General features: G+C 40.1%; 2 protein-coding genes and 1 long non-coding RNA gene across 5 annotated transcripts in view; all 3 read left to right on the forward strand.

Moving 5' to 3' along the window:
• LOC121923517 overlaps positions 1 to 5,901 on the forward strand; it is a 51,136-nt gene extending 45,235 nt beyond the window's left edge. The window contains exon 4 of the long non-coding RNA XR_006102387.1: positions 5,764 to 5,901. This is a non-coding gene — a long non-coding RNA (uncharacterized LOC121923517). The remainder of the gene's footprint in view (positions 1 to 5,763) is intronic.
• Positions 5,902 to 7,732: 1,831 nt separating this feature from the next.
• Positions 7,733 to 53,575, forward strand: CAPRIN1 (cell cycle associated protein 1). 3 transcript variants are annotated; one of them, XM_042453942.1, is made up of 19 exons: positions 7,733 to 7,947; positions 8,454 to 8,677; positions 21,665 to 21,727; positions 23,978 to 24,064; positions 26,470 to 26,708; positions 26,826 to 26,908; positions 36,215 to 36,352; positions 36,962 to 37,014; positions 37,099 to 37,185; positions 39,752 to 39,907; positions 40,450 to 40,558; positions 40,875 to 40,936; positions 45,205 to 45,312; positions 45,842 to 45,991; positions 46,177 to 46,330; positions 46,867 to 46,914; positions 47,865 to 47,965; positions 49,197 to 49,260; positions 50,634 to 53,575. In XM_042453942.1, the coding sequence occupies exons 2-19, from the start codon at positions 8,462 to 8,464 to the stop codon at positions 50,696 to 50,698; spliced, it is 1,983 nt and encodes a 660-aa protein (XP_042309876.1). In that variant the 5' UTR covers positions 7,733 to 7,947; positions 8,454 to 8,461; the 3' UTR covers positions 50,699 to 53,575. The 3 variants fall into 3 exon arrangements, with proteins under 3 accessions (XP_042309876.1, XP_042309868.1, XP_042309862.1); XM_042453928.1 differs by having other exon boundaries at positions 7,742 to 7,947; positions 46,867 to 47,061; XM_042453934.1 differs by lacking the exon at positions 45,205 to 45,312 and having other exon boundaries at positions 46,867 to 47,061.
• Positions 53,576 to 61,248: 7,673 nt separating this feature from the next.
• NAT10 (N-acetyltransferase 10) overlaps positions 61,249 to 71,882 on the forward strand; it is a 46,496-nt gene continuing 35,862 nt past the window's right edge. Inside the window, exons 1-7 of the mRNA XM_042453919.1 lie at positions 61,249 to 61,425; positions 63,478 to 63,600; positions 64,606 to 64,697; positions 65,762 to 65,933; positions 67,664 to 67,786; positions 68,962 to 69,023; positions 70,550 to 70,664. Coding sequence (XP_042309853.1) covers positions 63,493 to 63,600; positions 64,606 to 64,697; positions 65,762 to 65,933; positions 67,664 to 67,786; positions 68,962 to 69,023; positions 70,550 to 70,664 — 672 coding nt within the window. The 5' untranslated portion in view covers positions 61,249 to 61,425; positions 63,478 to 63,492. The remainder of the gene's footprint in view (positions 61,426 to 63,477; positions 63,601 to 64,605; positions 64,698 to 65,761; positions 65,934 to 67,663; positions 67,787 to 68,961; positions 69,024 to 70,549; positions 70,665 to 71,882) is intronic.

Raw genomic sequence — 71,882 nt, forward strand, 5'->3', positions numbered from 1 at the left:
ATCAATTATTTGAAGATCAAAGCCTAGCAAAGCCAAAGTTGGTACCAAGTTTCCAGTTTCTTATTTAACACAAAGCAGCAGCAGCAGCAGCAACAGCAGCCTGAAAAGGATAATGAACCTGACACACCACCGCACCACAGAATAAGCTGCCATTCATTTGAAATAATCCATCCCTGCCTCCTCAAGATATCCAGAATTACGTCAGGACAAAGCGTTGCTTACATACTGTGCACTTCAATATCCAAGGGCCTAGATGATGCATTTATGTAACTAGTGGCTCTTCACAATGAAGTAACCTCAGGAGAGATCAATTTTATATACCTGCAATTAAAAAACTGTCCCCTATGAGATGTCCTGTGGAAGCCATCCCTGTGTCATGCCTTCCACCTTAATCAATGATTCCTAAACTTTGGTCCTCCAGGCGTTTCGGACATCAACTCTCAGAGGCCCCAGCAAGTTTGGCCAAAAGTCAGAAATTCTGGGAGCTGACATCCAAAACATTTGAAGGACAAAAATTTGGGAACCACTGACCTAAATCAATGTTTGACAGCAGTTCTTTTTACTGGCAATATATGGTAGGTGCACATGATTCCTGCTCCTGCGATACAGGAAAGAATAAGGAGCAGGAGGATCCTATGCTCCCACAACTATTAGACTGGTCCACAAGAAATGTCCTAGCTTTCTGTTTGACTCCACACTACAGTTTTTCTCAATATGATGTCTTCCCTTTTCAGTGTAATCAAAAGAAGGTAGTAGAAACTAACATCACTTTCACTGATACTGTGTAGTTAAACATACTTAAGCCCAATGAACTAAATAACCTTAGGGTTGTCTACCTTTGCTTAAGAGTGGGGTTTTCAGTGATTTAATAAGTCGGTGTGCATTATACAGGATGCTTATTACAAATGCTTAACTCTAATGGAGTAAACCAAATCACACTGCATACCTGGAATAAAGAGAAAGGTGAAACCCTTCTTATTGCAAATGCAATATACACTGAAAGGATTTTAAAAAACTCACTAATCAATCAATCTTTCTGGGTTTCTGAGAACACATTCAAACAAATATGATCCAAAGAGATGTGATAATTATTAGAATTATGATGATTTAAGGTTTAATCCTTAGATTGAGTGTGATCTGAAACAAATGATAAAGATTAGGTATAACAATGGGATCAGTGTGGCATCACTGGTTCTGTTCTGGAGCTGTGAAGTCATATTTTCTGGCATTCAAGGTACTGACACCACAGTTTAAGCTCACTTTTGCTAACTAGGGGTTGAAATAGACAGCCCTGAAAGGGGGGGGGCTTGAAGCTGCTCCAGAGAAAGCTGGACAGGGGCCACAGCAACCACATGCCACAGCCCCGATCTAGCTTTTTGCTGGCTCAAAAAGGAGTGGCAAGAGGGCACCCTTTCTCCCACTGCCACAGCTTTGCGACACTCCTGCAGAGTGTGGTGTATGAATGCTACGCTGCCGGAGCATGCAATGCTGCCCACCGTCTAGTTGGGTGGGCGGCTTCATGGCAGCTTCCTGCTGGCTTGGGGGCATGAGTTGTCTAAACGACACGCCCTCCCAAACTGCTGGGAAGCTGCCACCCCTAAGTTTAGTAAATTTGGGCTAATGACTGAAATGGTATTTTATGTTTTGTGACATACAAGACAGAATATATCACAGTAGTTTAGGAAGAGTTCCTACAATTTATTTATTTAAAAGGTTAGAGCATTTGGCTGGTAGGGAAGGGAATATTTTAATACAATTAATTTAACTAAATTTTGATGTTGGTATTTTAGTTTAGGTAGGAGGATGTATTTTTAGTTGTGAATATGTTATGTAATTATTTATGTAATTGTTTTTGCATTTTTGCCTCGATCCTTTGAAAAGGTGATATATAAATAAAATTTATTATTATTATTATTATTATTATTATTATTATTATTATTATTATTACTATCCTCTTGACCAGCAGCAAAAACCAGACCAAGAATCTGCCCTGCTATAGATACTGTATTGGACTGATGAAGATGTTGGGATAGCTCTGTGATTTTCAAAGAAAAAATGAAACCCTAACTCTTAGAAAGTGTACTTAGAAAGTATAGCCTTGCTACAGAAACTTACAGAACCAACATCTTTTACATCCTCACTGTCAAATCTAACACTACCTCTGACAGATCTAACATAGAGACTATTGGGCAGATGACTTCACAGTAAACCAACAAAATCCCCAATCTGTCCTGACAGCCCAACATTAGCGAAAGACAGTCCAGACAAAAGCCCATCTACATAGGAAATCTGGAGAGGGAAAAGAAATCCTTATAGATCATGGCCACTCTGTCTTGCTGATCCTCAAGTCTATGTTCAAATATGTAAGTCAGCATATCTTGAATAAATTTATCTGCCTTCCTCACCAAGTTTCAGTGATATATACTAAGTTGGCTCTCTCACCCATAATTAAATCAGTATGGTAGAACTTTATGTAGTGAATCAATCTGGTATGAATTAATAGTGTGAATCATTTTGACAGAGTAACCAGTCTCTGTCCATTTGGGTGGAGAACCAGGTGGTTCACCTCCACCTCTTCACTGGTTTGTTGACCCCCACAACACCTTATCTCAGGGGTAGGCAACCTGCGGCCCGCGGGCCGGATGCGGCCCAGTGAGGCCTTGGGACCGGTCCCTGCCCAATCCTGCCGCCGATTGCCGCCGGGGCCTTTGGGGGGCAATTGTCTATAGAAGCCTCAGAAACATGCATTTATATTAACATTTTAAAAAAAATCAGCAAATGTTTTCGCGTGTCCTCCATTTTTTTAAAAAAAGTCTTCCATTTGAAAATTTTGTCCTACATTTGTCCTGGGTTATTTATATATTTAATTTTTTATAAAAATTATTTAATTATTTATTTTTTGGCTTTGGCCCCCCAGTTGTCTGAGGGACATCAACCCGGCCCCCGGCTCAAAAAGGTTGCCTACCCCTGCCTTATCTCCTGCTCCTCCTTCTCATATGGACTTCCTTCCAAACTACTTCCTCCCCACAAAGTCTAAAAAACCTACAACAGGAAGTAAGAGTAACAACAAGGAAAACGCTCACAAAATAGGCATACCAAGAAACACCACTGGCTCACTTTCAATTGGAATGCAATTAACTCTTCCACAGTAGCAGCAGAAAGCAGGAAGTCCAAACCTTCTCACCTGCCTTCTGTTGGTCTGACTGCTGTGTCTGTTATTTGCCAGCTATTTTTTCTGTTTTCACAGTTGTTTGATTTATTTTTTATCCCAAGATTCTTGTGAGGCTAAAATGGAAGAACAAAACCCTTGTACGTTGCCTGAACCTTACTGGAGGAAAAGTCAGAGATAACTGAAAACAGAAAACAAAATAAAAACATGATTGAATTCTGTGTATTTCTGTGCATTTTCAAAATCCCCACCCCATCACACACATGTGTTTGCCTGCCTGCCTGCAAGTCACCTCTCAACTTATAGCAACCCCATGAAGTTCACAGAGTTGTCTTAGGCAAGGAATACAAAGGAGGTGGTTTTGCCAGTCCCTTCCTCTGAAATATAGCCTACAGCAACTGGCATTCCTTTGTGGTCTTTCATCCAAGTACTAACCCTGACCCTGCTTAGCTTCCAAGATCGGATGGACTCTGGAGCCTTTAGGGTATTTAAGTCACCCCATCACTTACATGGGACGTAAATAGAAGGTAACTGGTGTGTGGGCACTCTGATATTTAACTGTGCACCTTATAATCTGTATCAAAGATGTCAGAAGAATGTTCAGTGTACATCTCGCCTGTTGGGGGCAAGTTGCTCAGAAAGGCCCACCTTTTTTTGAATATGAAAAGCCTATCTGTTAGAGTGGCTATAAATGACTATTGCTTGTGAGGAACTTCTTGATTATGTCTAAGACGTTTTAAAATATTTCCTTCTCTTTGCTTCTCAAAAAGGCCTGACAAAATCTTGGATTTTCTTACCGTTCGCATGCAAACCACTTTCTGACACTTGCATCTTAGAATATTCTCTTCTCCTTTTGCCTCCGCACTTGCATAGCTCTTTCAACATTTTGCCAGTCATTTCATAACTGCAATAAAAGATTATTTAAAAACATTTATGAATAAAAAGTTTAAAAGAAAATAACACATGCAAGAGCTTTCCAGAACTCTTTATGCTTGCAAACATGCAGCCACTGCATATATAGAACAATGATGTCAAATGCCTGGGAGAAACTATCATCTGTTAGATACATCTTAACTACTGTTTATCCTGAGTCAGAGCACATTTTGTGGCTATCCCAGGATTGGGAAATAAAATGGTCACCACTTTCTTAATCTGACAGTGCAACAGAACTGTTTTATGCCTCTTCAGAGACAGGACACTAATTACTCATAAGAACACAGTAATAACTTTGGTCAAACTGTGGCTGTATATGCATTCAAGTTCCAACATGTGCTTCAGGGAGTGCCATTTTTAAAGGGTGTTTCTAGAACTTAGGTCCTTCACCGCCTATGCCTTAAGAGTTTAGGATATTTCCCTGCCCGGAAGGGATAAATTTTTAAATAATTATTTTACTATGGGCACAAAGACTTGAACTATAGGTTATTCCCCTAGCCCCACTGACAGGGAAAACAGTGGCCAAGCCTTTTTACAATATACTTCCAAGAATACTAGGAATAAAACTGCAACAAAGTCTTTATAAGTAAATTGAATGTCCACAATAACTTCATTATGCTTTCCTGAAATTTAACTTCCTTTTCCAGAACCCTTTGGGGGTCTAGGAAAATGTTTTTGAAGCTGTTGATCTGACAGCTACCATTACAAAATACCTTTATTTCCCCCCAAAAAACCCTGTTTGTGTCCTGAAGTAAATGGGCCAAAAGTGCTGTCTTCGGGCTGATGCCCATGGTGGGCATGGTGTTTACATGATGCACGCCCTAAACGTGATTAGAAGCCATGCCCATCCTAACCCGGACAAAACAGCACAAAAAGGAGCAGTGAAAAGCTGCTCCTTGCCGGTGTCTGGGTTGAGGACTCTGGTGGCAGCTTGGATCAGGCCCAGGCCCTTGCAGTTGCTGCAGTCCTGGCACAACTGGGGCAGGAGCAGCCTCTGACCACTCCTCTGCATGACCCCTGTGTTAAGCACTTTTATTTGCATGCTACCCCTTCAGCGATAGGAACTAATTAATTAAAAACAATATTTTCTAAGAGAACAAGGTAAGTTAATTAAATTTATTTTTTAATTACGTCAGTCGAATTGAGCATTAACTTAATTTCAAAAGTAAGTTATTGAGTGAAAGTTGGTGCTAAATAACAAATAAATGCATAGTTCCTGATTACTGTAGTTCTATGTAAAGCCTAGTTCTCTGGGCTTCTGAAAAATTGCTTTTGGCTTTTTAATAGTCCTTTGGGGCTGGGGAATTACCATGTTTTGGTCACAAAATTCAAACCACTTATTTTTGGTCATGATTAGAGTGACTGTTGATTCCAGTGTTAAAAGATTTTAAGCCAACAACAGGTAAAGGCATAAGGGAGAAACCTTATTCATGTCCAGGGCATACTCTGGTGTACTCACTATAAGAAGTTCTTCGACTGTCTCAGGAAACAGAAGCGCTTAATCCCTGGACTTTTACTGGCATCCACATGGAAATCAGTAAGCCGAAGGGAGGGAGGGGAGCTGTTTTTGTTAAAGGAATGAAATGAAGATCTTGGTGGCGTGGATGAGAACTAGGGTTTTCAAAAAATAATGTATCTTCTCCTCTCCAAAACTCAAACAGGGGTTTTCCAGCTTCATTTTGATAAGGCTTTTTGGGCAGTGAGGTAAGTGAGATTTAAGTACCAGCTTAATACTAACGTAATAATTAAAAGTTCCACTTTCTAACACAAATGCAACTGAACCAAATTTTTAAAGATCGTTACCTGTATTTATTAACCTTTTCTTACTGTCTCCTAAGTCTTTCCCCCCTTGTCCGCAATACATGTTTGAAAACCTCAAGGCTACAACCTTGGAACTGTTGCCCTGAGTTAACACTGGGGTTGCAGGACAGGAAACTGCAGACAGCTTGGGAGAAGCAACAATTTCAGCAGGTGTTGCTTCTTACTTAGTTGAGCAACAAGCAACACCTGCTGAAATTCCTGGTTCTGTTCAACCATTAAAAGTAAAGAGCTGTCTCCAGTTCTCTCTCTGGCAACGGGATCTAGTAGCACCTTTGAGACTAACTGAATGAAAGAAGCTGGTAGCAAGAGCTTTAGTAGACCTGAGCCCACTTATCCAGAGGCATGGGGTGGAGTGGAAAGTCCAGAGACAGACCTATATAATCCAGCTGTGAGAGAGAATGTCAAATGAAATTCAAAACCTTGCCAGTATGGAGATGAGGTGACAAGTTCGGTTTGAATGATTGTTGTTACAAGACAAAGGCAGGATGTTGGCTAAAGCCAAGGAGAGCAGATAACAATAAGAGTATTGGAATATAGTGCTGGAACCAGAGAAGAGATGTGGTCAAGGGTTAGAAAATGTGCCAGGAAACCATGATCTGTGTTCAACCCTCTGCTGATGGACTGGAGTCTGCTATCCTCTCCACACACAAAGGATTCTGAATCTCAGCTGACACTCTTAGTTGGCTTATATAGGTCTGTGGCTGGCATCTTCAGAGGGCGGTGGCATGGAGGTGAGTGGGGTATATATACTGTGTGACCTGTGGTTGGGAGGAAGTGATTTACATGTTAATCCGAGTATTGGTCAGTAGTCAAATGGCAAGGCCTCAGGGTGGGAGGACGTGTGTCTATTTCATTAGCAGTCTGTGTGTGTGTGTGTGGGGGGGGGGAGCCCCCTGACCCTGGTGGTGTCCACTTGCATGGACTGAATCTTAATGTTGGGTGTTCTTCAGGAGCGTTAGTCAAACTTTGTTTTCGCGTCCCTCTTTTCCTGATGAAGTTGTCCATGTGTTTGTGGCTTTCACAGGGAGGTCATCAGAAGGGCACATAAAGAAAAAGGCTAATGCGATTTTAGGCTGCATCAATAGAAGTATAGAATCTAGATCAAGGGAAGTAATAGTGCCACTAAAGGAGGGCGACTAAAATGGTGAAGGGTCTGGAAACCATGCCCTATGAGCAACGACTGAGGGAGCTGGGGATGTTTAGCCTGGAGAAAAGAAGGTTAAGAGCTGATATGATCGCCCTGTTTAAATATTGAGGAAGGAGCAAGCCTGTTTTCTGCTGTTCCAGAGAAAAGGACCCAGAGCAATGGATGCAAGCGACAAGAAAAGAGATTCCACCTCAACATTAGGAGGAACTTCCTGACAGAAAGGGCTGTTCCACAGTGGGACGCTCTTCCTTGGAGAGCCGTGGAGTCTCTCCTTGTCTGGCTCAATGCTATGGAATTCTGGGAGCTGGAGTTTGTTGTGGGGTCCAGAGCGGAGCCCAGAATTCCATAGCCTTGAGACAAAGACTTAAAGCGGTGCCAAACCGGGTTATTTCTCCAATGTGGCCAACAAAATGAAGCGCTTCCTCCCCTCCAGAGCCAGCCCTGCCTCCCTCCCTCCTTCCTTCCTTCCCAAGGCAACCCCACCCGGGGTCCTCCACCATTGTGCTCCATGCTTAGGTGCCCTCCGCGCCTGAAGGCGGAGAAAAGGCCGGCAGAGCAGCCTCATTGCGGTCGGCGCAGTGGCTCCCTTCCGGTTCACGCAGGCGTTTCGCGTAGACAGCCCCTGCCTGCGAGGCCCCTGCCTGCGCTCCTCCCGCCCCTCTCCCTCCCTCCCTCTCTCTCTCTGTGCAGCAGCAGCAGCAGCAGAGGCAGCGAGCGACGGGGCCGGAGTGGGAAGAGGCGGCCATTCGCCCTGGGCGAGAAGAAGAGAGCACTCTCCCAGCCGAGTCCCTTGTCTTTCTCCCCGTGCTCCCTCCTCCCCTCGGTCCCTCTCTCTCGGGGGGCATTCATTCAGCCACGCGGGCGCCCGCCTCACACGGTGAGGAAGGGAGGAAGAAGAAGAGCCTCTTCTGAGGGGACCCTACTTGGAGAGGGAGGGGGAGGGGGAGGGGGGACAGGGAGCCGGGAGCCAATCACGTGGAGAGCTTTGAGCGCTCTCTCTCTCTCTCTGTTCTCTTGTGCGCGTGCGCGAGAATGAAAGAGGAGGATTGGCGCTTGCTTCCGCTCCCTTGCTTTCTTTTCCCTTCCTTAGTTGGGAGCGCGCGCGCGGCCCCTCGTCAGGTGCGGTCCGGGTCACGCGCTCGAGGGGAGGGGAGGGCCAGCGTGGGAAATAGAGCGCTTTTGTGCCGGGTAAAAGGAACCTTGGGAGAGGAGGCGTTTCCGTCCTCGCTCGCTTTTGTGTCCCCTCCGGCGTCCCGTCCGCTTTCGCTTCCTCGCTCTTTCTCGCGCGCGCCCTCTTGCTTTTCCCCTCCTCCTTTCCGCCATTCCGCCCCTTTCGAGACCCGTAACGCGCTCCCTTCTCTCTCTCTCTCTCTCTCGCCCCAGAGAAAGCGATGCCTTCGGCCACTTCCACCAGCGCCATGGCTGCCGCCACTACCACCACCACCAGCGGCGGCAAAGCGGCCAGCGAAGCAGCAGCAGCGCCAGCGATATCAGCAGCGCCCTCTGCCCCTGTCCCGGGCGGCAGCACGAGCTCGGTGCAGACGGAGGCCATGAAGCAGATCCTGGGCGTCATCGACAAGAAGCTGCGCAACCTGGAGAAGAAGAAGGTGAGCGGGAAGAGGAGCAGCAAGAGAGGGCCACCCTCCGCCGCCCTGCAGTCGGCTGGCCCTTTGTTTCCCGGCGCGGCCCCCTCCTCCTCCTCCTCCCTTTGTTCTTGCAGCTCCGAAGGGGCGCCTTCGCCCGTCAGGCCCAGGAGCCCTCACTGCCCCCCAAAGGAATATCTATCTATCTGTCTATCTATATAGTGCACACACACTCGCTCTCTCCCCCTGGGTCCCTTAATCCCCCCCCCCCCATAAAGAATAGAACACGGGCTCCATGGTCGCCCCCTCCTTCGCTAAGCGGCCCCTCCCTCCCTCCGCCGCCCCACACGGAGCCGGCTGGGACACAACATGGCGGCAGTGGCAGCGAGGCTTCCCAGGGAGAGGAGTCGCTGCTGCTGCTGCTGCTGCTGCAGAAAGGCTCCTCTGCGCCCTGCTGCCTCCTCTCCTGCCCTTCCTCTTGCCCTCATCGCCGTTGACTCTGAAGACCCAGCCGTGGCCCAAAACACGCTGCAGGAACATCCAGGGGCAGCTGTCTTGGCCGCTTAAGTTTATCAATACTCTCGTCCCTCCATATTTGTGGCTTTGATTAATCACGGATTTGATTAATGTGTTCTCTCTAGGGATATCTAGGTCCTCCTAGATTGCAACTCTATGGTCAACTTTAACTAAATAAAGGCTGCACCGAAAGGCCTAGAGATTCCTGGAGAGGATGCTCCACTGGCCTTTGTAGCTCCTCCAGGGCACTTCCATGCTCAGTGCCTGTTGGACGTTGCCCACAGAGTTGCCCTGGAGGACCTAGACGTTCCCAGAGAGATGTCCTCTTTGGTTATTTGTGCTTTTCCCCATATCCATGGGGTCTTGTGCCCCTAGCCCTAGCGAATATGGAGAGACAAATGTATACTTGCTGCAAGCTTTCAAAGCTCCATGGGCTTCTTTGTCAGGCAAGATGTTACAAACCAGTCGGGAGGAAAAAAAACAATTGGATTGCAGAAGGTAAAGGAGGATATCTTTTGCAAGCAGGCTCCTCCTCCTTTAAATTTCTGAGAAGCACCCTACTGCCGCATGGCTAGAAAGGGAGGCGTCTGCTTGCAGAAGATACCCTCCCCATCATAACCTCTTTACGGCAGAAATAATCCCACTTGAGACCGCTTAAACTGCCCTGGCTCAATGCAAGGGGATTCTGGGAACTGCCGTTCTGTGAGACGTTCAGCTTTCTCTGTCAGAGAGCTCTGGTGCCACATAAACTACAATTCCCAGGATTCCCTAGCACTGTGCCTGGACACTTAAAGCAGTGTCAAAGTTTACTTTTTCTGCAGTGTGTTTTGGACTTTTGATACTGGTGGCCCCCAGTGAAAGAATATGTTAAATTAGGTACACATTAGGCATCCTGCCGTAAGTGAAATAGTACCAGGTTGGGCGGCAAGGAGCTCAGGTTATGGGGCGAGTGGGGAGAAGAAAAAGAGATACCTCAAAAGACCGTGGCCACATCACAAATGATATTCCTGAAGGTTTGGTGTTTGATTTTTGTCATCATTTGCAAAATTGTAGTCTTAAGGTTCTGTGTGAATCCGGAAGCCAGTGAGACTTGCAGCCTGGTCATAAGCGTACATAGCAACAAAGTTCACAACATTAAGGCAGTTTGTGACTGTTTCATTATTGTTGCTTCTTGGCTGCTATAGTTATCAAGATCTCAGCTCTCTTTCTCCTCTTTCTCTTTTCAGCAAAACTAGGATGAAAAATATACGAATAAAAATTGAGAATTTGGATCTCAGTTACAGCTACCTCAGGACAATTTTGATTCAGCGGAAGAGTCCCAATAATGGAACGAGAAAGCATTACAGGTTGAGTCTCCCTTATCTGGAATGCCAACATTCAAACTATTTCAAAACCCAAAACTTTTTTCATGGGTGCCTGATGCAGTGAACCCTTTTTTTCTGATAGTTTGATATATACAAGCTATGCTTCATGCACAGAAATATTTAATTTTTAAAATAAAATCACCTTCAGGCTACATGTATAAGAAACATACATGAATTTTGCATTTCACTTGGGTCCCATCTTCAAGATACCTCATTATGTACAGACATGCAAATACAGGTATTCCAGAATCCAAAAAAGTCCAAAATGAATAAAAAAATCAAACCTGGACCCAAGCATTTTGGGTAAGGGAAACTCAGCCTGTAGTCTTCATCCGTTTTTCCTGCAGACTACTATGCATTCCCACTCTCTAATAGGTGTTTGGGGCACTTCTCAGAACAGTGCGATGAATAGTACTGGGGGATGAAGTAGGAAGAGGAAATTGAGAAGGGACCCCTTTTTCTCCTTTCAGAAATATTCTCACTGGAGCTCTGTTCAGAAAAGGCAACCAGCAACAGAAATGTTGATCCAACAAATCTAACTTGGCATAAAATATGCAGTCATAATTCTGAAAGTTGTTTTAACTTACTGCATGCATTGTAGCTTGTGCAGAGTGTCAGTTTTAAAATGTCAGGGAGATTGAAAAGCTAGTTGTGATGGATGTGATAAAAATTCCAGTAGAAACATATCAGTTCTAAAGCCTTTTTAGCTCTCTGCATTGCAGTATAGATGTTGTAAAAACACATGTTCTAAATAAATTGCTTAAAATGAAGGAAGCAAATATATAGCCTACTTCTGTGTATGCCTACTGAGTAGTACGTTTCGTTTATGCTTACCTGGTTTTAGGTAAGTGAGTGTGTGGAGGTGTGCCATTAAGGTAAATGTGTCAGATGCAGATGTCCCGCTAGACTGCAAGTGCTACAGATACATATATTTCATCCATACTGTCATGATCTTTTATGCTTTGGAGCTTGTGGACTGACTTTAGCAAACAAACACCTACATGTCAGGACCTTTTCCAAATAAATATTAATATTAATTTCTCCATTCATGGTCCAAGCTAAATTCTTTTGGAGAGTTCATTCACTGCTGCAGTTTTAGCCTGAATTTATAGTTAGACTAGTTTGTGATATAATATGGTGTAACTGCTGCTTTGCCATGAATTTCAGTATATGTTTTAACATATTTGAGGCCTTGATCTGTCATCTTTGAAGCCATTTGATAGATGGTTACATTAATTTCTGTGCTTATACAAGTCTTAAGATGTTAAAGGTTGAAGTATTCTAGTTAACATGTGATATCATAACTATTGAAGATGTTTCCAAAAGTACCATTGAATTTTAAAGAATGATAACAAGTAATTGATTTCCGTCTTAGTCGCTTCACCAATAAACATTCTCTTTTTGTCATGTTAAAATATATTTAATATAAAATCTGCACAAAACTTGTAAGTGCTGTAGTCTGTATTGTGGAAAACTTAGTTCCAGATGGAATAACAACAAGGTGGCTCAGATATAACATGACACGTTTGTTCAGCATTAAAAGAACTAGACTACTGTCTGTCTGGGTTCACACATGTCCTTCACAGCCCTCGGGGACTCAGGAGCTTTTGCTTCTGTGTTTGATCAGTCATGGCAGGCTGGGGTTACACCCAGAATTGACGGTAATTCTTGTTTGGGAAACAAGTTAACTTGAAGCTATGGTCCAAGACACACTGCAGAAATAATCTAGTTTCAGACTGGCTCAATGCTAAGGAATTCTGTGAACTGCAGTTTTGTGAGACATTCAGCCTTCTCCGTCAGAGCTCTGGTGCCACAATACACTACAGTTCCCAGGATTCCTTAGCACTGAGCCAAGGCATTTAAAACGGTCTCAAACTGGATTATTTCTGCAGTGTGTTTTGGACCTCAATTTTACAAAGTGGCTTGTTTTCATTTCTCCTGTCCTGAATTTGGTAAGGATAGGTGGAAGCATGTATAAGGAGGCCATGTTCATTTTTGCAGTGGCTTACCTGTGTTTGAACAAAATGCTGATATGGGAAATTTTTTGAATGTGGAGTTTAACATCAAAAAATTCTTCATGGATATTTCTATCCCTTGAATAGGAATGAGTCACTATTGAATGTATGGGAGAAATTTTTGTTTTTCCCTAGACCTTTCCGTTCTGTACCCAGACCCCTTGAAATTGTTCCTGAATGATAATCTATTATGATTCCAGAAGTCTCTGGGGGGCTGCAATTTGCTTTTTAGATATAATTTTGCTCTCCAGACCTGTTCTTCATGAAAAAAGGCATTTGTGTTGAAAGAGGAGGTGTCTGTGTGGTGATTTTTCTGGCCTTAAAAAAGCCCAGAGAAGATAGAATTGCATTTAAATAACAAATTGCTTCCCCCTAGAAGTTTCAGGGGTGGGACGGGGGCTATAGGGGCAAGTAAGCCATGAACCACACCTACCATGCCTACCCCTACTTTAGAGAAAGTTTTGCATATTTTTAAAATGTAGTGGCGTGGAAGTTCAGATCATTTGAATGGCTTAAAAACTTTTCATAAATATTATTTGCTTAAATGTCAGGGTAGCATAATTGTTTGAGAGTGTGGTGTAGTGGTTTGAGCCTTGAACTATAACTCTGGAGACCAGGGTTCAAATCCCGGCTTGGTTATGTAAATTCACTGGATGACTCTGGGCAAGTCACACCCTCTCAGCCTCAGAGGATGGTAATGGCAATGGCAAAACCTCCTCTGAACAAAACTTAGCAAAAAAAACAAAAACAAAAAAACCCCCCACATGCTATGATAGGTTCACCTTAGAGTCACCATGAGTCAGAAATGACTTGAAGGCACACAAAGTCAACAGTAGTGTAGATATTATTGTTAACTGACATCAAGTTGACTTTGGCTTTGGGGCAACCCTATGAATAAGAGACCTCCAAGTAAACATGTCACCAGCAGCTCTGTTCAGGTCTTACAGACTTGGGTCCATACCTTCGTTGATTGAATGTTGTTGTTTTTTGCCCTTCAAGTCATTTTTGATTTATGGCGACCTTAAGGTGACCTTATTATAGGGTTTTCTTGGCATTTTCTTCAGAGGGGGTTTGCCATTGTAATCTTCTCAGGCTGAGAGGGTGTGATATGGCCAAGTGGGTTTTTATGGTTGAGCAAGAAATCGAATCCTGATCTCCAGAGTCATATTGCAACACTCAAAACTCCTGCAGCACGCTGGTTCTCAGCCATCTGTATTGTGGTCTTCCTCTTTTCCTCCTATCTTCTACCTTCCCAAGCATTATTGTTTTTTCTACAGAGTAATGTCTTCTCAGGATATGTCCAAAGTACAACTGTTTCTGTTTAGTAATCTTAGCTTCTAGGGAGATCTCTGTGTTCATTTGCTCTAGAACCCAATTAATTGTCTTTTTGGCTGTCCACAATACCAGTAGAACTCATCTCCAGAACCACATTTCAGATGAATTGCTTTTCTTCCTATTTGTTTTCTTCATTCTCAAGCTTTCACAACCATACATAGAAATGGAAAATATAATGGCATGGACAATCCTAGCTTTAGTATTCAATTATATACCTTTATACTTCATGGTTTTGTGTCATTCTTTCATAGCTGCCCTTCTAAGTCCTACCCATCTTCTGATTTCTTGTCTCCTGTCTCTGTTCTAATTAACTACTCAGATAAAAGTATAGAAAATCTTGAAATATTTCACTGTCATCACCATCATCTACTTTAAAATTATGTAAATCATCTGTGGTCATTATTTTGCTTCCTTAACGTTCAGCTTTAATAATATTTATTAATAATAATATTTATTTGTATCCCACCTCTCCCTGTATTGGAGCAGGGCAAGTAACAACAAACAACAAACCTGCATTTGTACTTTCTTCCTTTACTTTCTTCAGTAATCATTCCAAGTTATTAATATTTTCTACATATCTTAAATTGTTGACGTTTCCCCATCTAATTTTCATGTCTCCTTCCTTGGAGTCTAATCCTGTATTACAAATCATATTTTCAGCATTGACGTTACTCGGATGGGGTGATAAAGTGTAGAATTGCCTTGACCCTCTTGCCAATTGGAAACCATTCTGTTCCTCTGTTCTGTCCTGCCAGTAGGCTCTTGCCTTGAGTACAGGTTGCACATCAGTATAATCCAATATTGTATCATACCCATTCCTATCAGAGCAATCCATAATTTTTCATGATCTATACAATCAAAGGCTTTGCTATAATCTATAAAGCACAGGCTGATTTTCTTCTAATTTTTTTTGGTGTGCTCTGGTATTCAACATACATTTGCAGTATGATTTCCAGTGCCTCTTCCTTTTCTGAACCCAGCTTGGGGATCTGGCATTTCCCAATTCATATACAGTGGTCCCTTTGTATACGTAGAGGATCTGTTCTGGACTCTCCTGCATATGTGAAAAAAAGTGGGACCTCTGGTCCCACTGAGTGTAATAGTGGCGTGTTCATGCGCGCCATTTTGTCCCCCAAAGGTTGCCATGTGTGTGAGCTCAAGTCCACACATGGCAAGCCCATGGATGGTGCAGGGAAACTGTACAGTACTACCCCAATATTCAGGGATTTGGTATCCACAGTATCACTTATTCTTGTCTGTAAGAAATGCATTTTCTCTAGGCATTTCTAGCTCCTCCAGTGGTATGCTTGGGCCAGACATTGCTTGTCTCATTGGGGAAAAAATAGAATTCCCTATTAGCTACCATTTCAGGTATCCATGTGGGCTCTTGGAATGGAACCCCGATAAATACGGGTTGTACTGCATGATAAAAGCCATTGTTGTAGAATTTTGGTTCTCCTTCTCTTTGGCTGCAGATAATGTCATTTCATTCTACCCTGACAATGTTCCTGGCTTCAGCCCTGAGTTCTTCTGGCTCCCAGTCAATTAAATTAATTAAACAGTTAATAGTGCAAAATATTTTCATATTATCTTTAAATTCTGTAGGGATGTTCTTCAAGTTGTATTTTGACACAGTCGTTGTTCCTTAGCTTTACTATTAATTTTTGTTTTGCAGAGATAATGGAGTTTCTCCATCTTATGCTTCCAGTGATGTAGTCTATTTGATTACTCTTCTGGCTGTCAGTTGATGTCCATGTGTACTGGCACCTCTTTGGTTGCTTGAAGAATTTATTTGTAATGAACAAACTGTTGGCCTCACAAAATTCAGTCTCCTTCATTTTTTGATCCTAGTCCGGATTTTCTTACAATCTTTGATTCTGCTCTGTTTCCAGCTTGTGAATTTCTGTTTCCTATGATTATCAAGAAGTCCTGTTCTAGAATGTGATAAGTTTCTTCCTGGACTCCAGCACAGAATCTTTAAATTTTTTCTTCTGCATCTGTAGTTGGAACGTGTACTTGAATTATGGTTATGTTGATGGATTTTCCCGGAAGTCTTACTGATAATATTTAGTTAAAGTTTGTATTATATCCTTTGAATGTTTTGTTACATGTTTTCTCACTATAAATGCCACCCCTTTTGTTCTTAGATTTTTATTTCTTGAATAAAACACTGTAATTATTTGCCACAAAATGTCTCATTCCTGTCCACTTCAGCTCATTCGCCCCAAGTACTGGAATGTCTCTACAGTGGGCCCTTGGTATCTACTGGGGTTTGGTTTCATGACACTCACGGAAACCAAAATCCGTGGACGTTCAAATCCCATTACATACAATGACATAGTAAAATGATGTCTCTTACAAAAAATCATAAAATCAAGATTTACTTTTTGGAATGTAAAAAAATGTTTTTCTAAGCTGTAGATAAAGCGGGCCTGCTGTCAGACCCCTCTGAAGAAACTTGCCAAAAAAACCCCATTATAGGTAGGTTTGCCTTAGGGTCGCCATAAGTCAGAAAAGGCAAAACACACACACATACTCTGTAGGTTTCATTTCTTGGCTTCCCCTGATTACTGCTTCTAAATAATACTTTATTATGGTCAAAGACCAGCATAAAAGAAACACAACAACAACAACCCAATAGGATGTATTGTGCACTTCGGACTTTGCTTTCATTTCTGAGAACATCAGCAGCTGAATGTCCTTTCGACATGAGTCCAGTTGCATCAGTAGCCACAGTGCTCCTTATAGTTGTCCTCTGCTGCACCCTAGTAACTCGCTGAGTGCCATCCAACCTGGAAATTTGATCTTCTGGTCCTATTTCTTGTTTCATTTTGAATTATCTCATAGGGTTTTTGTGGTAAAACGTTCAAAATAATTTATTGTGCTTCCTTCTGTGAAATACTATTAAGTGTTTGCTATGGTGCTGCTGCCATTGTTTCTGTCAGCTCCTCTGCCAATGCCACCACTATTGCTACTGCTGCCCAGTAGCTGTTTGGCCGACCTGGGAGACCTGCTAGCAGGGCTACTGCTATTAGCATAGCCTCTTGATTCACAGATGTATGCAATCCCACCACTGCAGAAAGGTGGTGCCATTGGTGGGATAGCATAGATATTATGCTCCATTCTTTTTATCTAAGTAATTTATTGCATTAACAATTTATTTGCACTACTAGTTCTGATTCTAAGGATACAATGTGTTGCTGATGGTTTGCAAGTGCTCATGGATAAAGGGAAATTTGAATTGTACTTAAGTCTTTTATTTTCCTTACTTTATCTGCCTAATGAATAGTGCAAGGTTTGCATGTTGTCACAGAACTTCTTGGAGTAAATCAGAAGTGTTATTACTGTCACTTATGTAGGTCTTGAATTTGTCCATTGTATAAGAAATGGTATACAAGTTGAATCTCTGTGTGAAATGCTTGTGACCAGAAGTGTTTTGGATTTTGGGGCGGGGTGTGTGTGTTTGTTTTTGTTTTTATTATGGAATCTAGTCGCCCCTCCTTTCTTGCGGACTTGAGGTCTGCAGTCTTGAATCGTCATGGAGGGGCGACGTGTTGTTTTCAACAGGCACGTGCTTCACTTAAGCCAATGGGGCTTGAATATAGGCAAGTCTCCATTTGTGTGTGTGTGTATGTGTGTGTGTCCGGAATGGATCCCCTGTAAAAACAGAGGGTCGCCTGTACAGGGGTACCCCGGGTTACGAAATTAATTCGTTCCGCCGCCGCTTTCGTAACCCGTAATACTTCGTAAGGCGAAAAAGCCATAGGCGCTAATGGGGAAAAGCCGCGATTTCGTGTGAAATAGCGCCGAAAAGCACCAAAATTTTCTTCGTAACCCGAAGTAACCTTCGTAACCCGGAACAGTTATTTCCTATGGGATTTTTTCGTATCCCGGAAATTTCGTAACATGGGTATTTCGTATCCCGGGGTACCACTGTACTTGCTTATACAGTGCGCCCACGTTATACGTGGGTGTGACTTACATAGTTTTCAGCATACACTAAAAGCCACGCCGGAAGAAGGCTTGGCCCGCCCCTGAAGGGTAATGATGCGCGTGCTGTGCTGTGGGCACAAGCCCTATTCTTTCCAATGGGGCTTGAGCATATGTGGAATTTCCCTTACATGGGGTTATCCAGAACGAAAGGGCCCACTGTACTTAATGAGAGATCTTGGAAATAGGACTCAAGTCTAAATACAAAATTAATTTGTGTTTCCTTATACTTATAGTCTGAAAGTAATTTTATACCTAATATTTTAAATAATTTTGTTTAACAAATTTTGTGTGCATTGAATCATCGACGGGAAAAGATGTCACTAACTCATCTTCTCATGTATACAGTTTTGAATTTTGGAGTATTTCGGAAATCTAGATAAGGGAGGCACAAGCTGTATATCTTAATGGTTATTAGATATGGTCTCACAATATAATGATGCAGCTAGGACTACTCACAGATTTAAAAAAAATGAAACCTAGCTTTTCAAAATATATCCCAGGAGGAGAGAGACAGGCATTCTACAGGGTGTTAATAAATTTGCACAAATCAAACACAGAATAAATTCAAAATTACAATGAAATCGTCATCATGGTATATTTGCAAAAATGGAAATTAACACATAGAAAAACAATAACAGTCATTACTGGCATTGGACTTGGTATAACCCAAAGCAAACATGGTATCCAGGCTCAGATGTAGTTCAAAGAGGGTGGAGGTCTTTTTGCCAGACTAGATGCTTTTCACTTGGCTTCTGTAGAAGCTATAAGTAGCAAAGGTTTTGTAGGTTTTTTGGATTAAGCAGACATGTTCTGGGAGACCTTATTCCTGACCTTTCGCCAGTTTCTGTGGCTGGGATCTTCAGAGAATGCTAACATGAGTGAGTGAGGTATAGAGGAGGTTAAGAGGAAGCAATTTGCATGTTAATCTGTATGTTGATCTGTTGTTGAATGGCAAGGCCTCGGGGCGGGAGGATATGTGAGGAGGATTTGTTTCTTTTTAATTAGTGATTCATTGTCTTCTGGGAAAGGCCCATTTGTATGTGCTGAGTCTTGATTTTGATGTTTTTCAGGACTGGTAGCCATACACTAGGGCTAAACACACTGGCAAAATACTCTGGCTTCCTGGCGGCTTGGGAACATGGTGTTGTCACGCCCCAACTCTGCCCCAAGGCAATGTCATGTCCTATGCCTGACCATGTGGTGCACAGTGTTTTGGTAGCATTACATTTAAACACTGCCAAAACATGGAAAAACCATTGCCGCGGTGGCAAGAGCACCTTTTTCGTGGCACAAAAAGGTGCGGCTTTCTTCTGCTTCTTTTTGCAGTGGGGAAATGCTGGACCGGGGCTGCGATGTGTGGTGACCATAGTCCCGATCCAGCGCTCAAAGGGGTGGCCAGAAACTGCTCCTTCAGGGCAGTCTGTTTTGCCCCTTTGTTTACTTTCAGGGTTTCTTCTTTCCTGTTGAAGTTGTCCAGGTGTTTGTGGATTTCAGTGGCTTCCCTGTGCATTCTGACCTGATAGTTGTTGGTCCATAATTTAAGTGTTTTTAAATAGCATTTTATGCCCAGGCTGATTTATAACACTTTCTGCTACTGCTGATTTTTCTGGCTGGCTTAGTCTGCAGTTTCTCCCATGTTTCTTGATTCACGTTTGAACACTGTGTTTGGTAGTCCCTATATAGACTTGTCTGCAGCTGCACATTATGAGGTATATACCCCACTCATTCTATGCCAGCATTCTCTGAAGATGCCAGCTCCAGATGCTGACGAAATGTCAGAAATAAACTTCCAGAACACGGCCACTTAGCCTGAAAAACCCACAAAAAACTATGGATGTTGGCCGTGAAAGCCTTCAACTTCACATATGAGTGGCAAATATCAGAAGAGGGACAATGGCAATTTCTTCCCTTGGCTTTCAGGTATTTTAGTGTTTGGATCTTAAAGGGAAGAAAAATGATTGGCTGAAATTTCCAGTAGAGGGGTGTGTGTGTGTGTGTGTGTGTGTGTGTATTTGGTGCTCTTGTTAATTTTTGTTCTGAAGCTCAAAACACCATATTCGAATCCGAAAATGTACAGTTAGCATATGATTTATTTGCTTCCTCTTGGTTCCCCCGTGTGTGTGTGCGTGCGTGCGTGCGTGCGCACACACATATACATAGATATAGATGAATTTTTCTGTATGCAAGGTGGGAATTAAGAGTGCTTAATTTGAAGAACTGTTTAGCCTCAGGACCCTCCCAGTAATAATACCTACAGCAATTTCATTTGGGTTACGTCTTGTTTTAGAATAGAAATGATCTTGATTGCCTTGTGGGGTTACAGCTTTCAAGTAAAGGCAGAAGAAATGTGGTGGTCTTGGTTCTCCTCCACCTTTCAGCAGTTTGTGGTACCATTGACCATGTGGCCCTTTTTCATAGGGTATCTGGATTTAAGAGTTGGGAGGCAGTGGTTCTTCTCTGAATTATATGGTTATTTTTAGAGGTTGAGGGCCCCATGTCTATTTGATGGGGCACCTCTTCTCCATATAATTTGGAGCTTGTATTATCCCTTCAACACAAATATGAAATAAGTTGTAGATGATACTCAGCTGTGTTTTCTGTTTATCAAATATAGGTGAAGCAAGTGGATGTCTTGAACACTTAGATTTAATTGGGGGTTGGCCGAGATACCGTAAACTGAAACTAAATGGAGGTGCTGTTGGTAGTTTCTAACTACTTAACAACAAAAACAAGGTTGAATGGTGCATAACCTTCACTGGCTGGTGCCACAGTCCTTTGGAAGGAGTAGGTTCTTTCTGAAGAATTCAGGTTTACACCATCTCTGTTATTTGAGGCCAAGTAGGCCCAGTGACTCAGAGTGCCTTCTATTGGCTGATACACTTGTTCTGACATTATGTAGGCAGAGATAGATTGGCTGCAGTTGCACACAGGTTGGTAATCCCCAGCCTGCAGTATTGCAATGCTTATGTGGGGGTGCTTTTCAAGACAATAAAAAAAACTGAAGTTAGTGTTGATTTAATGCATCACCCCATCTACTTCTAAGCCTCATTTAGAATATTGGTGCTTACCTTTAAAGTCTTCAATGATGAAAGGGCAATTTTTTGTGTGATTTCAAAACAAATGCATTTCTTCAGTGTAACAGTCATTGTTTAAAGAAACCTATACTGAAGTTTCAGTCTTTAAAAAAGTAGCATTTTATTACTTCTGTCATTTTAAACCGTTTAATCAAACCCTTATTTAGTGCATTGTATGCTATGAATTTATAATGGGGTTATTTTTTTAATACAATGAGGAAAATTGCAGAAGTTGGTTAGGGGAAATCAAGGAAACAGAAAATAAATGTAAACAAATAATTCTAGCTATCTTAACTGCAATTAAAAATAAAATTTAAACATGTATTGATTTCATGAAATAACATTTTAACAATTCAGGTTGTCTGTAGCATCTTCACAGTGATGGTGTAGCTTTTTTAAAAATGAGCATTTGTATGCTTCTTTTAAGGTTACCATACAACACTGCCTCACAGCATATAAAAGCACTCCCCTCCTTTTGCCTTTAGATAGATGTTAAAATAATATAAATGTCATTCTCCATTTGCACCAAGTATTCTAATAGCTAATAAATGTTACTTTTATACCAAGTCCTATGCTATTACCTTTATATAGTTTCAATTTCTGTTCAGTGTGAAATCGCCTTGTATGCTCTGCAAAGTATGTAACACCATCTTCAGGTGTCATTAAACTTGCTCAAAATATCTATGTATTGTGAAAGTTTTTTTTTTTTTACAGGGCAAACTTGATGATTATCAAGATCGAATGAACAAAGGAGAACGCCTTAACCAAGATCAATTGGTAAATATTTCAGCTGCCAAATGTTGAGAATTTTATTTGAACATGGATTAGGCCTTGTTCTTTTATTCTGCCTAGTTGCTGTAGTATCATGTGAGTAATGGAGACCTTAATAGCCATGCTTCTCCATCATTATCAAATGAGGTGCATTGCAAATAGATGTGGGGACAGCTTGTTTTTATTTGAGCTGCTGCTAAAAAAGAGAGAAAGTTATTATATGCAAATAACTAGTGCAATGAAATGGATTCAGGAAGGTGACCAATTGTCACGGATCTTATCCTCCATCCGTTGTTCTCTCCCCTCCCCCCTCCATTGGTTGTGGATTGTAAGAGTATGAATGTCTAAATACAATGTGGAGTGTTTTTCCTGTAATTGTTGCATTGCTGTATATTAGCTGAATTTGTGAAATTGAGATATTACATGTCAGGTGAATGCAGTGCTTGTGTGGATGATGCTTGCCACTAGTCACAAACTACCAGGCGTGGGGAGGGGGCATTAAAGAATCATAGAATCATAGAGTTGGAAGAGACCGCAAGGGCCATCCAGTCCAACCCCCTGCCATGCAGGAAATCCAAATCAAAGCATCCCCGACAGATGGCCATCCAGCCTCTGTTCGAAGACCTCCAGGGAAGGAGACTCCACTACACTCCGAGGAAGAGTGTTTCACTGTTGAACAGTCCTTACTGTCAGGAAGTTCCTCCTAATGTTGAGGTGGAATCTCTTTTCCTTCAGCTTGCATCCATTGTTCTGGGTCCTGTTCTCTGGAGCAGCAGAAAACAAGCTTGCTCCCTCCTCAATATGACTTCCTTTCAAATATTTAAACAGGGCTATCATATCACCTCTTAACCTTCTTTTCTCCAGGCTAAACATCCCCAGCTGCTTGAGTCATTCTCATAGGGCATGGTTTCCAGACCTTTCACCATTTTAGTCGCCCTCCTTTGGACATGCTCCAGTTTCTCAACGTCCTTTTTAAATTGTGGTGCCCAGAACTGGACACAGTATTCCAGGTGGGGCCTGACCAGAGCAGAATACAGTGGCACTATTACTTCTCTTGATCTAGACACTACACTTTTATTGATGCAGCCTAAAATTGCATTGGCCTTTTTAGCTGCCACATCGCATTGTTCACTCATGTTCAACTTGTGGTCTGCTTGGACTCCCAGATCCCTTTCACATGTAGTTTCATTCAGTCAGGTGTCCCCATCCTATATCTGTACATTTTATTTTTCTGCTCTAAGTGCAGTACCTTACATTTCTCCGTGTTGAATTTCATTTTGTTAGCTTTGGCTCAGCTTTTTAGTCTATTCAGGTCAATTTGAATTTTGATCCTGTCCTCTGAAGTATTAAGCTATTCCTCCTAATTTGGTGTCATCTGCAAATTTGATAAGTATGCTCCCAATCCTGTCATCCAGGTCATTGATAAAGATGTTGAATAATACTGGCCCCAGGACAGAGCCCTGTGGGACCCCACTGGTTACTTCTCTCCAGGATGAAGAAGAGCCATTGTTGAGCACCTTTTGGGTTCAGCCAGTCAGCCAATTACAAATCCATGTAACAGTTACCTTGTCTAGCCTACCTTTTACAAGCTTGTTTGCAAGAATGTCATGGGAAACTTTGTCAAAGGCCTTACTGAAATCAAGATATACTATATCCACAGCATTCCTCTCATCTGCCAAGCTGGTAATTTTATCAAAGAAAGAGATTAGATTTGTCTGGCATGACTTGTTTCTCTGAAACCCATGTTGACTTTTTGTGATTATGGCATTGCCTTCTAGATATTCACAGACCCTCTGTTTAATGATCTGCTCTAGAATCTTTCCTGGTATTGATGTCAGACTAACTGGATGATAATTGTTGGGATCCTCTTTTTTCCCCTTTTTGAAGATGGGAACAACGTTTGCCCTCCTCCAGTCTGCTGGGATTTCTCCTGTTTTCCAGGAGTTTTCAAATATGATTGCCAATGGCTCCGATATTACATTTGCCAGTTCTTTTAATACCCTTGGATGTAGTTCATCTGGTCCTGGAGACTTAAATTCATTTAGATTAACAAGGTATTCCTCTACTATCTCTTTACTTATTCTGTACTGAAATTCCCCTAATCTGTCCTCAACTATTGGCTAAAGAGTTGTGCTATTGGCTAAACCAAGCATCCAGTAGATGTATTTCTTTAAGGATAAAAGTGATGGAAAACCTGTAGATTCCAAGTTTGCATACATTTAAAATAACACAGTTAATTTTCTTCTCTTCCCACAGGATGCTGTGTCCAAATACCAAGAAGTCAGTAATAACCTTGAATTTGCTAAGGAATTACAGAGAAGTTTCATGGCTCTGAGTCAGGATGTAAGTTTCTTTTTAAAGAATTTAATGCAGATGAGCCATGAGCAAATTAAACCTTCTGTCCCACAGTAAAGATAAAAAATGTTTCTTGAGGCATAAGTATGATTTCATAAATCAAATAAAATTTGATTTTAGCACTTTTTCTTTGAATGCTTTAGGCATGGACACCACAGACAACATGTATCTGCTGGGACAAGCCTATTCTGTGTGTGATGACAAGCTGATTTAAGTGAACTCAAAGGTTTAAAAAAGAATTGTATGAATGGATGGCTTTTGGCATGTTCCCATGGCATGGCTCAGCTTATCTCTGCAGATACTATTTCTCTCTTGTGTTCATGTTTAAACTGTTAGTCAAGGTTTGTGAATATTCACTAAATATCTATTCTTTACAATTGTTTAATAGTAAATGTTGTGGATAGTCTGCAATCTCAGGCTTCTTTGATTGTACTAGAATCAGATAATGTTTCAGCTCAGATCATTTTCATTGCATACTACCCATGCTTGAGGTTATTGGAAAGCAGTTTTCTAGCTTTCGTTCATATATGTCCAATGTTTCTCCATTTTTACACCCCTCAAATTAGTACAGAATACAATTTCCACAATTCTTTTAGAAGTGAACATTTTACAGCAGTGAATGACATTTGATTGTTAAAGCAGTGAATGAAGTTAGTTGTTGACACTTCATGGAGCATTGAATAACAGCCTAAAAAGAACTTGCATACCAGTAATTGTTTGCTTTGGACAAATGCATCCTGCAACTAGTTTTTTTTAATTTGCATAGCTGTAGAAAAATAGAGGAATTAGCACCCTCGTTTGATACTGCAAAAGATTGCAAATGTCTTCTGGGGGCTAAGCAGATGGGCCAGGCAAGCAAGGCTTGGCCCGTGCTTTCCTAGCCTGGGTGCTAAACCAGATAGGTCCTTGAGCTGACACAGTTTGCACATCTGCCCTTCCCCACAGACCCAGTATTTCCACACATCCCTTAACTTAGTATCTTATTATCTTTAATGAATATACCCCCATTGCCACATCTGTTGCTAGGCACTGGCCTGTTTCAACGTTGAACATGGCAATGGGTCTGTTTACTAGCGGCAGGGGAAATTAGGTAAGGGGCACATAGGGCCATATACTGTATATACTCATGTATAAGTCTAGAAATTTAGGCAAAAAATTGACCGAAAAATCCTGAGTCAACTTATCCACAGGTCAATGTAAGTACTGTATCTTAACTCTTATTAAAAAGAAGGAAACATCCCTTGGTGAAAGGGAAGAGTATAATGTGTCTTGGAAGCACTGATCCCCTCTACTCTCATCCATCCAGCCTTAAGAGTGAGCACAAAGAACTATGACTGCTGGAATTTTGTAAGTTTTTGACAGTGTTTTTCTTTGATTCATCTTTTAGATCCTTTGCTAAATGCCCCTGAGTTATATCAAAATCCGTAATTTTGGCCCCAAAACTTGCCCTCAACTTATACATGAGGTCGACTTATAGTCGAGTATATATGGTAATAAGCCAGGGTTTGCCATTGAGTTGCTTGGAAGCTCCACAGCAAACCAGGGGTCAGTTTGACTCATATTAAGCCCACAGGATCATGCCAGATACACTGGATATGTGTCTGGCCTGCCAACATCCAGCCCATTCTTGGCCCTGAGGTATTGGTCTGCATTGTCCAAACAGGATGCTCTGAGACCGGTGGGAACATGGGCTTTTTTGGCCCTTGCAGACAGCCCCATGGTTGGAAATGGCATGCTAAAACACTGACTTGTCATTTTTTACATCAATCAAGCATCAGAATATAGTGGGCCATTGGTATCTGCTGGGGTTTGGTTTCATGGTTTCCTTGTGGATACTAAAATTTATGGATGTTCCAGTCCCATTAAATACAGTGGCATAGTAAAATAGTGTCCCTTATATAAAATTGCAGGAAAAAAATTGCTTTTGGAGTTTACAGCATATCAATTTGGAATATTTTCAAGCCGTGAATGCTTGAATCCATGGATAAAAGATCTGTGGATACCGAGGACAGACTATATCTAGCATCTTTTCATTTACCATTTTATATAACATAAGTAAAACATGAAAGGAGGATGAGAACATTGTGCATCTCCCTTTCCAATACCTATAGTTGTTGTATGCCTTCAAGTTGTTTCCAATTTATGGCCACCCTAAGGCTTGGCCAGATTTGTTCAGAGGAAGTTGGTTGGCTTCCTCTGATGCTGAGGGCATGTGATATGCCCATGAGTTTCATGGCCGAGCTGGGAATCGAATTGTGGTCTCTAGAATCATAGTCTAGCACTCAAACTACTATGCTACACTGGCTCTTGTTTAATATATAAATTAATGCAAGTAACCATTCCAACTGGCCATAATTATATTCCTCAACTCGCCCTCCCTTTTTTTTAACTAGATTCAAAAAACCATAAAGAAGACAGCTCGACGAGAGCAACTAATGAGAGAAGAAGCTGAACAAAAACGCTTAAAAACAGTACTTGAGTTGCAGTATATTTTGGACAAGTTGGGTGATGACGAAGTGCGCAATGACCTAAAACAAGGAACAAATGGAGTACCAGTATTAACAGAAGGAGAACTTACAACATTAGATGAGTTTTACAAACTGGTTGAACCTGAACGGGACATGAATGTGAGGTACTGCAATAGATTAAACTGCCAAAATAATTCTGATGAGGTTACTGAAGCAGTCCAATTAGTTTTTTTGCAATGTATGAGTTTTGAGATACATTATGTTTCTGTTATTTGTTGAAGGTTGAATGAACAGTATGAACAGGCGTCAATCCATCTGTGGGACTTATTGGAAGGGAAGGAAAAAACTGTATGTGGAACAACCTGTAAGTATGCATGTCTTTCTTAAAAATAAACTGCAGTACTAAATTCTTAGACCTGGGGTTCCCAACCATTTTGACTCACAGAGCCCTTTTCAGAATCAGTTTCTATGGCAGAGCCCCTAAGAAGCCTACCCCATGTCTTACAAGTTAATGATGTTTAGGAAGAGTGTTACAGGGGCAGGGCAGGAAGACGAGATAGATTTTTATTTCTTTCATTTTCCTGGAGTGGCCGTGGAGCACCTGGGAAGTGCACACAGAACCCTAAGGGCTCCACAGAGCACAAGTTGGGAACCACTGTCTCAGACTATTCAGGTTTAATGTTTTATATGCCATTTATTGTGCATATATTGTGGCTGTGTAGTAGCTGACAGCCTTGCTCAGCGCTTAATGGCAGCTGCTGTAGTTTCTGCCTATTCAACAGTATTGTGTGACTGATGGTGCTTAGTGGCACTGCTTTCCAGAAATTGGATTAGCAAAAGGGCTTTTCAAAACAAAGTTTCATTTCATGTTGAAAAGTAATAGAATTTTCATATGCTTTCCAGTAAAGTGGAGCAGTTATAGAAAGGTATGGGGATATCTCACAGAAAATATACTGTGTATACTTAGATGGTGGAATATCATTGGTTAAACTGATTTTATTGTAAGCTTCCCAGATATCTTAAGAGACAGGATGGAATAAAAATATTAAATACATGTACTCTTATAGTATGATTGTACATAGATTGTATGTAATTGGTGCATTCATATTTGTATCTTAATATAAATCTTGGTCTATCTGAAGAATGCTTGCAATTTTGAAAATAAAATTGTTTTTAAATGGTTGTTGTAATAGCTAGAGGAAGACATTGTAGTAGCATAATACAAATGGCAATAAGAGAATCAAGATGTAAACCAAAAATAAAATATTGGTAATATTTCCTAAGAAATTTATCTATCAAATAAAGGGTTGTTGTTTTTTTACTGGAATGGTGAAACCTTTTGCCTAAACTCCTGTTGCTAGTCTCAGCTACAGTTGGAAAGGCCTGGAAAAAAAACTTTGCAAACATTAATATGAGCTGTTTTTCTTTAGAATTATGAATAAAATGTTTAAGACAAAATATTCATATATTTACTCCAGAAGGCTCTGAATATGTTATACACACGGGCAGGGATACCTCATTGTGTCAATGCATAGATGTCATTTCGATAAACTATAATTAACTTCAGACTATGTGTATAAAGTGTATATAAAATGCAAATGAATTGTATGTTTAGATTTGGGTCCCATCTCCAAGATACCTCATATATATGCAAGTATTCCAAAAGCCCCAAAAATCTGAAATCCAAAACACTTCTAATCCTAATCCTTTTGTATAAGGGAGACTCAACCTATACCTGTGTTGGCAAACACGTGGCATGTGAGGGCATCTCTGGGTATGCAAGGGTGCCCCGCGCTGCCATTTTATTTTTATTTTAAATATTATTTATTTATTTATTTACAAATTTGCCGCCATTTTAGAGGACATCTGGGAAGGCCATTTTGGGTCCCACACATACCGCAGGGCTGGTGGCCCGCATGCATGCCTGGCTCACCAGGCCCATAGCAGCCACTGGGAGTCCCCTGCCTGGAGGAGGTTTTCTGCGGCAGCCAGCTCACCCTGTTATTGCTGTCCCAGGCCGGGAGGATGGCCGAGGCGCTAGAGGCCCATGGCGCCGCAGCCTTCCTGGCCTCTCTCCAGCCTGAGAACGAGCCCTTGAAGGAGGAGGAAAGGAAGAGGAGAGCCCGGTGACCAGCTGCCCCAGACCCTTTCTCCTCTCCCCCTGTCACCTGAGGGGACCATCTGTCCTTCAAGGTGTGTGTGCCTTCATGTCATTTCCAACTTATGGTGATCCTAAGGGGAAACCTATCACGGGATTTTCTTGGCAAATTTTGTTAGAGGGGGGTTGTAACTTACTGTGACTTGCCCAAGGTTACTCAGGGGGTTTCCATGGCAGAGTGGGGCTTGGCTCTCTAGTCTCCAGGGTTGTAGCTCAGTACTCCTATCACCCGCCTAGTTGAACTCCCTCCTCAGTTGCTGCTTTAAGCTCCTCAATTCCCATTGCTTGGGGAAGGATATGACATCTCTTGAAGCCACACGCCAGCTGGTGTCTTCCCTTGTTGTTGTGTACCTTCAAGTGGTTTAGAACCAAGGCGACCTTATCCTGGGGTTTTCCTGGCGAGTTTCTTCAGAGGTGGATTTACCATGACCAGTTCCCCCTTGCCTCCCGCGGTTCTGCTGCCCTCTCTTGCTTGGTTCTCCTCCTCTCCTTTTTCTCCTTCTTTCTTCTCCTCCTCCTCTCCTTCCTCCTCCCCTCTGGGGTGGGTGGGTACTGAAGTGTGGAGGGCTTTCTGGGGCCTGCCTTGGCTCAGGGGGGCTTCCAACTGCCAGAGAAATAAAGTGGGCACTATCAGTCCTGGTGAATGTGCTGCCTCAGGGAAGCTTCCATGGACTAAAGGGGCCCTGATATTCTCCCCCCACTTTGCTCCAAGGTGGCTTCATCCAACAGGACCTCTGAGGAGGCTGGGTGAGAGCCATCGGCCTGTGAGGGAGTCGACCGGCCTGCGAGGCGTTGACCATCAGGGCTAGCCTGGAAGAAGAGACTCCTCCCTCCATAACTGTCATCTGCCAGCCTATGAGGGAGTTGACCAGGCAGGCTTAGCTCCATCAGGGCTAGCCTGGAAGAAGAGACTCCTCCCTCCATAACTGTCATCTTCTGGCCTGTGAGGGAGTTGACCAGGCAGGCCCAGCTCCATCAGGGCTAGCCTGAAGAAGAAGAACCCTCCCTCCAGTCCATCTGCCTTGGTCCAGGCCTCAGAGGGAGTGAAGAACTGCTGGACCTGATCCCCTCCCCCCCCCCCTCACCATTCCCTTCTCCTTTTTGTCATGTCTTTTTAGATTGTAAACCTGAGGGCAGGGAACCGTCTATTATTCCCTCTGTTGTAAGCCGCCCAGATTCCGTGATTGGGCGGCATATAAATAAATCCTATTATTATTATTATTATTAATATTATTATCCCTCTCGGAGCAACTCTTCCCAAGGGTCAGAAAGGTCCTGTGCTGTGGGCGTACAAGTCTTTTTATCAGGTGGTTTTGACAGCAAGCTTGTCTTCCTCTGAGGCTGAGAGAGTGTGACTTGGGTGTGTGTGTGCCTTCAAGTCGCTTCCAACATGTGGAAACCCTAAGGGGAACCTATCACAGGGTTATCTTGGTTATCTTCCTCTGAGGATGAGAGAGTGTGACCAGTGGGTTTCCATGGCTGAGTTGGTATTCAAACCCTGATCTCCAGGGCTCACTGTATTACATTTGTAGTTGTAGTTGTGTGCCTTGTCTGCTCTTTAAATGTTTCTTGTTGCTGTTGTTCTTTTGTGTGCCTGCAAGTCGCCCACCTGCCTGCCGGCAAGAGCCAGGAAGGAGACAGAAGGAAGAAGCTATGGCCGTGGGCAGACAGTGTGTGAGAGAGTGAGTGCCTGGAGTTTTCTGGGCAAATTTTATCAGAGGATTGTTTGCTATTGCCAGTTTGAGTTTGCATTGTGTATGTGTGTGTGTGTGAGAGAGACAAAGCGAGAGAGAGAGAGAGAGAGAGAGTACTTTCCAAGTTTTTACTTGCAACTGTAAGATGAAAGTATCATGGGGTTTCTTGGCAAGTTTCATCAGAGAGGGTTTGCTATTGCTAGCCTGAGGCTGAGAGAGTGTGCATTTTGTTTGTGTGTGTGAGAGAGAGAGCCTTCCAAGTTTTTACTTGCTACCCTAAGGTGAAAGTATCATTGGGTTTCCTTGGCAAGTTTTATCAGAGGAGAGTTTGCTATGACCAGTCTGAGTTTGAGAGAGTGTGCATTTTGTGTGTGTGAGAGAGAGAGAAAGAGAGAGAGAGAGCCTTCCAAATTTTTACTTGCAATCCTAAGGTGAAATTATCATGGGGTTTTCTTGGCAAGTTTCATCGGGGAGGGGGTTACTATTGCTTGCCTGAGGCTGGGAGAGGGGGCCTGGGGTTTTTCCCTGGAAGCCTCACCCCTGGGAGGGGGAAGACTTGCCCTTGGCATGCAGTGCCACCTGGTGAGGGAATGCCACTGAGTTTGGACACTCGGTCTCAAAAAATGTTGCCATCACTGACCTATACTTATAATATTCAAAATATGTTAATCTTATGCCAAGCAAATTGTACATCTGTATCGTTATGGGAGCCAGCGTATATAGTAGTTTGACCATTGGACTACAACTCTTGTGTGTTGAGGGTTGGATTATGACAAAACATTGCTTTATTGTTATAAAGCAAGTTCCTTCCATATTGCTTTATTACATACATCAGATATATTGTTATCTGATCCAGTCACTTCTCCATCAATGGGCACTACTACCAGCTCTGAGAAGTGTAGATTGCCTGAATCAAACTGCTATTTACATTTTTTACAGTATCAGTGTGGGATTTCTCCAGAGTGTTGTGGGAAATTTAAATAATAGCCAGCCCAACTGCCTCATGCAAGAAATGTAACAACACAGAGCTGTTGTCCTGTGGGGTTTTCAAGGATAATTGGATGCTAATATAGACTTAGAGCAGTGATGTGTTTCTCTATTGAAAACTGAAATTCAATAGAAAATGTATTGAGAATACAAAGATGTTGTGAAGTTCTGCTCTTGCATGCTGGCCATGGGTAGGGTTTTACTATTGGAGAAGTATAGACAAGGAAAATCCTAACAAGTTGAATTGTTTGAAACGGTTTACAACTTGTCCACAAATTATTTCTAGTGAGGCGAGAACTGAGATGGCCATGTTTGCTGATGGCACACTTATTTAGGTAGTAGGAACAAAAATGAACTGCTTGAAGAGAAACACCAAACTAAGATATTGGTATTAAAATAATAAGCATGGCTCAAAGTAAGTAATTGTCAGGTGATGCACATGGTGGCAAAAATACAAACTTCACACTTTTGTGGGATGGAATCTGATGTAGTGATAACTGACTTAAAAAAAGAGATCTTGAGAATGTGTTGATTATCACAGTAAAAAGGTTGACCCACTGCAGTTGCTGTGAAAGAGGCAAATTCTATAATTACAAATGGCATAATTAGAAAAGGAATAAAAAGTAAAACTTCTTATCATACTGGTTTCATGCAAATCCATAGTGTAGCTGGAATACTGTGTACAGTTTTGATTACAGTCCTTAAAAAATATTATTTTAAACCTGGGAAAAGTGCAGAAATGAGCAATCATAGTGATCAAAGGGCTGGAGGAAGTCATCTAAGAGGCCACATTGTGAGAAAATAATTTTCTCTAAACTGTCCTTGATTCAACCTTGACTCATGGTGACCTTGTGGATGAGGCCTGTCCAAGACTCTCTCCACTGCTCTGCTCAGGTCCAGCAGTCTCACGCCTTGTCCTCTCTGATTGTAAAGTTCATCCATCTGGCATGTGGTCTCCCTCTCTGTTTCCTTCTTACTTACCTAGCATTATTGGTTTTTTTCCCTAATGATTCATGCTTTTTCACAATGTGGCCAAAAAACGACAGCTTCAATTTAGTCATCCTGGCTTCTAGGGATAATTAGGCTTGATCTTGGCTCTCCACAGTATCATTAGCACTCTTCTGCAGCACCATCTCTAAAAAGAGTTTAGCTTCTTTCACCGTCTACCTCTCACATGTGTACAGGTGATGGGGAATACAATGGCTTGGGTGATTCTCACTTTAGTGTTCAAAGTTACTGCATATACTCATGTATAAGGCTAGAAATTTTAGTAAAAAAATAGACCCAAAAAACCTGAGTTGACTTATCCATGGGTAAGACTTATCCACATACTGTACTTTAGTCCCCTGGTGAAAACCAAGAGGGTAATCTGTCCTGGAATCACTGATATCCCCCCCCCCCCCATCCATCCAGCCATTAGTGTGAGCACAGTTATGCCTGATGGAATTTTGTGAGTTCTTTGTCATTGTTTTCCTTTTGATCATTTGTTCATGCCCCTAACGTTTTACCCGTGACGTATCCACAGGTCATATCAAAAGCAATAATTTTGCCCCCTAAATCTGCCCTGAATTTATACATGAGGTCGACTTATAGTCAAGTATATATGGTATATCTTTGCTCTAGAATCCTGTCCATTTATTTCATAGCCACCATTCCCAATCCTAGCCTTCTAATTTCTTGACTGCAGTCTGATCAATGTTTGAACCAAGGTGTAAGAACTCTCGGAATATTTCAATTTTCTCATTATCTAGGATGAACTCTTGTGGATCTTCTGTGGTCATTATTTTTGTTTTCTTAATGTTCAACATTAAGACTACCTTGGTACTTTCCTCCTTGACCTATTGCTCCAGGTCTCCCTTGGTTTCTGCTAATAGTATTGTGCTGTCTACATTTCTTATCCTTCTCTGCCAATGAGTGCTGATGCCTCACAAAACTACCAATCCCAGGATTCTATAGGTTGGAACCATGATACTTATTAAAAAACAAATGTTATCTCAAAAAACATGACAAAGACCGAAGAAGAAGAACTAAGCAAATTGTCGGGATTCAACATAAATAACAAAGCAAAATATTTGGGTATAATAATTACAAATAAAAATTCTGATTTATTTAAGAATAATCATAACAAAATCTGGAATGAAGTTTAAAAGACTTAACTAATTGGAAAGATATGAAGTTAAATATGTTGGGTAAGATAGCAGTATTGAAAATGAGCGTATTACCTAAACTTTTTTTTTCCAGACTGTACCTGTACTTAAAATTATAAAATACTCAAGGACTGGTAAAAACAATTATCAGAATTTATTTGGGTGGGCAAGAGACGTAGAATCAAACAGAAGTATATGCAAGACACAATCGACAGAGGTACCAAACCTGACATTGTACTTTGAAGCCAGTACCTGTATATGGTTAAAAGATTGGCTGAAGCTAGAAAACAGAACAATCCTAAATTTAGAGAGCTCTGAACTTAAATTTGGATTCCACACTTTTTTATTTTATGACAAGATTCAAGCAAATAAGAGCTTTGAAAATCACTATGTAAGATCGGTAATATTTAAAATATGGAGAAAATGTAAAAGAAGACTATGTCCATAAATTTCATTGTGGGCATCCCCTCAGGAAGCACTTTTCCAGTATGACCCCTTTAGAAAAGACAGTTGAATGAAATATCAGGATATATTGGAAAAGGACAATGGAAAATTAAAACTTAAAACATTAGAACAGTCAAGAGCTGAAGGAAAAGAATGCGGATGGTTTTATATCATCAACTAAGAGCAAGATATAATATTGACATGAAAGCAATAGGAATAGCAGATAAAAAAACTGATCTAGAGGAGGAGACTATCTGGAATGATAAACCAGCACAGCTATCTAGGATTTGTAAAAAAAAAAAAAAAAAACTTCTAGAAATCTTTACAGAGGAAGAGGTGATTAAAGAGAATATGATGGCTTGGGCAAGAAATTGTGGACATGAGATTGAACTCAGCCAATGGGAAAAGTGCTGGAGAACTAGAATAAAATTCTAACTAAGTCAAGAAATTAGAGAAAACTGTTACAAAATGATATCTAGATGGCACTTATCACCAGATAGAATAGCCAAAATATGCAGTACGAGACGAGACAAATGTTAGAAATGTGAGAAGGTAAAGGGAATTTACTTTCATCTTTGGTGGGAATGGACAAAAGCAGAAAAACAGAGATATTGTTATTATGTATGCTTGATGAAAAGAGTGAAAAAATATGGAAGAATTTTATTTTATATTCTTACGGCAGCCAAATTAGTTTATGCAAAGTACTGGAAAATTAAAAAAAAGAGATAGAAATAGATGAATGGTTGATAAAGCTTATGGATCTAATGGAAATGGACTTACTCTCAAGTGAAATGGAAGATAAGAGAAAACAGATCAGTAGAGTGGAAAAAAGTATGTGGTTATTTAAAAAGGAAATGGGGTAATATAATATACATAAAAAAGATGGAGATTTAATTAACAATAGAAGGTCTTGAGCCATCCCTAAGTAAAGACTGGAGAGGGATATGCAACTTGGTGAATCTAAGGCAGCTGTGAATAAGAGGGAAGGGAGAACAAAATGAAGGAGTTTGTTTAATATTTATTTATTTATATAAAATCCTGATATACACGAGTAAATTTAAGAGAGAAAATAATTAGAGGAGACCAGTGCGAGGAAGTAACAAATGGTTTGTTTGTCAATGTATTATTTGTAATTTTTTAATTATTATTATTCCCTCTTTTCCTTCCTCCTTCTTTCTGTTCCTTATTGTGGTCATGTCCAGATGGCAATTTCTTTCTTTCTTTTTTCTTTCTGTTTCTTTTCCTCTTAATTTTTTTCTTCTATTTCTCCTATTTCTTTATCATTCTAAAGTCAGCGCTCTCCTCTAATAGTTGATTTAAGGGTTGTGTTACTTGTAGGTTGTATGTGCATATGTATGTATATGTTTTTTGGTCTAAATAACAATTTAAAAAACTACCAATCCCAGGATTCTCTAGGTTGGAACTGTGATACTTATAAAGTGGTATCAAACTGAATTATTGGACCCCTAGATAGCTCTTTGTAGCAGAAATCATCGTAAGTTCTGAGATTTTTCTATAAACATGGCAAAAATTAATGTTCAGTGTGAAGGCAAAGGCTTTCATGGCTGGGATCCATATTTTTGGTGGGTTTTTTGGGCTATGTGGCCATGTTCTAGAAGAGTTTATTCCTGACATTTTGCCAGCATCCAGAATGATCTTCTCTGAAGACTCTTCTAGAACATGGCCACATAGACTGAAAAACCCACAAAAAACTATTAATGTTCAGATTCTTGAAGTTACACACGTTACTCATTTAAAATAAGATCTTGTCTGTTTTATATAAAAATAAAAATATTTGTGAGTTGCACTGGTTTATTAATAGGGAATACATCCCTTATTAGGAATTTAAGTATAATGTACCAATTTAAATACAGAGAAGTCTAATTGGGAAATTTTATAAAATTAAGGAAAAGTAGGGTTGGGAGTGCAAAATGTTTTGCAGGTGAAACAGTTTTTAAAATCTGTTTCATTCCTTTTTACAAGGAGCCCTGGTGGCGCAGTGGGTAAATGCCTGTACTGCAGCCATTCACTCGAAACCACAAGGTTGCGAGTTCAAGACCAGAAAAAGGGCCCAAGCTCGACTCAGGCTTGCATCCTTCCGAGGTCACTAAAATGAGTACCCAGACTGTTGGGGACAAATTAGCTTACTTGCTAATTAGCTTACTTGCTGTTCACCGCTATGATCTTTGGAATAGCGGTATATAAATAAAACAAATTATTATTAATAATTATTTTTACAGATAAAGCCCTAAGAGAACTTATTGAACGCATTCTTCAAACAAGTTACTTTGACAGTACTCACAACCATCAGAATGGATTGTGTGAAGAGGAAGAGGCAACACCTACACCTGCAGTTGAAGATCCTGTTGCAGAAGCTGGTGAGTAAAACCAAACCAAAACTTTCTTAGCATATTCCTAGGCATTTTACTTCAGATATCAAACTTACTTTGACCAGTGAAAGTTTCTTCCAGGTTAATGTATAGGATTGCATCCCTGGTATATTTGTAGGCTTTTTGAAGCCTTAACTCTGTTCCATATTTTCAGTGAATTGGATTAAACAGTTTATATGTCTGCTACAAACTCCTCTTTAAACTATCTGATTTCTCAGCTTACATTTGGGCCTATAAAACTCTTAGAGCTTGCAGGGTAGTAAACAGATAAATACTAAATTCTTTGCTGAAATTCTTAGGTTAAACTTTTAGAACATGACTCAAGATACTTATAACTAATCCTTGAACACTTGGTTTCTGTGGATGCAAATGTGCAATTGTTGCTTATGATTCCACTTCACTGTTTTTTTAAAAAAAGTTAACAATAAATAGGTTTAATATATATTAATGTTAAAAATGTTTATAAAAATGTGGAGTAATTTGCAGAAATTTTCAAAACTGTTGTATTGCTTGAATTTGATTGAAAGATGGAAATATGTGTTGGACGTAAATATTTTTTAGTTCAGCTTCATCTAAAATAGTTTATTTTCGTCACAGAGCCAGAGACAACAGAAGACTACACTGAACCCAGTGAAGTTGAATCAACAGAGGTACTATTCAATGGAAGAATTGTTGTTACATTTTAACAATGAATGCTGCTGTCTTACAGTTGTACTTTCTCACTTTTATTTTAGTATGTTAACAGACAGTTCATGGCAGAGACTCAGTTCAGCAGTAGTGAGAAGGAACAGGTAGATGAGTGGACAGTTGAAACTGTTGAGGTAAGGTATTTTGTATGCTTAGGTAAACTTGCAATCTCTTTTCATTCCCTTATAACTCACACACAACTGTAATCTAAATAAAATTGTGGTTTTTTTAGCAAGATGAGGTTGAATCTCATAGGGTGTCCTGATGAGAACAAATAATTCAAAAAAATATTTCCCTTTGTAAACATATAGATTCAGATGAGAAGATGCTTCATAGCTGAAAGTTTACAGTCCTGGCGGTTGCAAAATCAGGACATTTAATTGTAAAAAGTCTTTATTTTTCAATGCTAGTTATGCTCTTACCCACACTTCTTAACACGAAGATTTATGCAGTATTTTAAACATTACAGTTGCAAATTTTTAAAAGTACCAGAATGTCTTTGGATCCAAAAATATTTTTGTGTAATCAGAAAGCATTTCTGCTCATGCTGGTCCCCCTCCAGATTTCTGCTGGTCTGCATTGGAAATTTGCAGACAGGAAGTCCTGTTCCCATGAGCATACCTCTGCTTATACAACTTTGGATCCAATTCTATAGCTGCCATGATAAAATATTCTATGGGAAGTTTTTTGTTTTATTGTTTCTTTTGACAGCCACTAAAACCTTCTTTGCAGATTCAAGTTTCAAATAATGAAGGTTTTTTGGACTTGTATTTCAGGATTTTTTTTTTGTGGTGGTGGTAGTGAAGACGCTACAGTCTTCGGTTGAGTTATAGCAACATGTTGAATCTTTAGAGTTGTTCATGAAAAATGGAAATAAATATGCCCTCTAGGTAGAAAAGTTGTTTTTCAGAATGTTTAAACATAACAAAACCTCATTCATTGCAACTGAGACACTAATTGTCACTGACTTCTGCTCTTGAAGATGTAATGCATATACAGTCAACCTGCACCATACATGGTCTTCCCTTCCGCAGCTTCAGCATACGCTGAAGCTGCAGTACAATTTAATGAATGGCACATTGCGCCCCCATTGTTTTTAATGGGGCGTGGACATACGTGGTTTTCCCCTTGCACTGGGGGAGGGGTCTGGAATGGATCCCCCACATAAGGGAAGGGTGGACTGTACCAGTTGATCCATTGGAATAGATGTAGCCTTTTCATCCTTTGGTTTTGGTGGTGGTGGTGTAGCCAAATGCTGTTTTGTGTGGAATCTTTATATACTTTCAAAGCACATAGGCATTTGACATTGGTCATTGAATACTGGTTGTAGATGGTATTTTAATGATGATTATTTGGTAACAGTTTCATTTTATAGTTAAAATTAATGTTTCATGTATGCACATTCTGTAAGAGAAATCTGATGCTTGAACTTCTTAAAGATTTCTGCAGTCACATATACAATTCTGGGCAGGACATCATGTGGAACTATCAGTCTAGGGGAAATTTTTAGCAGAAAGATTGCTCCTAGTGAATAGAGTTTCCAATGTCCATAAAGGATTTTTCTTTTGCAGTATGTTCTGAATGTTTTTTTCTTTTTGCGGAGGATGGGGTGAATACAAAAAGTTGTGGAGTTTAGTCTTAAAGAACAGAGAACAGAGTTCAGTAGATAAACACTTACACTTAAACCTTTGCTGCATAATTTAATGACTCAAATATTCAGACCATAGAGTACAGGCAGCATTTATTTTGAAGCTTTGCAATCTAAGATTTGGGTGGGTTTTTTCCACAACTGTCTAAAACTCACCTAACTCAGAGTTCATTAAAATGCATTACTTCACATCTGTAAAGACTAATGACACATTGCTGAATCCAGTGCTGCATGCATGATAACTTAGGAGCTCTTTCTCAGTAATCCTTAGCTTTTGGAGCAGGCTTTCAGGGTTCATAGGACAAAGGAACGATCTCATCATTGCATGTATTTCTGCTAGTAGACCTTGGCGAGTACAAAATGATGACTGCAAACCTGAGTATAATTCTGCTTCTGTGGATGTCAGTGGTGCTTTGATTTTAATAGTTTGGCATTGTACCTTTAATAGACAAGTCATTATAAAAACAGTACAATCTAAATGTAAGTAGAAATGTCTAGAAGGGAAATTGTTATCAACAAAGACACATCAAAACCTATAATAGTTGTGTAATCAAGAAACTACAGCTTTATATGATTTACTTTGGTTGTAGTTCTGGAGGATCTTTTTCACATCCCCAAAAGCTAGGAATTAAAGATCCATTATAAATAATGTTTAAAGCTCCAGTGTGGATGTGTTAGTATTTCTGGTGATATGTTAGTCTTTCTGGGTTAAATTCCTTTTGGTTATTACGATTTGAATTAAAACCTCAAGCATTTGAATAAAACAGGGATTTGAAATGAAGGCATCTTAGCTTTGGATTGCTAAAGGTTTGGTGCACTCAGCTTCTACTGCAGCCAGATTTCATTTCTCATCTGAGTTAAACAAACAGAAATACTAACATTATCTAAATATTACAATTCTTTAAAATTAATACTTTTTAAATGTTAATATTTGGAGAAATGTGTATTTTAAATAGCAGTTAACAGTCATTTTTGCTCCTGTGATCATAAGAATAGGCCAGTACTGGAAACCAACGTGGACTCATTTTCACTATTGACTATTTCTGATGTAGGTGGTAAATTCACTGCAGCAACAACCACAGGCTACATCTCCTCCAGTTCCAGATGCCCATACGCTTACTACTGTGACTCAAGCCGATCCCCTTGTTAGGAGACAACGTGTGCAGGACCTTATGGCACAAATGCAGGGACCCTACAACTTCATGCAGGTGTGCAATTTCCCCTGTTTTAAGTCATTCATTAAGATGAGTTCTCAGTTTTTAAAGAGATTTGAAGTTGAGCTGATTTGAACCAAAGCTTTTTTTTTTTTTTTTTTTGCCTTGATTTGTTTTATACAGTGGTCTCACCACATTCACGGGTTAGCAGTGAAGGACCCCATGAATGTGGAAAAACCGCAAATAATAAAAAAACAACAACCCACTGTTCTTTTTATCTAAGAAAACACCTCTAAGGAATCTCCAGGTCCTCCAGTACACCTCTATGGTTAATATGTGCCAGAAGTTGGTAATAGAATCATGCTGGAGGACATACAAATGCCTAGAGAAGTGTTTTCTCTAGGAACATCTAGGTTGCCCAGCAGAACTCTATGGTCAACTTCTGGCAGAGTTGTGCTGGAGGACCTAGAGATTTCTCGAGAGAACCTGTTAATCAAAACCACAAATAATCAAAGCTGCAAATGTGGAGGACCAATTGCATAAGGAATTTTTAAAACATAAATGAGACATACCTGAATCTTGTTTTTATTATTTAGGACTCTATGCTGGAATTTGAGAACCAGGCACTTGACCCTGCCATTGTTTCAGCCCAGCCTATGAATCCAGCACAAAACTTGGACATACCACAAATGGTTTGTTCTCCAGGTTGGTGACATTAGTTGTATTTAGACAGAATGTGCGAAAAAATGTCATTATAACAGAAGTATCTAATAATCTATTCTCTTATATTTTGATTTCAGGAAGATTAGTATGTTGTCAGTGAAGCTTATGAATATTAGGGAGCATATAGTTATTTAATGAAAAATTTGGTACAGTTTTAGGCTGATTTTGAAGCTGCTAATATTCTGTAGAAAATTATTGTTTGAGTCTAATGCAGTAGTCTACTTTAGAAATACAGTAGCTTGTATTAATGAAACAGAAGAGCAACAATCAAATAATATGAATCATACTGTAATTTCAGTTCACACTGAATCCAGACTTGCACAGCCCACCCAAGTTCCTGTACAAACTGAAGCCACACAGGTAAGAACCATACTTCGAAAATAATTAGTTGTAATTCTTCCTATCCCCAACTCAAGGAAAATTAGTTTCTTTGAAAATGTCTTCAGTCTGCTGTAATTAGAAGTCAGTAAAACCTTGAATAAAAACAAAGAATTAAATAGAAATAAATTTGACTGCTGAAAGTATGAGTTTACCCTAACATTAATTCAGCAGGTTCCCATTGGTTTTAGTTTGATTCAAGCAATACTCTTCAATCAACTCTTATTGTAGCATCAAGAGGCAGTGCAGTATAGTGGTTTGAGTGTTGGACTACAGCTCTGGAGACCAGAGTTCGAATCCCTGCTCAGCCATGGAAACCAACTAGGTGATCTTGAGAAAGTCATGCTCTCTCAACCTCAGAGGAAGGCAAAGGCAAACTCCCGCTGAAAAAATCTTGCCAAGAAAACTCCATGATAGGTTATAGGTTCATTGTAAATTGGAAACAACTTGAAGGCACACAACAACTGTAGTCTCCTCTCCACTTCCTGTGCTAGTTTGGATTGATGGGGCACTAATTGGACGAGCAACATAATGGTACTGATTATTGGAGAAGGAAAACCAAACTAGAGAACATTGCTTCTCAATCCCCTTCATCTGCTGAGGAAACCTCCATTTGACCACAGTTGCCTGTTCTGACAATTATACATATTTGTTTTAATGCCTGTTGCTGGAAAGAAAGTGGCTGCTTTTGACACTTGCAGCAGCTGGAAATGTTTGTGAACATTTTCTTAGAAAACCTGAACTACCTTATATACTTGTGTACAAGTCGACCTCATGTATAAGTCGAGGGAAGGTTTCAGGATTAAAATCCTGGATTTTGATATGACCCATGGATAAGTCTAGGGTAAAATTTAGGGGGCTATAAGGAAGGATGGAAAGAGGGAAGTACCACTTCCGTCTCTCCTTCTCCCAACCTCTCCCAACCGATTCCCAGGTGCTGGAGGAGAGATTTTCACATCAGATTGAGAAAGGAAGCAAGTGGATTTAAATGGAGAGTTGTTTCCATAGGAAGCAAGGTCTTGCAAAAGGGACCAGAGAGAGAAGCAAGTGGATTTAAATGGAGATATATATATATATTTAATAGGAAGCCAGGGCTTGCAAAATGGACAGAGAGAGAAGCAAGTGGATTTAAATGAGAGAGGTTTTTCCATAGGAAGCCAGGGTTTGCAAAACAGAGCAGAGAGAAAAACAAGTAGATTTAAATGGAGAGGTTTTTCCTTAGGAAGCCAGGGCTTGCAAAACGGAGCAAAGAAAGAAGCAAGTGGGTTTAAGTGGGGAGTTTTTCTGATAGGAAGCAAAGGCTTGCAAAACAGACTAGAGGGGGAAGGAATTGGTGTTCAATGGAGACTGGGGCATCAGGCTTGCTAACCTTTCTAAGCACTACTGATGTATATTGTTCCTTATATAAGTCTACCCAAAATTTTAGGGTCAATTTTTGGGAATAAATTTCTTGACTTATAGTCTAGTATATATGGTATATTATTTGACATATATTGTTCAAATAATCATGGATTCAGTTGTCCTCTGATCTTTGATTTTTATTTTTTAAAATCCATTTAATTAATTAAGCTTAAGATATCAGGGTTCAATTTATCACTACTGTAGCAAGTGGAGAAAAGTGAAACTACTGAACAGAAGATATTTGGGGCCCATTAAAATGCCTAGCTACTTCTCAGATATGAGTACGGAGTAAAATATAACATTTTGCTTGTTATAATTACATTGTTGTTTCATTACACCATTTCTCACTGTATGCAAAAAAATTTTTTTACAAAAATATATTATAAGGTTATATTGGATTCCAGAACTAAATTTTACCATGGAGGATTACTCTTGCCCTAAATTGCTTTTATCTTGAGAAGTTACCACAGTTAAATTTGGCACCTTGAATTCTTGTTTGTTGTGTCTTTTTTGATTAATTAAAAATGTTGTTAAGCTGTTGGACCCCCCCCCCCCCCCCGGTCATGTATTGTGAGCCTAGTGCTTCACCTAGGCATCCTTAGGTTTCTGTTTCATTTTCTCCACGAAGGTTTCCTAATAGCCTGATTAAGCTACAGTTGGCCCTTCTTATACATGGGTTTTTTATACACAGATTCAAGCATCCAAGGTTTGAAAATGTTCAAAAAAAGTATAAAGTATAAATTGCAAATATCAAACCTTGATTTTCCATTTTGTATAAGGGACACCATTTTGCTATGTCATTATATTTAATGGGACTTCAGCATCCACGGATCCCCTGTATATATTTTCCTCAGTCACATGTCACAATGAATCCTGATAGTTTTTCTGTTTTAAAAAAAGTAGTGTAAGGAGTTTTTTGTATTAAACTAGGTTTTAGGAACACATTGCCTATAACATCTATTTCCTTATATTAAATTGAGAGTAATTTTCAAATTGATCATAAGTCCAGCTAGAATGTTAAAGAATTATGGAAACCTCTGAGAGTAGACTGATACTTTGAAATCTAATGGTGTGCAAGGGCTTAAACCTAAACAGCCAAAGGGGATAATGTTAGCACACACTTTTATGTACATATTGCAGTTCTGAATCTTGTTCGTTTTAGCTACATCCATGGGATAATCCTATATTACAGTATCCTTAGGTCCATTGACTTCACTGCATTGCCTTAGATGTTACATAGTTCTTTATAATGCAGTTATTCCTCAGATAATGAAATCTGCGAACTGTGCTCTAAGATGTAAATAAAGTGTAGTTCCAGGGAACCTTTTGTTAGGAACCTAAAAAGCTAAATCTTCTGTAGGATCTGGTATTATATGTGGACAGCTGATTCAAGCCTGGTGGGTGGTGCCAGCCGTTTCTTCTCTTCACCAAAGTGGGTGCCAATGATCCTTTATAAAAGGGAACTTCTCTACCAAATGTTTCATTGACTGAAATATGCCTGTACTGGGTAATTTTGAAAAATGGGCAAAGCTTTTAAAGATTTTGTCTCTTTTGACACCACTTCTGTATGAATTGATGTTTAAGCTTGAATCATAACTGTGTGGATGGTGTGTCACGTGACAGACTGTTTAATGACGGCATTCTATAGTAATGCAAGTACAGTGCGCCCGCTCCATATGCGGCTTCCTGTTTATGTGGAAGTTGTGTCGCCATTAAGTGAATGGAATGAGTGGCTGCTGCGTGTACCGTGCCGCTGTGAGCACAAGCCCCATTCTATTGAATGGGGCTCAAGCTTACGCGGGATTTGCCTTACGCGGAGGGGTCCGGAACGGATCCCCCACATAAGGCAAGGCTCCACTGTATTAGATGTTCCTCTTGCCTGTCTGCTGAACACAGCATTCCATTCTCCCTTCAACCTACTTCTGTGATGAATGATGTGCAACATTCTCTAACACAGCCATATAAAATCACATTTGTATATGTGACACTAGTGACATGGATTTTCCTTTACTCTTCCCAAATCTTCAGAAAATCCTGGTTTCTTGGTACACCCATTATCTCCTTGCAGCCAGTTCTGCTAAACAGTAAACTGTTTGCCTAACACCTTTTAATCTAATAGATTAAATTAGGGATTTTCACTAAATATCTCAGATTTTTGATTCTCAATCCATGACCTTCCTTTGTTTATCGGGGGGGGGGGGGGGTCTAAACTTTTGTATCACACTAGTAACATGGAAATTTTCTGATTCTCATCCTATGTAGGTTCAATCAGTAGACTAAATGCCCTGACTGTGATCTATCTCATTTATATAACAGCATGTCCCTTAAATCAGTTTGCCTTGGCTGTAACCCCTTTGAACACCCTTCATATTTTGGGGGCTGGAATTGGACCTCATCTGCCATGCAAACATCTTTCCCAGTCCACTTGCAGGAAATGAAGAAAAATCTCATATGCCTGGCAAATTGTGCATATAAAGTCAATTTGTCCAGCTCTTACAACATTATTCTTGTTATTGCTGGATATGGTTGTTCCTCTGACCCTATACAAATCCCAATCCCAATCCTGTAGTATAAGAAGAAACTGTATATAGGCCTGCTGTTACTAGAAAATGAAAAAAAAAAAAGTAAGTTCATCTGGCTTTGATGAAAGCTGGTATGAAATGCAACTTTTTGCTAGAGTAGTGCTTATTTATTGGGACAAATGAATACATCTTAATGTTTCTAAACATGATGAATTAATGTAGAAGAATGTTTCTATCACAGATATAAGTAAAAACTCAAAGACTTATGGCAAGGAGTTGCCCAAAGCCCCTGGCAGGAGTTTCTGCTAAACTTTAAAACTTTGACAGGTCCCCTTGGTTTCTTCCACAAGTGAGGGATATACAGCATCCCAGTCCCTGTATCAGCCTTCTCATTCAACAGAGCAGCGGCCTCAGAAAGAATCAGACCAGATTCAGGCAAGTTATGAGACTTAATTTTGCTTGGGAAGGGAAAATGTGCTGCATTCCTGCATATATAACAAGAGCAGCCCTCTAAAGAATGTAGAAATCAATTTTAGGTATCACGTTTTGGGCATTTTTCCAGCTGATGTGTGTGCCTAATCGTGTTTGTGTCTTCTAAAATAAAAAAAAGCTTTTTATTAGAGATCATTTCTATGATAGTTTAAATAAGTGTGTCTGTCCATCTAATCAGAGGGATAACCTGCCAGGTACAATTTTTTTTAATAGGGAGGAGGAACATTGCAGATTTAGTATGATTTGCATAAGCACTTATTTTCCACATTCATTTCAGGCACGGTGTCAGTACAAAGTGCTGGATTCCTTCTCCCTGATTGTTTAGAGCAGTATAACCAGTGTTAGGTAAATGGGGAGCATACAGCTTATCCTTGCATTAAGTACACTTGGTTGGTAATTACCTCTTTTTCATAGTAGACTGTCACATAATGATTTATGGCTTGCTAACATCAGATTGAAATTTATTTGTCAGGCTTCAATAACTCTAAACGCAGATCAAACACCAACTTCATCACCACTACCAGCTGCATCTCAGCCTCAGGTATTTCAGGCTGCCTCTAGCAAACCTTTGCATAGCAGTGGAATCAATGTTAACGCAGCTCCATTCCAGTCCATGCAGACAGTGAGTACAAAATAAATCTGTTTATTTGACTGTTCATTATAGATAACAAAGTGAATAATAGGCAGTTATGGCATGAGTGCTATTGATTAGTTGCATGTTGGCAATGTGCATGAGTTCTAGAAGAGTATTTGGTAACAATTTAATGAAAGTACTGAGTGCTTAAGTTTTATTTACTTTTGTTACAGGTATTTAACATGAATGCACCTGTTCCTCCTGTCAATGAGCCAGAAACCCTAAAACAACAAAATCAGTACCAGGCCAGTTACAGTCAGACTTTCTCCAATCAGCCTCACCAAGTAGAACAATCAGAACTTCAGCAAGAACAGCAGCTTCAGACAGGTAAACTTGAGAGATGGAATCCCAGTAGTTCATTCTAAAAACAAGCTTTCAACAATTCTAGCTGAGATAAACAAACCACAGTTTGACATTCTTGATGTTTTGGACATGTTTGATGAGAAGCTGTTTCACTCTATTTGTAGAGATTTACAACGGAGAGCACTCTTGTTAGATACAGATCATATGTTAATTTTTCTGCCTTCGCTTACCATAGTATTTTTATATAACTGAAATAACAGTCTGCCTCCCAAAGAAAAATCGCTAACAGAAGAACTAGCAAATTAAATCAGTTACACTGAAACTGAACCTTATGATCTATGCAGACACTTAGGGGACATTTTTTTGGGATGCAGACTGCCATGTTCGATTTAATTCTGCAAATAATCTTTCTTTGGGTAGGTTAACATTACTGTCCTACTTGGTGGCTCTTAAGCAGAGTACATTGGTGAGTTAGCTTGATATTATTTGAGACTTTAGGAGACTGGAGTCTTAAGTTCAAACTTTTTGCACTTTCTTGGTTTTCTTCTTTTCCATTTTAGTGGTTGGCACCTACCATGGTTCCCCGGACCAGTCCCATCAAGTGGCAGGTAACCACCAACAGCCTCCACAACAGAATACTGGGTTCCCACGTAACAGTCAGCCTTATTATAACAGCCGGGGAGTGTCTCGTGGTGGATCACGCGGCACTCGAGGCTTAATGAATGGATACAGGGGACCAGCCAATGGGTTTAGAGGTAAAAACTTAAAAACCTTTTAAGACTAATTCTGAATGTTTTTCAGAAATGCAAAATGTCCAGATGCTTAAGCATTATAGTGGCATGCTTTTTTTTTAATGACATGTAGTATAGAGTTGTCTAAGCTTGCTGCATTTGCTCTGCTGTATAGAATACACAATGAATTAAAAGTGCAAAGCAGCAAGCTTTGAGAAGGAACTAACATGGGAGCTGTTTTCATGGAGACATAATATAATATGGTATGCATCTATCTTCCCATTTATAACATACTAAATGGCTGCATCTTTTTTCAGGGTTTGTTGCTTCCTTGGCTTGCAAAAGCAAGTTATTTCACTTACTCAAATTATGACATTTATTGGGATTTCTAATTTTGGTCCCTGCATTTATTAAATCACTTTAAAATATGATTTATAAATGCCTTGATATATGCAATGTGAAATCTTGAACTATACTGAAGAAACAAAATGGCACACAAGAGCCAAGATGCGGTTTAAACATCCATGAATTTTGTATCTGAAAGGTTAAGTTGACATAGGTCTTTATGTCTATTTAATATTGCATCAGGATGATCTAATATTTCTGAGGGCTGTTGCCATGTATAGAAAAAAAACTACTAGCTGGAGACAACCTGTTCTTCCTGCCCCATGTTATTTTCTCAATTTGCTAGATGACATATAGTCTGATTTCTCTAATGCAGAATACTTTCCCCCCTTAACTTGAATATTGCCATATAATTCTAAATGTATACATACATCTTTCATAAAAGTAATACTTCTCAGTAAGGTGTTTCTCCTAATTTTTAGGAGGGTATGATGGCTACCGCCCTTCATTTTCCAACAATCCAAACAGTGGTTACACACAGGCACAATTTAATGCTCCTCGGGACTATTCCAACTACCAGCGGGTAAGTTGATTAAACGTTCATAGAATCATAGAGTTGGAAGAGACCGCACAGGCCATCCAGTCCAACCCCCTGCCATGCAGGAAATCCAAATCAAAGCATCCCCGACAGATGAAAGGGCTTCCCTATAGTAATCAAATTCAAACATGTTCTGAGAGTTTCCTTTTTCAAAATGTGTTTAAATAAGCAATTACTACAGATGTTACCAATATCCTGATGATACCCAGTTTTATCACTCCTTTCCACCTAATTCTGAGGAAGCTGTTCCTGTGCTAAACTGTTGCCTGTCAGCTGTAATGGACTGGATGAGGGCAAACAAATTGAAGCTTAATCCAGACAAGACAGAGGTGTTCCTGGTCAGTTAAAAGAGAGATCTGGGGATAGGGATTCAGCCTGTGTTAGATGGGGCTACACTCCCCCTGAAAATATAGGTTTGCAATTGGGGGGGGGGTTACTCCTGGATTCAGCTGTGAGCCTGGAGTTGCAGGTTTCAGTAGTGACCAGGAGTGCTTTTGCACAGTTAAAGCTAATGCACCAACTGCACACTGTTTCTGGAGAAGTCAGATTTAGCCACATTGGTACATGTCTTGTATTACCATAATGTGCTGTACATGGGCCTCCCTTTGAAAAGTGCTCAGAAACTTCCATTTGTCCAAAGAACTGCTGCCAAGTTATTAACTGGAGCTTGCTACAGGAAGCAGACAACTCCATTGGCTGCAGGTCTGTTTACAGGCACAATTCAAATTGCTGGTTTTGACCTTTAAAGCCCTTATAAGGTTTGGCTCCAGTTTATTTGAAGGACTGTATCTCTCTCTCTCTCTCTATGAGCCTATTAGAGCTCTAGGATCATCTGGAGAGGCCCTGCTCTCTGTCCCACCACTCTCTCAGGCTTGTTTGAAGGGGACAAGGGAGAGGGCCTTCTCAGTGGCTGTTCCCAGACTTCCTCCCTGGAGAAGCCAGGATGGCCCCATCCCTGCTCTGTTTTTGTGACAGGCAGAAATACTTGTGTGCCATCAGTCTTTTTTCAAACTGAGGAGGGTTGAGCTTTTAAATGCTGTGCAGTCCAATTTTAAGGTTTAGTATCTGCTGGGGTTTGGTTCCAAGATCCCCTGTGGATACCAAAGTACATGGACGCTCAAGTCCCATGATATACAGTGACATAGTAAAATTGTATCCCTTTTTTTAAAAAAATGGCAAAAATCATTTCCTCCATTTGGTTCTTTTTAAATTCCAGGATGGATACCAACAGAATTTCAAGCGTGGCTCTGGGCAAAGTGGTCCTCGAGGAGCCCCTCGAGGTAATATTCAAGTGATTCATTTCTGATATGAATCTGTGGGATACAGACTTTAGGATATCTTGGTTCAAATGTGTGTTAATTGTTGTAGACTTCTATTGAAGGTTGTTAATCAGTTTGGCTATTTAATTATGTATTCTTAAATTTCACTTCTAAACTCTACATTTAAGATTTACTAAATTGCTCTTTATTCCTTGAAAATATAAGCTTACCCAGTTGTCTGAGATGTGAAAAATGTTTTGCTAGGCCTTTATGCTTTTATATCTCTAATTGTGTCTGCATCTTGGGATTTTTTTTGCTATTGCTCCTTGAATTTCAATAAAGATCTTGCATTATTTGTAGCCTGCTCTTCTGTCTTCAGCTGTGTGTGGTTAAAATGGACTATATTTTTATAAACAGGGTGAATAGAATTATCTTAACAGATAATATTTTTTTCATGTATTATTTTCAGATTTTTGATTTTATTCTGTTCTATTGCATTATAGTTGTTCACAGAAAATAGCGTAATGGCAAAGTAGGCAAAAGAGTCTGGTCCAGTCAAGTGCAGATACAGTACTTGTACAAGAAATCATCCCACAAAATGTCAGAATAAAGTCACGCCCCTTTCTTCACCCTTTCCTTTGCTAAAATAAGCACAAGCAACACAGGAGGAAGTTGGATGGAGACACTGAAGGAACATAGAGACTTTCTCTTCCCAGTGGTATCTTCTTATCCTGTCTCTGCAAATAGAGTTCATGCATGGTGTGTAGGGAAGGGCTCTGTTTTGTCTAATGGGAATGAATCTGTGCAAGGCATTGTTTCTGCCCTTGAATGGATCAATGCTATTTAATTTCTTTGCGAATTAACTAAAAGTGATGTAAAAAAAATCTTAGTGAGGCAGGTAAAATATCTACATTCAGATTTAATCTAGTGCAGGCTTAGTTATGTAAATACCAATCAAAAATATATTGAACATAAGATAAACGTTTGTAGTCTAAGACATGGAAACACTGCTGGATGTTTTTCTGATGAGACATTGCTCTTTCTCTGAAACCTACCCAGCAACAATTTCTGTACTAGACCTTTAAAAATACTAAAACATGTACACAGAATCATACTTCCAGTTATACATATTTTGTAGTTTTAGTCTAGTATCATTGAAAGTACAGTTTATGGGCAGTGAACTGCTCAGCCATTTGTAGAAGGAAAAAAGTTGAGACTGATGCAAATCATGTATTTGTAGACATTCATACTCTTCCTCCTCTACTGAGTAAACATGTATCAAATCTCTAGGCCTTAGACAAGCCTAGTAGGAAGCCACACGAGAGAGAAAGAGCCATTCTGAATTTCAAGGATCTCACTTGATCCAAAAATAAAATGCTATTTTTATTTTCTAGGTCGTGGAGGGCCCCCAAGACCCAACAGAGGGATGCCTCAAATGAATGCTCAGCAAGTGAATTAATCTAACAGGATTACATTTAAACGCCAAAAACACACTGGCCAGTGTACCATACATGTTACCAGAAGAGTTATCTCTTTCTTCCCCTTTATAGGAAATTCATAGTAAAGGGATTATTTTCATTGCCCATAAAAGACAAGACTACAGTTGTCAGCTTTATATTTCTGGAATATCGAAAGAAACGGCGTTTACTCTGCATGTTCTGTCCTAAGTATCATCTTGAGCCTTGCACATGAGATCCAGAATTTTTACCCTAGCTCTGATTAAAAGCAAAAATGGCAGTGTCAGGGTGACGTCAGACTCCATAGCTAACAACTTGACTGATTCCATTGACATTATATAGCGCTGCAGCAAATTTGGATAAAGAAATTTATAAAACCCTAAACGTTTTATTCAGACAATTGGTATGTTCAGACTTTCACAGAAAGGAAGATGGAAGAAGTAAAGTGTGGTTTAACAGAACAGCTACATTTCTGCTTTTTCTATTAGACTGAAGCACTGATCATTTTACAATGCATAATCTATGCTTATACTCCTCTAATTAAATAATAAGCTGATGAACAGCTTACACGCACCCCTTGTTACAGCATTTTCCTATTAGGTCTGAACTGCTGTTGCAAAGGGGTACACTATTTCATGTAATTGTTGATATTGTGTAAACCCAAAATTAGGCTTTGATTGGCACTTTAAATTTTTCTGTTAAGAAATAGAGGATGTAATCTGGCTGGCCACTTGTGTTTTCAATGTGAAGTGTTAAACAAGCTCTCTCAAACACATTTCTTGGATAGCAATGGCATTTGTAAGGACTGGTGTTCTCTATCTTTCCTTATGACTCGTTCATTGCCTGTCACTAATACTTGATCTTGTTGTATTGTCACCTAAATAATTGATGCTGGTACTGATGGGAATTAATATTCATATTACTTTTGGTCATTTTTTTTTCTTCTGCAGCCTAAAGGTTTTAAGCAATTTTAATTTCCTCCTCCTCCTTTTGCTGCTGCCGCTGCCGCCACTGACCTTTTAAATTGCTCTCTTTTGAAAAGCACCAGTACATGTTTGAATTGGTTTCCCCTTTTAAGGGAAATTACAGCCAGCAGTTACAGATCTAAGCAAAATAAATAAAACATGTTTATTAAAAAAAAAAGGCTGTATTCTTTAACACATCTACACTGGCTAATGCAGATAGAAACTTGACATGCATTCCTTGGACTTCACTATTATGGGTGCTCAGAGAAATTCAAACTGAGTGAGAAAGAAGATAACCATTGAGGAGGTGCAGTCGCTCTCTCTCTCCCCTTTCCCTGGCTTCAGCTGAACATGGTTAATGCTGACAGTTCTGTCCATCTTCTTGGGGCTACATACAAGAATTCTTTAGGCAGCAGTTGGTACTGTCAGCATGGCACAAATGCTGGATATAGTTTGACCCTTTGAACATTCTGGACAAGAGTTTCTGAATTAGGAATGTTTTTAGAAAATCCTGCTTTTGTATGCACATTGCCCTTGCTGTATCAGAGTGGTGGTCCTCTTACGCAAAGCAGTATTGTTTCTGCTTGTTGAATATGTTTAAAAGAAGTGGGATTAAAGAGTTGATTATTTTTAATCTCAGTTTAGCAAATCAGGTTCTGAAAATTTGCACGATCCATCTGTAAAGGAGAGAATCTTCAGCTTTCATCATGAGAACTAATGTGAATTTTTATTTTGAGCATGCCCTATGCTGTAGTTGCTAAGTAAAATGATAATATGGTTTCTCTTAATTCGAAATCAAGCAGGCAGGAATAGGTACGTGCTTTTTAAAAAAAGAATATATACACCAGGGTAATTTAATTTATGATCAAGAGAATCTACCATGCTTAAAATAATGCAAATAACTTATCTGTTTGCTTACTACATAATGTCTCTCTTGCCTGTAGTTTAGAGGAACAGCAGCACAACAAAATGTAGCCTACCTTTTGAATGGTTAGAAATACTGTTAAACTTCTGCTTGAGCTGTGATTTCTTCTAATTTTATCCTTTAGCTTTCAAGGCCTTTATGTGTTGCTCTAAAGAACTGAAACCCTTGCTTTCTTTAACACTGAAAAAACATTCAGATTCTCAAACTCTGAATTTCTCCAGTGGCACAAAATCCTATGGTATTAGGGTGAAATTAACAGATAAAATTGGAGATAATTGGTTTGAAGATTATTGTGTCAGTCCAATTTGGCTCTGTTTTCCTAAATATGAAATAATTGTTCTCCCCAAATGATCAACATGAAATAATTTACTTAGCAACCAGTGCTAGTGGTATTGAAATCTTTCCCTTTGTGCAACAGCTTAAATGAGTATTTCAAACTGGAAATTCTCACCCATTGTTAAGAGTTTGGAGAAATGTTTAGTAGTATGTGATGAGTGATGGTTTTAAAAAGTCACAATTCAGGCAACACTCTGAAAAAGAACTGACTGCCAGTCATAAAAATAGCATGCTGTAGTTATGAAAAATTTTAAGTGCTTGAGGGTTTCCAGACTGTAACTCTAATTTATATTTAAAAAGTAAAGAAATTGGTCAAATACCTATCTGAAACTAAACCAACAGTCCTTACAAAACTCTGTATAGCAATTGGTTGAGAAAATGTCATCCAGATGCTGGGCTGTAAATTCAGTCATACTCAGTATAGACAGTGGTGGTTGGGAATTACAGTCCAGTATCTGGAGCACATAAGTCCCCCATCCCTGATCTACAGTAATGAGTTTATATACTGGTTAATGTATATTGTGAAAGAAAGTTTTTGTGTTGCCCATTTTGTAGTTGCATTATGTTATCAACAGAAATTCACAGTTCAGCTTTCATCATTTTGTTTCATATCTATATCTTTTATAATTTCCTAAGTAAAGCTGTAAAGCATCTTTGTGTCCTTTCTGTTGCTCTTCCTGTATCTGAGTGGTGTCCAAAACAGAAGAAAACAAAATAGATACTGAAACAAATGGAGATATTACATTTTGCATATTGAGGGGCTGTACAAACAGTACATAAGGGGTGGCATGCAAATGCCCGTTTCCTGGCTGGATCGAGGCTGCAGCAACTTCATGCCGCAGCCCCAATCCAACCTCAGAAGGGTGCCATAGCCGCGGAGCATGGCTGTGTGGTGCCCCTTCAGCCAGCATCGTGCCATGATGCAGCGTGCCATCAGGAACAGCGCACAGCATCATGATGCCCTGGGGGCAGAGTCATGGCGTCCACTGCCAGGATCCTGCATCCTGACTGCCAACAGGCCAGCATAAAGTACCAGTCTGTACAGGGCCTAAGAGTGATTTAAAGCTTGTGTATAAAATATTCTGTAGATCAGAATTGCACAGAATTGTCTGACCACTTTGGTGTATAATAGTGTCTGTTTTTTAAAGGAACAGGATTTCTTGAGCTGGTTCCTTTTTAATATAAATATATTCTGATATTCAGAATCCAACATACAAAGATTTTTTTAAAATCACTGCAACCTAAATTACACTACCTTTCTTAATTCTCTATATTAAAATATCATAGGTGGCATCCTTCAGGTGCTATAATGTGTATTGGGTAAGTGCAGCATTCTTCTTTTGACACTTAAACTGAAATAACTACTTTCATGTGCAGTTGAAATTTCTCTCTTGCTATACAAACTTATTGCAGCTATTTTAATGGCAATTTCAATTAACATTCAAGCTTCATTTTTAAAACTTTTATCCTATACAATTGAGATGCGTCCCTACAGTAGTAACATTATATGTAAAATAGTGAGATATCCTTATGGATATTACACTTGTCCCTCCAACGTCCAACAGACACTGACCATAGAACTGCACTGGAGGAGCTACAAATGACTAGTAGATAATTCTCTCTAGGAATCTCTTGGTCTTTCAGTGCAACTTTTAGTTAACATTTACCATGAAGTTGCACTGGAGAACCTTGATATTCTTACAGAGAACACATTAATCAAACCCACAAATATCAAAGCTGCAAATATGGAGGGATGACTGTATTTAATATTATAATAGCATTTAACTGACCTTACTGTTATTCATACCTATGTAAACACTGAATTTTAAACCATGGTAATTTAAATCTGATTCAGAAACTGGAATTAGTGCCAGTACAGTTGTAGTCTGCTGTTGGTTACAGATCAGTGAGGTAAAGCATTGCCTTCTATTATTCCAGTTTAATGCTGCATTTATTTTGCTGGCAAAAGTACTTTGCCTAGTATTGAAATGGCTCTCACTTTGGTATACTGAGGTCTTCAAGCAAAGTTGTGTAGTTGTGAAGAGCTGGATAGACCGCTCACACAGTATAACTTGAAGCCATAGCAATTGTCCCCTAGGCAGATCATATGCCAGGCTATGCCATGCCTTGCTATGCTACATTTCTAGAACTGATAGGCATCCTATATTCCACCATGACATGGACATGTCAGCCAACCTCAGTCTGCATGTTCACACATACCCTTCAACTGCTTCCTGGTGAATTTGGAAGAGCAGATTTCAAACAGTTGCATTAAAATTAAATGTGTATATTTCTAGGGTATTCCTTAGTATGCATGTTGGATTTTTAGCCTGTTCCTGCCACATATATCTTCAGTGGGTTTTTTTAATTCAAAGAAAAATCTTAAGAATAAATTACTGGGAGATTTGTTTTTATGTGGATATTGCCAGCAGTGATAGCTTTACCAAGAATACTACTAGATGGCCTAAAGGCATCACATACAGTCTCAGCTTGGAAGCTATGCAGGATCAGCCCTGGTTAATACCTGGATGGTAATTGCCAACAAATACCAGATGTTGTAAGCTATATTTCAAAAGAAAGGACTGGCAAAGCCACCTCTGAATATTCCTTGCCTAAGAAAACTGTTAAACTGGTGGGATTGCCATAATTCCACAGTCGATGAAGACATACATTCTTCAAATGAATTTCTCCAGAATAGTTCATTTTGCACCGTACTTTAGGTACTATCATAGAGGCTTGGTGTGTTTCACCCATTTTGCATATTTAAGCCAGGTTATGTGATGCCGAGTGTGTGAAAATGTCAATAGGGGTAAGATTTTGGTATCTTAGCCATAAACTTACTATGAGGAAATGCTACATTAATCTCGTTTTCACGGTTTTTATTTTTTTTATTCATACAACAAACAAACATAATAAAATAAAAAAACATTACAAAATTAGACAACACTCAACATAAACATGGTAAACAAATACAATAACGAAACACTAATATGCATATCCTTTCATGTCAACGAAAGCTTCATGCACCTCCAACACAATCTGCGGTAATCAGCTAAGTGATATTATTACGTATGTCCACTAAATCTAATTCAAAAGAAACAATAGCCTTATATCATACATCAACTGGGTCCTCCAAAAGTAAAAAGTAATCAATCCTAGTTTAAACATACATATCAATTTCTCTAAATCCACTATCCTTTTCTAAGAGTCTTCTATTCTTCAAACTTTATGCCGCAATACGAATTCAAGCTTTCCCATCTTACGCTAGCTTTTTCACATCTTATTTTTCATACTCTCCGTTAGTACATCCATTCTTTAGCTTCCCATAGTTTACTTAGCCATTCTTTCACTAGGGATCCTTTCTTTTCCAATATTGTGTGCATATAGAATGTCGGCCATAGTAATCATATACAATATTAAGTGAAGTTTCTTTCTTACATTAGTATCCCTATAAATACAAATCATATTCATTTCACGGTTTTAGAAGTTTGTGTTGCAACTGGTTGCTGTATGAATAATACAAGATAAGCTGTCATCTCAGCTGAAGACAACTACAGGAATTCCACACATGGAAAATACAGTGAGAGACAACTTTTAAAAAAAATTTGGCAATGAGGTTTGTTAGATGGAGATTCTGCTTGAACAAGCAAAGGGACTTGATGGCCCATGAGGCCCCTCCCAATTCAAGATTCTGCTTCTAAGGTTGGTTGTTAACTGCCCTTGAGTCGACCTCAACCCTTGGCAACCCGTGTGGAGACATTGCCAAATCCCCCATCCACTTCTCTGCTTGAGTCTTGCAAATGAATGCCCATGACCACCTTGATTGAGTCATCATCTGGCATGTAGTCCTCTCCCTCCCTTCTACATTTCCTAGCATTATGTCTTTTGTGCCTCTCATGAGATGACCAAAGTACAACAGCTTTTTGTTATCTTTGCTTCCAGAGCGAGTTCACATTTTATTTGTTCTAGGACCCATTTGTTTATCTTTTTGGCTGTTCATGATATTCTCAACACTTCTCGAGCACCACACTCAAATGCATTTATTTTCTTTTACTGCTTTCTTCACTGCCCAGCTATCAAATCCAGACATGGTGATGGGGAATCAGTGGCTGGATTATTCTAACTTTAGTGCTCAGTTGAATAGCTTTACTCTAGGATTTCTCTTTCATTGCTTTCCTTTCCATTCCTGGTCTTATTTTCTTGGCGGTAGTCTCCGTCTGATCAATGTTGATCCCAGGTATGAGGAATCTATTTCAATTTCCTCGTTGTCTAGGTGAAATTTATGTGAATTCGGCATGTCATTCTGTTTTTATTTTCTGCAACACAAGCGACTTTGTACTTTCTTCCTTGACCTTCCTTAGTAATTGTTCCAAGTCTCTGATGTTTTCCGCTAGTATGGTGTCATCTGTATATCTTAGATTATTAATTTTCCTTCCTATCTGCATTCTTGCTCTTGCTGCATCTAATACAAACCTTAAAGTATGCCAAAACGGTGTAGCCAGGTCGCCTCTAGCAGTGCTTTTTGGGGTACATCATGGGGGGGGGGGTAATTACTCCACACACACATCCAAATGCACTGGAATGGCACAAATATATTTGTGCCCATTATTTCTTCCCAAGAAATGTGCCAGAGACCAGCATTTGCCAGGACCCCAGTGGCTCAGGCAACAGGTACTGGTCCGGGACAACACTTTAAGTAGTAGTGGAGTACTGTATAGAGCACGATTTAAATGTACAAGCATCTCTGGGTGAACTTGGAGACCATGGTTTCTCTTTTTAAAGCAAAAAATCTTTGGTTTTGGTTTTTTAAACAAAGACAAGGAAAATGTGTGGTAATTAGAATCATCATGGCTGCTTATTGTCCCTTATGAGGAAGGAGGTTTACTAAAATGAAGCACATTCATTTACATCCTAATGGAACAGGAAAGGCAACTAGCTCCTACCAGAAAGGAGTTAGTGAGCTTTGCTCTGAACAGAAACAGTTGAAAGGAACCTTTGTCTGACCTTCAATTGTTTTTACCAGTTAGGAGTAAAATCTGTATTTGCAATTTGCAGTGTCAACCTGTGGAAGTAAGGAAGGCATACTCCAAAGCAATAATATGGATGACTGAACGTATTCATAAAGTCTATTATTGAGCAATATTTAAATTGATTGAAACCTATTCTTCTGTATCATATGGGATCAATACTTTGGAGGAGTTATATACAGAATGACAGAACGCAATCATGATAATAGTTTAAAAGAAGAATATTGATAATTGATGGATCATCCATCCACAGAAGACTAGAGATGTCCTTCTGAACACATGTTGGTGATGGGAAGAGGGTATTTAAAAATGCAAACATAGGTAGTTCCATACACTTGTGCTCCAAATGGGTACACATGAACGGCTCTGAATATAGGATGTCTAGCCTGTGATTAAAATAATTAAAAACAGGCAATATGGTGAAGTCGAAGGCTTTCACACCGGCATCCATGTTATGTCTGGGGGGATTGGGGATGAGGCTATGTTCTAGAAGAGTTTATTCCGACGTTTGCCAGCAGCTGTGGCTGGCATCTTCAGAGAATGCTGGCATGGAGAGTGTGTGTGTGTGTGTGTGTGTGTGTGTGTGTGTGTGTGTGATACACCCCCCTTTCTTCCATGCCAGCATCTCTGAAGATGCCAGCCACAGCTGCTGGCAAAACGTCAGGAATAAACTCTTCTAGAACATAGCCTCATAGCCCGAAAAACCCAAAAAACTCTGGCAATAAAGTTTTGTGAGCCATATATCTTTATTTGCAGGTAGGTTTTTTTAAAAAATATAGTAGAAAAAAAGTACAGTAGAAAGTAAAGAGCAAAGCAACAGATTTCACTTGTGAGCTTACTACCAGCCTCCCCATAGTATTTTAATGATACTAGTACAGACACATCTCGTTATCATTATTAATTGAAAGGATTTGGTATAATGTTTGGGCAGTATTTCAAACAACCAAAACGTGCTGTACAAATTATTAACTCCTATATAGTCCAATTCCATAAACATGCTTAGGTTACACGTTTAAAAGTACTTAGGGAATGCTAGTTCACTGAGAAGCGGTATGGAAGTGTACTTGCTATTGTTATAGGGTTACAGGTGTCCAGTTCTCTGATAGACTGCAGCCCAGTGCAGGGTGTCCAGATGTCCTAACTGCAAAAAAGGACAACACATGTTGGATAAACGCATTTAAAGGTGGTAGAATTCAAGACAAATATAGGACATTATCAAAAAGAGACAAGGCATGACAAAGTCTGACATTCAAGAAAAATGTAGGACATGTCCAAATAAAAGCTAGAAACACTCATGATAATGTAGATTCGTGCTTCTTAGCTATGCTCAAAACAGAGAAATTGGGAATTCTCTCCTGAATGGAAAGTTGAAATATAGAATATGTCCTGGAAAAGGAGGACATAAGAACATCCGTGTTCTTACATTTATCTCGATACCGCTGCAGTGTATTGCAGTTTGACACCTCTTCAACTGCCAGGGCTCCATCCTACAGAATCCTGTGATTTGTACTTTTCTGAGGCCACCCAAGCACTCTTGACAGAGGCTGAAAACCTTTGTAAAACTACAAATCCCAGGATTCCATAGGCTAGAGCCCAGCACTGAAAAAGAGCCGAATTGCATTATTCTACAGTGCAGAGGTGCCTCAGTGGTGAACATTTGGCGTAAATAAGGACTTGTAGTGGTTGGACTATGACTCTGGAGACCAGGGTTTGAATCTCTGCTCAGCCAAGAAAGCCAATCCAGACGATATTCAGGAAAGGAGTGTCTTCCTTTCCCGAACACACCCTCCATCCACCTCCTCTCCAGGAGGAATTCCAAACGTCCTCCATTTTAAGCATAACTAAAATGCCCTCCATTTTGCAGTACCCTCCTTTGCAGTTAGGACATCTGGGTAAGTCACACTCTCAGCCTCAGAGGAAGGACACGGCAAAACCCCTGTGGAAGAATCTGGCCATGAAAACCCACACGATAGGGTCGCCATAAGTCAGACACCACTCAATGGTACACAACAACAGGACATACTAAAACAAATGACAAGGTTGCCCATAGGGAAACCATACTTGCCCACATGGAATCATGAATACGTGCCATAGGGAAACATAGGGCAAGTATTCAGTGTTTTCCCTATGGCAAGTATGGTTTTCTCTGTCAGCAATATGGTTTCCATGGGCAAGTATTGTCATTTGCTTTAGTATATTAGGCCTTCCATTTAATCCTTGCCCTATGTTTCCCTATGGGCAAGCATTGCCAATGATTGTCGGTGGGCAAGTATTCTCCAATGATTCCTATGTGCAAGTATGGCTTCCCTATGGGCAAGTACTGTCATTTGTTTTAGTACATAGGCCCCTCCATGGAATTCTTGCCCTATTTTTTCCCTATGAGCAAGTATTGAATTTCCCTAGGGACAATTATTCCTGTAGGTTTCCCTATTATTATATTATTATTATATATATTATTATTATTATTATCCTTTATTTAAAGCGCTGTAAATACACAGCACTGTAAATACAATCTTTTTTAATTTCCTTAATTTCCCCTATGCTTCTCTAGGGGCAAATAGTGTTCCCTAAAGATGCTCTATGGGCAAGTATGGTTTCCCTATGGGCAAGTACTGTCATTGTGTTTAGACCCCCTCATTTAATACTTGCCCTGCTCTCTATGGGCAAATAGTATTCCCCAATGATCCCTATGGGCAAGTATGATTCCCTATGGGCAAGTACTGTCATTTGTTTTTAGTATATCCTCACAACAACAACAACAACAGGGCCTCAGCATTGTAAGACTTTTAGGGGACCGGAGGCCCAAAACTCACTGCAGAAACAACCAGTTTGAGTGGCCCCTTTGGTGCTTTTCAGTGCTGCTGGGGAATCCTGGGAAGTGTATTTTTGGTGAGACGTTGAGCCTTCTCTGTCAGAGAGAGCTCTGGTGCCACAATAAAACTACAGTTCCCAGGATTCCCCAGCACTGAGCAAGCGGTGGCATCCACACTGGAGAAATAACCTGGTTTGGCACGGCTTTTAACTTTTTGTCTGGCTCTTTGCTATGGAATTCTGGGAGTTGGAGTTTGTTGTGGGGTGCTCCGCTCCGTTCTGGGCCCCACAACAAACTCCAACTCCCAGAATTCCATAGCAAAGTGCCAAAAAGAGTTAAAGCAGTACCAAACCGGGTTATTTCTCCAGTGTGGATGCAGCCTGGGTTACTTTTGGGGCAGAGCGAGTTTGGCCGCCTCAGAAGCTGAAGGGAAAGGCTGGCAAAGGCCAATGAGGCCCAGGGCTCCTCCTCTTCCTGTGTGAGAAAGGCCTGCTCTTCGTAGGCCTGGGTGCCTATCCTCCCCTGCAGTCAGAGTCCCTCATCGTCATCCCCGAGGAGGCCGGAGGGGCGTTTGGTGCACGTGGGAACCCGGAACCCGGCAGACACGTGTCTGGGATCCAGGAGAGGAGGAGACTGGGAGGCGGACGGCTCAGGACTGGGGAAGGTATGGAGGAGGCCGCTTTGAAACCGCTTTAATTGCCGCTGCTCATTGCTATGGCGATCCTGGGAATGGTAGGTCCGAAACTCACCGCAGAAACAATCCTAAAACCGCTTTAACTGCCCTGGCTCTATGCTAAGGAATCCTGGGAACTGTAGTTTTGGGAGACCTTCAGCCCTTCCCTGTCGGAGAGAGCTCTGCTGCAGGTCCCAGGAGTCCCTAGCACCGAGCCAAGGAAGTCAGAGCAGTCTCAAACTGGGTTATTTCTGCAGTGCGTTTCGGAGTTTAGTTTTGGGAGAGCCCCGCCGTGTGGAAAAGCAGGCCACCAGGTGACCGGGAGCCAGCAGGGTCATGGCGGCAGCTACAAAGGCCAAGGCGATCCTAGGCTGCATCAATAGAAGCATAGTGTCCAGATCAAGGAAGTCATTATAGTGCCATTCTGTTCTGCTTTTAAAACGGTGAAGGGTCTGGAAACCGTGCCTTAGGACAGTGGTCCCCAGACTGTGCTCTTTAAGGGGGTTTTGGGCTTCTGCTCCCAGAATGTAGGGCATGTCCTGGAAAAGGAGGACCTCTGGTTACCCTGTCCCCAGACTCCAGTTCACCAAGAGAGAGTTGAACATAGGCAATGGCTTCCTGGCACCATACACATATATCAACACTCTCTAACCCAGCATCCTTATGAGGGTGCCCTTGACCATCACATCTCCTCTCTGGTTCCCACACTACATCCCAGTACTCAGTCATACAGTTATCTGCTTTCCTTAGGAGAGCCAGAATGGTGTAACACTGGCTTGAGTGTTGGACTGTGACTCTGGACGCCAAGGTTCAAATCGCAGCTCGGCCATGGAAAGCCACTGGGTGACCTTGAGCAAGTCACACTCTCTCAGCCTCAGAGGATGGCAGTGGCAAGCCCCCTCTGAAGACACTTACCAAGAAAGCCCCATGATAGGTTCGCCTTAGTGTCACCATAAATCAGAAACACTAAGGTCCAAAACACACTGCAGAAATAATTCAGTTTGAGACCGCTTTAACTTCCCTGGCTCAGTGCTAGGGAATCCTGGGAACTGTAGTTTATTGTGGCACCAGAGCTCTCTGATAGAGGAGGCTAAATGTCTGACAGAACTACAGTTCCCAGAGTTTCCTAGCATTGATCCAGGGCAGTTAAAGTGGTCTCAAACTGAATTATTTCTGCAGTTTGTTTTGGACCTAAGTTACGCAACAGCTCTCTTTGGCTTTAGGTGACAGTAAAACTGAACTTGTCGCCTCATCTCCATACCCACAAGGTTTTGAATTTCATTTGACATTCTCACACAACCAGATTATATAGGTCTGTCCTTGGACTCTCCACTCCATCCCATACATCTGAGGAAGGAGGCTCAAGTTTACCAACTTCTTTCTTTCATTTCATCTCAGAAGCACTACAAGATCCCTCTGTGTGTGAGCTTGCTTGGAAATAAGTCCCTCAGCCAGCATAGTCAGTGGTTTGGGTGCTGGATTACAACTCTGCAGGACACCAAAGACTGCATCTGCACTGCAGAAATTATCTCGATCAATGCCGCTTTAACTGCCATGGCTCAGTGCTATGGAATTCTGGGAACTGTAGTTTTGTGAGACATTTAGCCTGCTATGTCAGTGAATTCTGGTGCCATGCCAGTTAAAGTGGGGTCAAACTGCATTGTTTCTGCAGTGCAGATGCAGCCCAAGATTCAAATCACATGGAATCCCACTGGATAGCCTTGGTCAAATCACACAACTTTTGTGTTCCTACTGTATGGTGAGCAGGACAAGCAATTAAAGGTCAACAAACCATTGGGAAACCATGAAATGCAATTTGGGAGATTCTTGCATGGCATGTTCTAGAATGGGGTTAAAATTCTGGAGTCGAACAGTACATAATTCATGCAATTAATTTTTGAATCTTTAGGATAAAATGTTTGAGGGTAATTTTGATCTGCTGTATTTTTGCAGTAAGGGTGAAGATATTTGCCATTTGACCACTAACTGTTACACCATCTTAACTGAAGTAATACTTGAGATGAATTGCTGTAATCTCTACAGGAACCTCCAGTGAAAATGCAGCGCAAGAAAGTGGATAATCGTATTCGGATACTGATTGAGAATGGAGTGGCTGAGCGGCATAGGACACTCTTCGTTGTAGTAGGGGACCATGGCAAAGATCAGGTGAGGTGTAGCCACTGACTGTGTGAACTAATTTTATAATGAACTGAGCCATCCTGGTTAGACAATTCTAGTAGTTGTAGTCCGATATATCAGGCTTGTTGGGGGGGCAGCTTTCAGTTTAACCAAAGAGTAGAGAAGGAATTTAATGGGATCAATAATTAAACTTTCCTGGTAGAATTCAAAAACATAGCCATGTTAGTCTGGATCAGTACACAAACAGATTTTATACCACCTTTGAGACTAAGAGAAAGAAGTTGGTAACATGCTCGGGGGTCACATAACCTTCCTGGTGATTTAATGGCCTTTATCAGCAGAATTGGGGAAGGGGTCAGCTTCCCCATCTACATTCTCTCATGTGCTTTCAAAATCTGAATTCATAGATGCTTTATTAGGAGAGAGCCTTCTTGGTGGGTACTCCTTTTTATTCCAGCAGGAGTTTGTGAACTGTTTTTTTTAAAAGGAGAAACAGACCTTGCATATGTGCTGGACTTTATTTTTATTTTTTAATGTTTGTGTTTTTAACTGATTTTAATGCTATTATGGTTTAATTGCTTTAATTATTCTTGAGTCCCAAACTGGGGGAAATGCAGGAGGAAGAGGAAGAGCATGGTGATGATGGTGGTGGTGGTGATGATGATGATGATGATATAAATTCCCTCCCTCAGCAGGGTTTATTTTGGCCCCCTTTCTGGTCTCTTTCTGCTGGCAGGCAAAGACCTTTTCATTTAAGTAGGACTTTGGCTCTAACTGCAGGTTGCAGAAGGGGCTTTTAATAGGCTCTGCTTTTATATTTTGTATTATGTTTTAAACCTACTTTAAACTGTTATAATGTTGTATTTTAATAGAACTATTTGTTTAGTTTTAACCTTTATACTCACAGGTTTTTATCTGTACTTACTTTTAATTATTTGACCTGGGATCCTGTGATGGGAGAAGAGTGGGATGTAAATGAAATAAATAGGTATAATATTATTTAGCATAGAATTCTTTCTCATCACTTGACAGGTGGTCATACTCCATCATATGTTGTCTAAAGCAGCAGTGAAGGCTAGGCCATCAGTGTTATGGTGTTACAAGAAAGAACTGGGCTTCAGCAGGTAAAAACATATGGTATCTCCTCCCCCCTCCCTTTTTTTAAAATGTAGGTGTCATGTCATAAAGGTACAGGTTTTGAAGTGCTGGTTGGTTTGGTTTATTTATCTCTTAATATCTTGGTAGCAAGACTGCCACTATTTTTTCTTGTAGAAAAATGTAGTTACATTTGTCAGTTACCTGTCTCCATCTTAACATATGCTTCTAAATTCTTGATGAATTTTCCAAGGCTATTTGTTTAATATTACAGTCCGCCCTTGCCTTATGCGGGGAATCCATTCTGGACCCCGCCGCATAAGGCAAATTCCGCCTATGCTCGAGCCCCATTGGAAACAATGGGGCTTGTGCGTGGCGGCACGCGGGGCAGCATGGGTGTGCGCGCCCATTCGTTTGAATGGGACGCACCGCCCCTTGCGTCACACGTGCACCCCACAGCTTGAGTGCATACGTTCAAGACCACGTAAAGTGCGCCCCATATAACATGGGCACACTGTATTAATATTATTGCTCCCTTAAATAATTCTGCCTTGCAGCTCTTGGTTTTTCCCCAGAACATTTCCAGTCCTGCTCCAGACTTCAAATCTCTTCTCAAACACATTTTTTCCATTAACTCAGGAATTGGTTCCTGAATCCTGCTGGGGTTTGGATCCCTCCTCCCACATGTGGAACAGTGTTTTTGGCTAGTAACTCAGTATCACTCCTCCTTTACCTTCCATGCAAACCCATTGGACAGTGTATAGGGATATGCTCCTTTTTCATCTTCTCCACAACCAGTAGATAGAGCAACAATCAAAGGAAGGAACATTCAGTCTACAGTCTGTGCTTATAGACTACCATAGGATGGATTAAGTCTATGGTTTAGAGGATCCCTTCTGCTGCATTTCTTGCTGCTTCTTGGGGGGTCTCTGCCTCAGAAGTAGATCATTCTGCACCTACATGTTCAGACATTTTCAAAGCTAGCTTGTCCTTAACACAGTGGAATTTATTTTTGAGTAAACATGCACAGATTCCCCTTGAAACCCTGATAATTTCCACAAGACATCTGATTTCATCTGTTTTGCCCCACCAGCCACCGTAAAAAAAGGATGAGACAGTTGCAGAAGAAAATTAAAACTGGAATGTTAGATTTGAAGCAAGATGACCCCTTTGAGTTGTTCATTGCAGCTACCAATATTCGATACTGTTACTACAATGAGACACACAAAATTCTTGGGAATACATTTGGCATGTGTGTACTCCAGGTAAGAAGATGTTCTGAATATGAGAATTCTCTTTATATAAGTCATACAAGAGCAGTTTCATTTGAACAGACTTGAGGAAGATGTTCTGCGTATGAGAATCTTCTTCATACAAGTCATATAACAGCAGCTTCATTTGAGTTGACTGCAGTGTTTCTGCAGCAGGAACTAAGCTGCAGAAACATTCTGTTAAAATTTGTGACAGAATGAATATTTTCTGTGCTATATTCCTCTCTTTCCCCTCAAAACCCTTTAAAAAGTCATTTGAAACTTACATAAAAACTAGGTTGTATCTGGACAATCGTATTGTGACTTGAATTGTCTTGTGTTTATCAGAGTGAGGAAAATTTGGTTTGCAGTTTCAGGCAACAAAAGAAATGTTGTTTAGAACTAGATATCTACATTTTATCTGGGTGTGCCACAAGGAAGGAGTAGTGAAGCAAGAGGGGTTCATGTGTTGCCAGAAGGGTCATAATTTAGATTATTAAGCAAAGACACAGTCATCTGAACCAGGAAGATTGTTGCTGCTATGAAGTCAGGTTTATACTGACCAATTCTGTACAAGAGTAGTGAAAGTGCTTACTCGTCAGCTAACAAGAGCTCAAAAAAATTACATTTTTAAGTACAGCTCTCAGAATCCACTAGCAAGAATGCTCTTCAGTTGGCCGAGCCAATGTTATCAGGAGTTGTAGTCTAAAATTAGTGTTTTTGGGCTCTGCACTCTTATACAGATAACAGTCTTGGTAACATTTCTCAGTAGATTAAACTAAGGGATACATTGTGCTGTGTTATCATTAAAACATGTATTGTCTCCCTCACTCTTCTAAAAGAGCAAATAAATGTTGGAAAGAGTATCCCAATGTAAGGACAGGGATCATTTATTAAAATATTGATAAATTATATTCAGTTATATTAATATAATTATATTAATATCCAAAGATCTCAGGGTGGTGTACAGTACAAGATAGATTTTAACAGACTAAAACAATTTAAAATAGTAGGAATAATTTAAATATTTTAAACAATTTAACATTTAAAAACTGTTTAAAATCACTTAAAACATCAGCACAATTTAATAACTGTGCACTTGTTCAGATTTTGCTTAAACCAACTGGCCTCGAAGGCTCTAGCAAAAAGTCTCAGTAAGTAAAATTTTATTCGGTCATTGACCAGTACAAAAATTTATAAAATAATACTTGCACAGTACAGTTATTATAATTGTTAAAACAATTTCAAATACAATTTCAGATCAGCTATAGATATTTCAGTTTCCATCAACCAGTTGGGGCCATAATTTGCATACAATATATCTGTCACCAGAATGACATTGCTTTTGTTGCCAATAGGATCTTTAATGTGAGGTTATTTCCTAACCTGCATGCCACAGCAGACAAGAGTCTCTTTTAGCTCAATAGGAAATGAGCAGGGAAGCCACATACTTTCAGGGTTCACCTTAGGATCTCCATAAGTCGGAAATGACTTGAAGGCACACAGTAGCAACTGCAAAGGGAAAGGGAAGCATGCAAGCCTATGCAAACTGAAGTTAAAATGTCTGGGTTCCATCAAGCAGTTCTCTTTCTTGATTTCATATTGCTTGCGAGCAAAGGTGATGATAGAGAGGGGTGGAGAAAAATTTGATACTGTTTGCATTTTGGTTGTTGCTTATAGTGCTGGTACATTAAATGTGTGGCTAACCTGGAAATTACATGTTACTTTTCTGCATAATCTTCTAGGACTTTGAAGCCTTGACTCCAAACTTGTTGGCGAGAACTGTTGAAACTGTGGAAGGCGGGGGCATAGTTGCAATCCTTCTGAGAACAATGAATTCCCTGAAGCAACTCTACACTATGACCATGGTATAGTTACTAAGAATCATAGATCTCTGCTTAACAGAGATTGGTTTCCTTTCCTGCAAGGGAGAATAGGCCCTCACTCTTTGGTGGAGGTCAAAAGTCCCCAGTTTCAGAAGTCCCCAGTTAGAAAAGAATAAGTTCTCAGTTGATGGAAAAGACCTCTGTCTTAGATCTTGAAGAGCTGCTTCTAATCACTGTAGACCATACAGTTGGTCCTGTATCCACTGAGTCAACCACCCACAGCTTGAAAATATCCCCCCCCAAAAAAAAAATTCCAGAAAGCAAACCTTGATTTTGCCATTTTATATAAGGTCCATCATTTTACTACACCCTGTATTTAATGAGACTTGAGTATCCACAGATTTTGGTGTCCATGGGTGATCCTGGAACCAAACCCCAGCATATACCAAGGGCCCACTATACTGAATGGAGAAATAGACTTAAGACATTTTTCTCTGTTCCTTTTTGTATATATAAATACTATGGGTTGCTACATTCCTGACTTGGTATTGAGATCGTTTTCCTACTTACAAGTGGTTTGAGATAATCCTTGTGCTTAATACAGGTTTTCAATTCTAGAAGCTCTTTATAGTTGCACTTGTATCTCTGGGCATATGTAGAATGTCTCCTGTTCTCTGTTAGAGTAAACTGAATTGTTAGTTTGCCTGTTCCTGTCAGTGTTTTTTTGCATAGAGCAATTGCAAAGGAGCAGCTGAGCTAGTGGAATTTTCTTTAGCTTGGAGAAAGAGTGATGGGGAAAGCTTTAGCTTAGTTGCACGGTGATGTGCCAGAAAATATAGAGTAATTTTGATATGTCTGCTAGATGCATTTCTGAGAGCATAACAAACATTCCTGGAAACTTACAGTAGGTAGGTATCGTATACAACAGTATGGTATCCCATGCCATCTGTCTCTGGTTAGGCTTTTTCAGGAATACTGAAATCTGATGCTGAGAGTTTGAGAAAGTAGCACAATCAGACTAGAGAGAGTCTGATTGCAAATGTGGGCCCTTAGATGTTGTTTCCCAGAATCCATGTTGATTGGCTATGCTGGCTGGGGCTTCAGAGCAATCCAAGGTTAGGTCACTAAACTAGGGTCAGTGTGATGCAACTCTCTGCACTGTGGTCTCTGTATGTCATTATCATCAAGACAAACAAATGAATCTTCTTTTTCTCCAGGATGTACACTCTAGGTACCGGACAGAGGCACATCAAGATGTAGTAGGAAGATTTAATGAAAGGTGAGTTTTAGAGTTATATTGAGCACACAAACTGGCAAGGGTGCATGTACAAGTAAATAATGTTTGCCCATCTATCTGAGGGAGTTTGTTCATTGAGCCTTGACCAGAAAGGATTCTGAATAACTGCTGCACTTTGGTGGGCATACTGAGGATCCACCCTTTAAGTTCAAACATAACAGTGTTTGTAAGGGTGAAGCTTAGAACAGGGGTGGGGAAGCTTTGGTTCTACAGATGTTTTAGCCTCCAATTCGATCAGCCTACCCAGCATGGCCAGTGATAGGTTGTGGGTATAATCTGTACTTGTTAGAAGATGCAGAACTAGCTCTTTAGCATTCTTGTAGCTTTTCTGTAGCAGCATTCCTCAGCCTGATGAGCTTATGTTGTTTTTGACTGAAAGTCCTATCATCACTAGCTAGCATTTCCAGTGATGGGTGATTACAACTATCAAAGCCCAAAATATACTGGGGAAGATTATTGTATGGTGTGGCCATACTTGAAACTTCAAAAGGAGTACTGGTTAATTTAAGATAGCAGAACTTTAATTAGTTTCTGCTCTGTGGACTCACTTAGACATTAAAGCTCTGTCAAACACTCATATTAATATTTTGGAAACTCACCTGTAAAACAGGCAAAATGGTACAAAAATTGTCTAGTTGTTTGTTGAACATGAGACCAAATTTTTCTTAAGTACTGCTGTGAAACTGGCTGAAAGCAGGAACTGAATTATGGTACTATATTAATGCTGAAGAGCACCTTTTTATACAATAACTTCTCTGCACTTGCCCAGTTACAACATCTGAGGCTCTGTCAGTATGTATGTGGATTTGAAATACCACTCTCACACAAACAATGTGCATCATTTTACACTTGCTTATATTCAGTCAGTCCATAACTTGTAAAAGTTACTATTTTGGATTAGAACTCATAGAATTCCTCAAACAATGTGGGCAGTTTCTGTGTTGGCTGGGGATTCTGATAGTTGTAGTCCAAAACAGTAAGCTTCTTCAGGCTCTGTTGTTGTCCGTGTTTGGACAGAACCTTTTGGAACTCTTTGCTTCCTTTCTGGTTTTACTCTAAATAATTTGATGTCAGCATGTTGATGACCTACCTAACTATGCATTCATGAATGTACTAGGTGGGAGAATGAATGGGAAGATGTTGGAGGGGAGGTATGAGTGGGAAATTTATGTGAATTATATAAGTTGTAATACCTTTGTTGTTATTATTTGAATTGCTGCATGTTTAATTTGGATATATTTGAACAATGTATTTTATTTTTATATGTTTAATAAACTTTATTTAAAATATGTTAGACAGTAATTTTTTTAAAAAAATAATGAGCACTGGCAAAAAAAGCTGTCTATGGAAATTGCTGTCTTGTGCCCCATCAAAACTTTCTTTTTGAGGTGCTTTAACCAGAGGGTATTCTACACAGATGAACCATAGGATGAGGAGTAGTTTGTGACATGAAAATAAATCAGTTTCAACAGTTATGACACTACTGTTTTCTCTGTTTCATCATACAGATTTATTCTATCTCTGTCATCTTGCAAAACCTGCATGGTGGTTGATGATCAGCTTAACATTCTCCCAATCTCTAGCCATGTTGCCAACATATCAGCTATTCCACCTCAGTCTCAGGTAAGCACAGGTCTGACAAAAATTCAGAGCTTGAAACTCCATGCTAAATACAAATCTAGATTTTAAAACAGTCATTTAAGAAAGAATTTGACTATTAAAAGTGGGATGCTTAATAAAACATGAGTGATTTTATGACATCTGCTGCTTCTTTTGATGTGATGAGAAATCACTGTACTGCTTCTTATACAGAGGGTTAAAAGTTGCCTTTTCAGTAGCACAGCAGCATCTGAAAAGTTTTTAGAGCTATGCGTAGAGAAACTGATCTGGGACACTGTTGGTAAGTCCAACATAGCTTTAATCGGCTGTGGTTGAATTATAGTTTGCAGAATCTCCCAGCTAGCATGGCTGTGATCATTGAAGTGGCCTGAGAATTTGAGTCTCCCTCAGCCCCGCTTAACACATTTTAAAGGCATGTGGGAGCAGGAGAAATTGTCATGGTGGAATTGTTTCTATCAGCAGAACAACATCTGGCAAATAATAGTGAAAAGGCTAGTCAAAAACATCATTAAGAGAAACTTGAGAGAAATATTTCAGGTCCCACAAAAGTGCAACATTCACCCCCTCAAACAAAAAATGTCTCACTCTCTTTATAAATATTCAGACTCATGTTTGCACTCTTGAAATGGTGATGGATTTTAAATAACCTAGAGTTTGTTTACTTTGCACAGTTATGGGCATGTGGCATACTTATCGATCCTCTTAATATTACAAGGAGATGCTGTAAAGTTCTTGGCCTGACCAAGAGGGGAATAACTCAGAGCCATGAAGCTTCTATGCTATTCGACATATTCACCTGGAAGTTCAATGTACTTGGCACATTTTTTCTCAAATTTCTTTAAACCTTCAAAAAAATTGATATCTGGTCTCTGAAATACTACTCTGCTGCTGCTATCACTTCTGAATCATTTTAAAAAATCCTTTCTTTCAAACTCTTTTCAGGATTTGGAGACAGGAGATAGTCAGGAGGGGCAAGAACTAGTGAGTAGGGTGGATGCTCTATGCACTCAAACTCCAAATTCTTCAAAACATCCAGTGTTTGCCAGCCCTGTGTACAGGTGCATTGTCCTGCAAAAAAGAGAACACTTTTCTGGAGCTTTCCTCACTGTTTTTCCTTCAATGCCTTCTTTAATTGGCATTGCATTAGTAGTATTCTTATTAATTGTTTGGCCAGTCTGAAGATAGTCATCAAAATGCCTTCCTTATTCCAAAACACTGTAG

The sequence above is a fragment of the Sceloporus undulatus genome, chromosome 1, assembly GCF_019175285.1.
Source record: "Sceloporus undulatus isolate JIND9_A2432 ecotype Alabama chromosome 1, SceUnd_v1.1, whole genome shotgun sequence".
Lineage (NCBI taxonomy): Eukaryota > Metazoa > Chordata > Lepidosauria > Squamata > Phrynosomatidae > Sceloporus > Sceloporus undulatus.

Coding starts and splice junctions, on each gene's coding strand:
- CAPRIN1 (XM_042453928.1), top strand. CDS start 8,462: ATGCCTTCGGCCACTTCCACCAGCGCCATGGCTGCCGCCACTACCACC. Junction 24,065..26,469: donor TCATGGCTCTGAGTCAGGAT/GTAAGTTTCTTT, acceptor TTTTTTAACTAG/ATTCAAAAAACCATAAAGAA. Junction 45,313..45,841: donor AAGAATCAGACCAGATTCAG/GCAAGTTATGAG, acceptor TTTATTTGTCAG/GCTTCAATAACTCTAAACGC.